The sequence below is a fragment of the Hibiscus syriacus genome, unplaced genomic scaffold (genome assembly GCF_006381635.1).
Source record: "Hibiscus syriacus cultivar Baekdansim isolate YM2019G1 unplaced genomic scaffold, ASM638163v2 tig00111947_pilon, whole genome shotgun sequence".
NCBI classification, from domain to species: domain Eukaryota; kingdom Viridiplantae; phylum Streptophyta; class Magnoliopsida; order Malvales; family Malvaceae; genus Hibiscus; species Hibiscus syriacus.
In genome coordinates, this window is record NW_024063219.1 from 760976 (window position 1) to 833064 (window position 72089).

The window sequence follows — 72089 nt, forward strand, 5'->3', positions numbered from 1 at the left end:
CTAGAAAATGTTTTCTTATGTTTGATAACTATAATTGGTTTTCTTAATGTAATTGATTTTTTTAGTTCATTTGTATTTTATGTAAGATGTTTTACCATCTGATTTTCGGTAAAATATTTTCATACTTCAAAGTAGAAACATTCAAAAAAATATTATTTTATTTTTTTAATATTAATATAATATGAAAATATTAATTATTAAAATATTTAATATATATAATATAATTTTAATAATATTATATTAACATGTACTTAGTTATATTATAATAATATATTATATTATACTTTTAATTTAATAATATATAATAAATTATTAATATAATTAATATTATCTATTATTTTTATAAATATAATATTATGAAATTATTAATAATGAATAATATTAATTTATATATTTAGTATTAATGTAATAATTTAGTATTATGTTAATAAAATACTAATAATTAAAATTAGGGGTGTTCAAACGGTTAATTCGATTACCGATCGAATCGAATTACTATTAACCGAATTAGTTGAACTTTTTTTAGATGTTAACCGAACTATTTTTTTAAAATATAAATTGAACTGAACTTTATTCAATTTATGTAAAGCGTTTTCTATAAAATTAATTATAGTATACCAAACAATTAGTGAAAAATGATTTACATAATATCATATAATATCATCAAAACACCTTAAAATAGTTTTCGAAAAATATTTCCCAGAAAATATAATTCATTTTACGTAAAACAATTTTTATGTAATCCATTTTACGTAAAAGAGTTTTCATGTAACTCATTTTACGTAAAATAATTTTCAGGTAATTCATTTTCCGTAAATTATTTTTTAAAAAATCAATTACAATCAATCAAATAAACCTTAAAATTTAAAATTTTAGAGTTTAGAGGGTAAAACTTTTTTTTTGAATTAATCACTAATATCCGATCTATTGACAAACTAATCCAGATCGGGTACTGCAGAGGCAAGGACGACCCTCTCAACCCAGTTTGCTCCATTAACAAACGTCATGATTCGAACATTTAACCTTGCTTAAAGGACCTAGTGCCTCGTCCCACTTGATCACTTGGTTGTTGGTTAAAACTTTTTATTTATGTTGCATTTCGTTAATGATTTTCCACACATTATTCTTGTGCTTCACATCTGTAGGAGAACGTTAAAGTACCTTTGACCCTACGATATCGATAAATTATTTCATGGAGTCTACTCGTCGTATTATTTATGGCATCAATAAATGACAGTCACAAATTTTAAAATAAATTTTAAATAATTATCTACTTTTTATTTACACGTAAGAAAGAGATGAAGATTCACATTAGAACAAATGATATGGGCAAATGTTATTGGTTGAGACCACAAATAACGTGATGAGTCGAGACTATCTAATAATTTCTCATACAATACCAAAGTTGCTTCAAATATAGAAAATAATCTTTCTGAAAGAAGAATCTCAAATATGTAACGTCTATAAAAAATTCGCAACTAATTGACGTAGCATCTGACATACCTATGTGATGTATCAAAATCAAATCTATAGCCACTGATCATATTTACCTAGTTTGCTAGCCTATGGGTAGTAATCCCTACAGCTGACACACGCATTAGAATTCATTATAAATTCTCTCGATCATGATCTAAAGATTAAATGTGACCTATGTGAAATCATCTCACTCACACTCACTTCTCCATTTTCTATGAAGATCGACAATATTGACATTGACCAACGATCGATTTATCACTAACTACGACTCTCCTTCTAAATTAAAAGGACGTAACTCATTTTCTCGATCAAAAATTTTAAATTTTAAGATTAAATAGATGATATTATATAAAGTTAAAATGTGTATTAAAATATTACCTTTAGAAATAAAGTCTAAATATGAAACAGCTTGTTACTGAATGAGAAACTTTGGAGTCATAAAACTTTTGCGTTTGCGTCAGGGCCAGCACACAACACTTGGACACACTAAAATTCGTACTATGGCCCGGACAGTAAGGATAATTGCCACTGCCCCTTCATTTTATAAACCCCCCCCCCTCCTCAATTTGAAACGATTACATTTTCCTGCATCCTCTCTTTCCGCTGATTTCTTTTCATACATATGAGAGAAGGAACAACGGCAGCAACAGAAAGACCAAGTATTTCATCATCGGATAGGAGGCGATGGAGAATCACGTTGTTTCACCGCCCCAAGTGGATGCATCTCGACCGTCCCTCGGCTTCCCCCTCGGCACAGCTCTCCTCTTAATCGTCATTTTCAGCTTGAGTGGCATCTTCTCCTGCTGTTACCATTGGGACAAGTTCAGATCACTCCGCCGAGCTTTCGCCGACGGAAACCACCCCGACGCCGACATCGAAGCTTCTCCCTCCAAACCCACCCCTGATTTCATGGTAAATTTTCTCTGTTTCACACCCTTTCATAAAAAAAAGAGATTAGAATTGAAGCTTAGCTTAGTTTCTGTCGTTATCGTATTTTTCAGGATTTGAAGAAAAACCAAAGCCAGAGCATGCCTGTATTAATGCCGGGAGACGATATCCCAAAGTTCATAGCATTACCATGTCCATGTCAACCTCCACGGCAAGACAAGGTGGAAGTAAAAGTTGAGAAGCCGCCGCTTTTTCCAGTTCCTTTCGGATTGGCAAATTAACGAGTTATTGTACATACTGCTGGACCATTTAGATTAATTTTCACCAGTAAAAGAAACGGGAAAATGATGGGTGGGGAATTAAATTTACCGTCTTTTGTATTATTCCCCAGGTTTAAAAAACTAGAGGTAAATTTGTGTAGCCTTTTCACTGCTTACCACGGTTTCATGCCATTATTCCTCACAAGGAAGAAGATTCCAATTGTTGTCAATTGGAAAATGAGACGGCACAATGAAGTTCTTATCCATGAAAGCAAAGATCCAAATGTCAATTCCCTGGCTCAGATCTTTCTGCATAATTTCATAGATTTATGTGCTTCGTTCATTTATTTTGCAGACCCTACCTTAATCCCCAATGTAATGTAATCTATTGCTTGTAATTGTTCCAATATATTTTGTGTTCTCTTTACTTAAACTTTGTGTTCCAACATATTTTAGCAGTTCACGAGTTTTACTATTTGGGGGTTAGCCAGGTGAAGGGAAATAGAGGGAGGAACCCTGTTTTATGGGAAAACAAAGGTGAGCCTGGTCAGTGTGTGAAGAGTAAGCGGAGTTCACGTCTCTGTCAAAAATTAGGCAAACCTGTAGGATTTTTTCTATCAAGCTGGGAGAACTTTACTGATGAAAAAGGTGTAGTCATAGATAACTAAGATTTCCTGGTACTGAATTTTTATAGTACGCATGACCACCTAAGCCCTACGGATCAAAAGATATATGTTCTAATAATTTTTTTGAATAGATGTTTTCTAATATTTTAAAGTGATAACATCATATACTAAATTAAAATCCAATAGGTTATAAATATTAAAATCTAAATGTCCTAGCTTTTTTTTTTTTTGAGAAAAAATGTGAAAGAAAAGTAGTATGTATTGATTTTCAAATTTAAGTGCATGTATGCTTTTTTTTAATAGTACACGTAATTATAGGGTAGTATATCTTTAAAATCTTTTTTAATCATTGATAACACATATTCTATCGATATAATTGTTTGAACCCAAAATTTCTAGAAAGAACATCATTTCCTTTAACAACTAAGATCACTTGATGAATTCTTAATTAATCGACAAAATATTCTTTTAAATTTATAAATATTTAATCACTATGAGTAATACTTAATACTAATATTATTGAATCGTCTCAATGATAAATGATAATATTGTTTGTTCTCAAGGACTCGAATTGAAACAACTTTAAAAGAGTGTATATGTTATAAATATACTTAAAAAATCTAATGATTATTGCGTAAAAAAATTAAAAACTTTGCAATGACAATTTTCAATCTTATTTCCCCTTTTTTTTTATCGTCTTCAACTATCTAATTTTTTTATTCAATCTTGATCGTTAAAAAAATTTAAAACTTAATTTATTAGTTTTTTTAGGTGAGGATGTTGTACACATTTAAACCTAATAATAAAAGGGAATAAAATGAAAAGGAGAGATGACATTTGGCAGCCATGAAGCAGCAGCTTGGGCCATCATGTTCCTTAAAGGTTACAAAGAAAAATGGAGTGAAAGTTAAGATTTGTAAAAACGTACGAATAATAAGCAAGGTGAACCCTATGGAATGAGACCCCATTGCCCACCAAACTTATTTTCACATCCTTTCGTCTATAGATAGTCCTTAGTGGAGTTTAAGCGGCCTTATCCATGATGTGACTTTCAATTTCATTTATCATTAGTTGCAATAAAAGAAAATTATTTTTGGTTATTACAATTGTTTTTTTTAAATAATATTTATTACAATTGTCAATTGTGTCTATGGTACATGGATTAAGTGGGTCGATCATTTTTAAAAAGAAATGAAAGAAAAATTAGGAGAAAGTGAAAACATATATTGGAGGAATTTGGATTTGTGAAAGAGCTTTCAAGTGCACTCTTTGATTAAGTACAAAAGGGGAAATCTCAAGTCTTGAACTAATCACTAAACTAAAGAAACTACCTTTCTCCTTAATCTTTTTCTCTTTCTGTATATTTTTCTATATTGCAAGCCATCTCTCCTAACTTTTGTCTATTAATATAATTTCTTGAAGAAAAAAAAAACTCTCTTTTCACACCAAATAAAAAATCCTTATCCCTTAATTTTAAAATTAACCCTTTTTTATTACTAAATATAGATCTATGCACCCATCACTCTGTGATGTTCATGTGAAAACAGTTCATTGAATTTACATAAACAATTTTGAAACTAATAACAAATAGTGTAACCATACCTCACATTAGTTTATCTTTTGCCAAGAAAATCTAAAAAAAAAATCAATGAAATAATTTATGTATGTTGAACTTACTAGAAAGCATACAAGAACATGAGAGATAAAGGGGCAGATTTGTGGGATATACCGTATTCCCTTAAAAGGAGAAGCATGCATAAGTGGCTGATTTTGTTCCTATTGTATTTGTATCGTATGTTCAAATTCAGCTTTCTGCTGTTTGGGTTTGAAGGGATAAAAGTAGAGACAGATGACATCCCAAACGAATCAAATCAACACAATAAAAAAATGGTACTCTTCAACAATTGCAATCGCTAAAAGTAATAGCATCCTTGTATTTGGTAACTGCCATTTCCAAAATCGTGATAAAAGAAATAATTGTAAGAATATGATGTGTTGTGCGTGCTTGATTCGAGTTTTTATTTCGTCGCCTCCTGATATTATGCTTCTGGGGTCTGATCCTCACCCGAGGCACCTTCGGAAGAACCACCAGCAGAACCAGAGCCTGAACCTGAACCCTAACTCATGTGCTCACCTATCATTGAAGCAGCCTGATATTTTGCGTTTTAGACCCATTATGATTTTTATCCTCCATATCATGTTTCAATGGAGAGTCTACAGATTCGGTTGGAGATTCATGGGATGCAACGCAAAGCACTCAAGCATCTCCTATAGAATATGCAATTGAGGGTGAATGGGATCATATTATATATGGTCAATAAGGTATTGATTTTGGTAGCCAAGTTGAGTCAATGACGACAATGATATCATCAGATACCTTAAGTACTCCATCACCGTAATTCGAAGGTGAATCTCAAAGTGGAGTGATGTTCAGTACAGCTCATGTTCAACAAACAAATGAAGACGAAGACGATCAGGGCGGACGACCACGACATGATGGACGAGCCTCGCGTCATTATCATTCGAGCACTCCTCGACATCTTTAAGAATTACGAAAATATAAATAAAATTTTATTATATATTGTCTTAGTTTGTAAGAACTTTTATTATTATTTTGTATGTATTAAACAAACTTTTAAATTATTTTTTTAATTTAAATTTGACAAAACTAATCACGTCGATATGACGAGTTTCAACGATTAAATTTTTTAAAATTCAAAAGTTGTATGTTTCTCAACGGTAAACTTTTTAAATTAAATTTTAGTGTAAATCGTTACCTCGAAATGACGAGTTTCATAGTTTTTAAATTATTTTTAAATTTATTTACTAAATTTAGAAAAAAAATACTACCTACAAGACTCATCATGTGGATTTGACGAATTTCATGAAAAACACTATAAAATTGACTCACGTAGGGCTCATTAACCTAGGACCATTAAAAATATTTTTTGAATAAACTCATCACATCGACGTAATGAATCTATATTTTATTGTAACAATTGTTGTATATTGAAAAAAATAAATTCTTAAATGTGCTAATTAACTTTTCCACCCTGACCTCTGGGGAAAAACCTTCATGTACCCTCAAGGTAGCCAACCCATTTTGTAAGACTGTCCATAATCCATCTTTATGTTCCATTTTCTTTTTCTTTTTTAAATAAATCTCTCATCTTTGATTTTTTTTTAAAAAAAAAAATTAAAAATAGTAGACGTTGTTATAATTTTTATATCACCCTATCATCGTATGTAAAATTACACGTCATCGATATATTAAAACATTAATGAAAGGTGTGGAACCGTTTTATATCTTTTCGTTCTGTTAAGTTTTAGGGTTTTTAGATTATTATAATTTTATAATTAATATTATTAGTATTAGGATGTATTTTTCAAAAGTAAAAAAAATATATTTTATTAAAAAAATATATAATAAAAATTTCCCCTCTCTATCCACAAGATATTTGACTAATAATAGGATTGAGATATGAAAAATTCAAGAGTTTAAGATGAATTTTTACTGTATGTAAATGTTGTGTAAATTCTATTAATTTATCAAGACGAGATGTTGAATCACTTTAATATCTAGAGTTTAAATTATGATATGATAAATGAAATAAATTAAATTAAAAAATTATTCTTATAATAAATTATTACAATAATTAATCCAAATTATTAAAAATTAAATATATTTTAGTATTATATTTTTATATATTACATCAATAATAATCTTAATAAATTAAATTCAATATTGAGAATCTATTAAATTTATCGTTATCTTTAAATCAAGTGGGTAATCTCTTTGACACTACACTTAGTGGTTATCTCACCTTGTTAATTTATAATGAATTATATTAATTTAAATATTTTATCCAAAAAAGAGAAATTATTTTTCTTGTTATGGGGCACTTGTATTTTTCCCTGTTTTAGTCGGGTCCATTTCTCACCTAACTTGAACATATTAGTGTGGATCAATTAAAACAATCAAAATAAAATAGATAAATTTGTCATCATAATAATAGTATAAAAATATGTTTACATTCAACTTCATTCATGGTGTAACACCCCAACCCGTACCCGACCCGGATACGAGTCCGAGATGTCACATTGACTTTTAAAAACAAAATTCTTAACAAAATACAGAACCTTTGGACTTATATTAAGAAAATACAATTAAATCATGTTTCATTATAAAAATTTAAGGCAAAAACGTATTTATGAACAATATTATACGGTATGAACAGTACCGTGAACAGTAATGAACAATACCATAAACAATGCTACAGTGCATCGATGCATTGCTACAGTGCATCAATGCACTAAAATTTTGAAGCAAAATTGTGCATCAATGCACTGCTACAGTGACTTTCGTAAAATGTACATAAAACTCGTAAAAATTTAACCGTTCATTACTATGCATTTATATTTACATAAATACGTTTAAAACATTACAAAACTCGATCAGAACATAAATACTTAATTTACCGACTTTGTTTACATGCCAACCTATTTAACCCATAACAATACATACTATTTAATCTACTTCTGATCTGACCTTCAAGTGGAGTTATGTTGTTTTGCTGAGCTTATTATGGATCTCTCCGCTTTTCGGTACCTACGTGTAAAACATTTACACGCTAAGTCATAGACTTAGTGAGGCATAATAGTAATGACAATAAAATATAATGAAAATGTCATAATTAAATGCAATATCATGAAATCATATAACCACGTATCATACTCATGATCTTATTAAATTATCCATCATGAATTCCTATAATAAGTTCAATAGATTCAATAGGTTCAATAGCCTATGATACAATACTGAGAACCCGAGGTATGTGAGTACTGTGAGGTTGTGCACTATGTTGTCACCACAACTTGTATAAATTTGCACCGAAGTGCCACGTAGAATTTGTCCCGAAGGACTGCGTAGAAATGCACCGAAGTGCTACGTAGAAATGCATCGTAGTGTTATATAAGATTATCCATAAGGACCACATAGAAATTCCTTAAGAATCATATACATATACCAAGGATCAAGTAGGTGTCTCAACAGACCTCATACATGTTCCAAAGAATACATATGTGTCCCCGAAGGACCACGAAGAATTTGTCCCGAAGGACCACGTAGACCCTCTACTCTTAGCATGCAAACTATACCTATAGTTCTCATCTACATAACATGAGCTTTCACAGCTCACATAGTTTATATCGCGTAGACATATTATTTCCATACCTTTATCACATAGACATATCATTTCTATACCTTTATCACATAGCTCATATAACTTTTCCTGCATATTCATGTCACATAATGCATATGGTATGAAATCATATCATGTTTCATAATATGAAATGTAATCATGTATCAAAATATTGAATCTAGACTTATCACAAGTCTAGAACTGATTATAATACTATATTCATGCTATGCATATGCACTCACCTATATCTTTTTGCCTTTACCTCGATCGATCTTACTTGTCACTTGTTCCGGAACTCGTTTAGGCTCAATATCTACATAAATATAATTTTCAAGATGATTATCAGGAGCCTAAACCTTATACTTCAATGCTATTAACTTAAACGAATTTAATAAACTCATATTCCTAATTTCCTTTAGGAGTGTACCGATGCACTATGGGTGCATCGGTACCCAAATTAGGTTCGAAATTCCTATGCATCGATGCACCTTCAAATTTTGTCTTAGTGCGTCGATGCCCATTCATAGTGCGTCGATGCCATTCATAGTGCATCGATGCACATGTAAAAAATAAACTGTTTCACCCGAAAATTCCACAACTTTTCATTAAATTTCCTCATATAAAACTTTTTTCATATCACTAAACTCAACTACAACCATTTTAACTAACTTTTATCATTCCAACATCTTATTATCTCTCATATCTCATTAAAATTCTTAAAACTAAGAATCATACCAAAATTTCCATGTAATCCAAACTTATTTCTAACACTTATAACTTATTATTTACACCCATGACAAGTCAAAATTCAACTTCTAAATCCATTTATACATCCTTATTCAAAATTTCACTAATCCACTTCCTATCTTTAATCCTTCATAACTTACAAATCTTTGAGTTTCTATGCTCTTTTTCATCTCCATCATCTTTCTTAAAACTTCATGAATCAAAACCATACTTTAATTTGAAGGATTAACCAAAAGAAATCAAACTCACCTTGTCTTAGCTTTGGTTTCACGTTGGAGAAGAGAAGAAGATGAAGATGGGAGAAATGTCTGGAAACTTAATTTCCCAACATATGCTCCACATGGGTATTATAATACCCACTATCAAATTTTTAATTATTTTCCTGGTTCAAAGACCCATTTACCCTTTTACTTCTCCTTCATTTGCTAAATCATCCTACACTAACATCTTTCAATTAAATCATTCACTTTTCAATTTATTTAATCTGATCATTGAATTTTAAAATTTCACACTTTGGTCACTAACTCGATATTGAGGATGTTACACATAGCTTTTGCCTGATAAAGAGCGGTTGAGCAAACTATGTTTCAGCCGTTATTGTCATTTACCTAGTTAATTTGTTAGATAGTTATTCCTTTCTCTATATATTGTAATGCTATTTTCATTGCACATTCAAACAATTCTATTTTGCTTGTCATGGTGCACTTGTGATTTGTCATGTTTTAGTAGGGTTCATTTCTCAGCTCATTTGAACTTGTTAATGTGGATTAAAATAACATTAAAAATAAAATAGATAAATTTATCATCATAATAATAGTATGAAAATAATGTTTACATTTAACTCCATTCATGGCTTTTACCTGATAAAGAATGATTGAGCAAGCTAAGTTTCAATCGTTATTATTAGTTACCTAGTAATTAATTTAGCAAATCGTTATTCCTTTCTCTATAGATTATAATGCTTTTTTGATTGCACATGCAAAAAATTATAGAGAATAACAAAAGCACTTCCATAATGTACCAAACTGATGTTATTAAGTCAACAATCAGGAGTTTTAGGAGAGGGAGAGTCCCCTGACCCTAACAGACTCCTTCGAGGCATCATCAGATGACTTGTGTCATGGACAATTATTCTTCTTTAGCCCGTGCGACACTTAAAACTTTTTTTTATTAACTTTGGAGAATGCTTTGCAAGATTTACTTCAATAGATGGATGGATGCCTTTGACAAATGACCAAGGCTTCTTTATATAGCCTTTCACCTCCTCAATGGATGGTGGAGATTAGTTTGATCTTACTATCTATATTTTACATCCAAAACTTTCTATACAAACCTAGTATAATCTAGATCTGGGAGATTCTCCATAAACTTTTAGAATCTTTCACAAGTCTCCCAAGTATCCAAGTATTCTAGAAATTTTTTCATAGTTCTGGAATCGTCTGTGATGTTCTAAAACCTTCTTTGGTGATCTAGAACTTTACACAATGTTCTAAAATATTTTGGGGTGTTCTAGAATATTCTAAAGTATTCTAAGATCTTCTAGAGTATTCTAGAACCTTCCATAAGATTCTAGATATTTTATTGTGTTCAATAACTTTCTGTTATATTTTAGAGCACTCACCAACGTCTCCAAATTTCTAATTATGTATGAAAGTATATGTAGAGAGATTTAGTTTGTGACATTTGATAGTGACCATTTCTGTTGTGCTTATCATCGTGATAATCATCCTTGTAGCTGTGGTTGCTATCCTGCTCATAGGTTAATACACTTGGGGTAAGTTCTTAATAACTCTTTCATTTCTTAATTCCCCAGTAAAGTTCTCATTCTTTTTTTTTTTCAGATGGGAAGTTTTTGATACCTCTTTAGTTTTCTTAATTCCATAGTAAGATTCATTTTGTCTTTTTGTTATTTCAAGATGTGTAAAATTGACAAAATGATTGAGATAATGTAAGTGAGATTTTTTTAATTTCATATATAATCCACCCTGGGGATTATTTCCCCATCTAGAGTGAATTGAATAGTATCAACCTAAAGACGTCAGGTGCTCCACGAGTTTTCAAGCTAAATATGAAGACTCCACGACTGTATGGCGTCTTCAGGCAAATGAAGAAGACTCCACGACTGCATGACGTCTTCTGGCAAATTGAGAAGACCCCAAGATTACACTGCATTTTCAGACCAACAAGAAGCCCTAGTTCATAAAATAATATGGTGGATGCCTTATATGGGAAAATAAATTTTCTCACAACCCTATATGAGTCAGGAAGTAGTGTAAAATTACATTACAAGTTTGTCATCTAAATTTGAATAGCTTATTCGTTCCTAAGATCTACTTGTATCTTATTTTGTATTCTTTATTTATCTGGATTATTAACTTAGTCTATTATTTGTTTGATAAATTTTCTTTATTGATAAAAGAATCACATACCATGCAGAGTTCGTCTTAATACATTTTCTTAGAATTTAGATTTCTTATTTTGGGTTAGATTCGTCACACTTGCCAAGAGCAACACAGGTTTATTTATAGTAAGTGATTGTTCTGATATTCAACCAAATATACTAGCATCCCAAATTCAATTAATGGTGAAGGAAGCTCATGAGAGACTCAAGGTAAGAGTCAATGGTGAGAAAACTTTCTTTTATATATCTTTTTGAATGTTTTTTTGGGAAGAAAGAATGTATTTTGAATGAAATTGTCCTTTTGAAAAAGAATTGGAAAAATGTTTATCTTTTCAGGCTGGAAGCATCGATGTTCAGCATTGCTACTGTGTTAATCTTTTAGTTGTTTTGGCAGTATTTTGTGTGGATTATATGTTCTGTTTAAATCATTAAATACTCAGTTTTAGTTGTTATTCTTATACTTCATTGCACATGAAATATTAGTTAAATGTCATTTACAGAAAAGACTCTTCCTCTACATTGGACTCAATAGTCTAATCATAAGTGATGGCAACACTATGAGTCCAAAGCAATCAACTTTTTTATTGTTCCTGGAATTCACACGCATGTCCTTTATTCTGACTATTACTAGTTTTCTTGGCTTAAATCAAGGATAAGTATTGCGTTTTCTACCGTGTTGATGGTCAAATATTTTATATCATACGACCAATATTATATATGGGCGTGCGTGTATTTGAGCTCGAGAACATGCATGCCAGTATGAACTTTGTATTTTGTTTGTTGCTATATGTATGTCCAACTTCCCCTTTATTTACTTGAGCTATTCCCATCTGCGGCATTTCCATCTTGAATGATGGAAATAAAAGTTGAACATTCATACATCTCTATGCCATAGGGCTCTTGGTATGATCTATCTGAAGGAAAGAGTGATCAAGTAAAATTCTAGGCCGCAGGCTTCCAAAACAATAATGGTCCTTGGGCTATTTTTTCATGGGTTCAGTAATGATACTTGAGTTTGTTTATGTACTATATCGATGATGTGCTTATTTTGCTGTGTCTGCTGACATGAGTTGCGCCCATGGTAACAGACAAGAAGAGACACGAAGCTGAGAGGTTTGTTCAGCTCCATTATTTTAAATCAAATTTTAATACATTGATCACCATCCACCACCAAAACAAACTAAAATTAATTAATATTACTACTTGATTAATCCCATTATTTTATCATAAATCCCATAATCAAACTTTTGTATTATAATCTATTTCCTTAACTTCTCAGGAAATTAATTGAACTCCTCCAGTTTTTCTTTATTCTGAAGTCAAACCTCTATCATTTTCTCTTTCCGTCCTTATTCCATTTGTCTGAGAATAATCACCGGAAACTTAAGCATCTCCAACATGAACTTGTCATTTTGATCCAAACAAGTGTGGAACAATTATTGGCTTAATTCGATGACTTTGATCGTCTTACGAATGGTTGAGTTCTTGGTTTTCACAAGGGTTAGCCGGTCATTTGGTGCAAGTTTGAGAACTTGGTTGGCTTGATATTATGATTTTGATTACTCGACATGGGGCGTCTTCCATTTAAGATGAGATGATGATGGAAGGGTTGATTTACTGGGTTTTAACAAGTTTTATGTGTTTAATCTTTTGTTTCTTCAATATTTTTCAATCAACTAAAGCACAAGGTTAGTATTCGTTTATATATTATTATTGTTCATCGTAGATCGAACGGAAAGTTCATATAAGTTGTGTTTATCTTACAAGAAATAGTCAGCGTTGTTGATTTTGTCTCTGGAATGTCTGTCAGAATTTATGTTGGATAAGTAAATTCAGGTCTTTGTTGATGATTGGTGAATTTCGGTGGATCAGTTAAAAAGTTGGTGTTCTAAACTACAGAAATTTTCATGCAGGGTATTTGAACATAGCGTGTTGCGCTGAATCGAGTTTTACAGATAAAAATCTATCTTGGATACCTGATGATCAATGGTTTACAGACAGAAAAAGTTGCAGGAACTTGCATCAGGGCAACGAAAAAGCTCGGGTTTTCGAGATCGAATCGGGGAAGAGATATTATAGCTTAACGACGGTTAAAGATCAAGACTATTTGGTAAGGTGTTCGTTCCCTGTTGGAGCCGAGTTTAATTCTTCGTTTGCGGTTTCAATCGGTACCACGCCATTAGGCGTTGTGGACTCGTTGTCATCGGAGGCCTCGGTGGTCGAGGAGATTTTCCAAGCACCGAATATCTATACCGATCTCTGCTTACTGCATGGAAAAGGGGATCCCGACATATCTAGTCTTGAACTAAGGCCTTTGAATGATACAAAGTATCTAAAGGATAAATCATCCAATATTCCGAAACTGGTTAATAGAACCGATCTAGGGGGCATTGGAGAGACCGGGTACCGTATATAATCTATGTATCCTAAAAACCATAATTTTCACCTGGCTACATGATGAACAAGTACCAATTATATTTCAAATCGATGCTTATTTGCCAACTTCAGTTACCCAGAAGACAGATATGACAGAATCTGGAAACCAGCATGGGGCCTTTACCTTCAAGCCAACTCAACTGTAACCATTCACAACAACGCGAATATAACGGTGCCACTCGATGTTGCTCGAACCGCTGTCACAGATTCAACAGGATTGGAGTTCCTTCAAAATGGCCTTGATATTGGGAACTATAACTACACTGTGATCCTCTTCTTTCTTGAGCTGAACGACACTGTTGGAATTGGTCAAAGGGTGTTCGATATTTACATCAACGATGAGAAGAAAGAGGAGAATTTTGATATATTGGTGATGGGATCGAAATACAGAGAGCTTGTTTACAATGTGACAGCAAAAGGGTCTCTGAATTTGACCTTGGTTAAGGGATCAAATGAATCTCAACTTGGACCAATTTGCAATGCCTTTGAGATCTTGCAGGTGCTCCCAAGGGATGTAGAGACAGACTACGATGATGGTAAGTTGAGCAAATTGTAAATTTTATCTAATAATTCAAGATCCTGACATTTCTACTCCTGTTGAATGATTGAGATAAAAAAGGTAAAAAAAGATTTGTTAATGCTTAACCAAGGAAATAGCTTACTGGAAACTTGGTCAGGAGATCCATGTCTTCCCGATCCCTGGCAAGGTTTGGCCTGCAACTCCACCAATGGTTCCACAGTCATCACGGATCTGTAAGTTCTTTTCTACATCGCTCCGATTTTTTTTCCCATTCAAGTATTCATGTCCGATACATATTCTCTTTGACTCTTGGTTGCTTTCTTATTATATAATTGCAGTGATCTTTCTTCAAATAAATTTAAAGGGCCAATGCCTCCAAGTATCACAAAGCTAACCTACCTGAAAACATTGTATGATCTCCTTTGAATTCCGATGGCTAAATTTACAAGATTTTTAGTTTTCTGACTAAAACAGAACACTCCAATAGTTTGGTGACTAATGAGTAGTTTACCCCATAATTTTATTGCATATCTGAATTGAACTTTTCAAACTGCAGATTTGGTGTTCTCCATTCCTAGCACAGATGAAGTATTTGTTAGGTCAACATCTATACAGACATATTCCTTACAGTACATTGAGATTGCTACCCAAAACTACAAAACGTTGATCGGAGAAGGCGGCTTCGGATCAGTGTATCGAGGTACTCTACCAGATGGTCAGGAAGTTGCTGTGAAGGTCCGATCAGCCTCCTCAACACAAGAAACTCGAGAATTTGAGAACGAGGTAAACGCTCTATATGCATAAATCATCGCCTTAGAATCTTCCATCTACGCCTTTGATGTACGTTGGAAGTATATCTGAATTGCTAACTGCTTTCGATATATCAATAGCTAAACCTTCTTTCGGCTATTCGGCATGAGAACCTGGTTCCTTTTCTTGGTTATTACTGCGAAAACGATCAACAAATCCTTGTTTATCCTTTCATGTCCAATGGCTCTTTGCAAGATCGACTCTATGGTACTTTTTCACCGCCAATTCCCAGTATTTTTCTCCAATGGCGTTCATAACTTTCTGATCATCGATTGCTTTTAACAGGGGAAGCGGCGAAACGGAAAATTTTGGACCGGCCAGCCAGGCTTTCCGTTGCTCTTGGTGCTGCTCGAGGTAATAAAAGCAATCTATTGATGTTTTAAATGATATTTCTCTACAGCAAAATAAGAACATTGATCCTATTCTAGTGTCGTTTTCGGTAATCAGGTTTGATGTATCTTCATACCTATGGCGGGCGGAGTGTTATACATAGGGATGTGAAATCAAGCAACATACTTTCGGACAATAGCATGTGTGCTAAAGTAGCAGACTTTGGTTTTTCCAAATATGCTCCTCTAGAAGGTGACAGTAATGCTTCCCTTGAAGTGAGAGGCACTGCTGGATACATGGATCCCGAGTAAGAATCATTGTTTTATGGCTAATTTAGGGTTCATATTTCTATATTCATGTCTGACTGCGTCGGAGATGAGTTTTAGACTTGTATACTTGAGAAATATGAAGAGTCGAAGAAATATAGATACAAACTACGGTCAATCTAACTATATGTTGGCTTTGGTGAATCACAATACGTGTTGTCATTCAGGTATTACTCGACCCAGCAACTAATTGCAAAAAGTGATGTATTCAGCTTTGGAGTGGTTCTACTTGAAATTATAAGTGGAAGGGAGCCTCTAAACATACAAAGGCCTCGAAACGAATGGAGTTTGGTCAAATGGGTATAATCTGATCTCATGCTTTCTCATTTCTAGATTGTTTAGTTAACTCCTATTATTAACGAAGTAAAACACATTTCCATGCAGGCAAAACCTTTCATAAGGGAGTCAAAGATCTATGAAATAGTTGACCCTAACATAAAGGGAGAGTACCATGCTGAGGCAATGTGGAGAGTAGTGGAGACAGCGTTGGCATGTATCAGGCCCTTTTCCGCTTATCGACCTTGCATGAACGACATCGTTCGAGAGCTCAAAGATGCTTTGATCATAGAGAACAATGCATCTGAATACATGAAGTTAATCGACAGCATATATAGCTTGGAAGGGTCCAATCGCTTCTCCATAGTTATGGAGAAAAAGATGGTATTACTGCCTCCATCAACTGCGTCGGAACCTTCACCTGTTAATCCACAACCATTGGCTCATCCTGAGCCACGATAGTAGATAGGTGGAAAAGATGTTTTATCGATTTACAACAGGAAAAACTATTCCCAGCTTCTTCAATGAAAGACCAAACACGTTGATTTCTTCCATTTGATTTATAAGTTTGCAGAACTTTAATGTTGTTTTGCGGCCATGTAGTTAGGCCAAATATGCACACACCAGAATTCAACGAGTTTTAGATGATTTCAGCCATACAAGTCTCAGATCTCCATTATATAGATCATAACTGTTGTACAACTGTAACTTAAATGACTGTAAAACTTGCTTTCCATGTCCCTGGTATAACAGCTTATGTTCAGGCTGTGGCTGGTAGTAATCCATTGTGCCTGAGCAATGGCTCGGGTGAAGGTTCACGACCACGAAACTCAACGAAGACCTGGATAATGTAACAAAATCTCATGTAAACAGGAATCAATGGAAGAACTCTAGGGTCTGTTACAAGTTTTTTTTTGGAAAAAGGGCCTGTTACAAGTTAAGCACTTCAAAATAGCAAGTTTTCTCTTATCAGAAAGTTGCTGAGGCATCAAATTAAAAAATTTCGAAATTAGGAATTTTGAAATTCAATTTGTATAAACTAACCTCTAATGGTGCTTTTCCACCTCCAAGAGCAAGAATAGTCTCTCGGAACTTGTGGCCGGCTTCTTTAACAGCCTGTCGTAATACAATCAATGAATCACACCCTTGTTCTAGTGAAAGAAAAATACTAACAATAACAGCATCAAATATCGGAACTGCAGACAAGGATCTTGTCCATAACATGTTAGCTCATTTATACAGGAAAATTATACAAAAGAGAACAAAAGATTGGAAAAAAAAATCCTGAGCAGCCTTTTCAACCACCATACCTTGCTGTCTTCTAATCCAGCATCCTCGAAAGCTGAGAAAGCATCTGCAGACAACACTTCTGCCCACTGCAAAATAGAACTTCGAATTTCAAGTCACATAACAAGGAGAGAAAGAAAGAAAAGGTAAAACAAGGATTGAAATATTCCCACAGTTCATGAAAAGATCACAGGACTTTAGCAGACAAATACTGGATACATTCGAGAATGAAAGAGCAGGCTAAAGATAGAAAAAGAGAAGAGGGAGAAGGGTTTATAAGTTATATATGGTCTTTGCCTGATTGTTGATAATCAGACCGTAGTAGATAGTTCCAACCAAAAACATTCAAAACACATGTTTCTACTGTAGTTTTATAAGAAAGAGACTAAATATGATAAAAGTATACCTTGTAACTGTAGTATCCAGCAGCATATCCACCTGCACAAAAGTCATCAATTCAAAAATCTCCTACATGAAGTCTGGCCGAAATAGTAGTTGTAAAAAGTACAAAGTGGGGGGATACCGGATGGGGCCAGAAGAATAGTGGCAAACCTGCAAATATATGGTTGAAAGCACAAAGAAATCTATCTTCCGGCAATGGGGGGATGACTTGTGTTTTTCTAGAAACTCTCTGATCAACATCATAAACAGATTCTGACCCATCTGATATATATTTTGTATGCAACTCCAAATCCAGGCTAGCAAATTTAATCTGGAAAAAAAAACAGTTAAAAAATGATCTGTCAATTATTATATTAGTAGAGCAAACACTGATCCAATTCACCAAAAATTATAATCTCCTTTGATTAGAACAAGACAACAACATAGAGAGCTATGGAAGGGTAGATAGGTAAGCACCAGAGAAACAAGAGAAAGAGGAAGATAGATAAGGGGAACATGGAGCTAATGAACTCTCACAAGTTACCCTGCATAAATTTAAGGGGCAGGATTTTGTTCCACAATACATCCTCAGGAAACACATTGTTTCTGAATAACATGTACACCAAAAATGACACGAGGGAAGAACATGTTCAACCGACCTGACGAAGACTTAGAGAACCAGCACGGAAAGTCCTTGCAGCAAGGAGCTTCAAATATACCTCTTCAGGGAGACTCTCCCCTGTTTGATAATGTTTTGCAATGCTCATCAATGTATCCCTGAAGCAAACAAAAGAATATTTAAAAAGAAATCTACTAAATGCAAGTCATAATTGATTTAAAAATGAAATTCGCATGATATTAATGGAATTGCACACGTGGATATGGGAGAAGTGTCCAGACAAATAATTAGAGAATGAATAAAATTTAGATTTTAGTCCATGCCCTGGCCAGAACATAATGAGAACAAAAAGATCGAACTTGCTCAAGCTAAACATACTGAGGGTAAAATAGACATCTTTTCCTAACATGTCATCGCATCATAATATTATGATCAAATGCAATAATGATAAACCACATACAGTGTAGTAGAAACAGTGAAGGGTTACATATTTTCCACGTGGAAAATATCCCTTTTTTCCATATTTTCCACGTGCACGTACATCTAATTTGTTTCTTTTACCAACAAAAAGGAAATGAAGTCTGAAGTTTTAAAGCAGTCCCAAGGATATAGATTTTGGTTGTTGGGAATGTTAACCTGTGGTAACACCAATTTTCCATGAACTGGGAGGGCAACTCAACAGCATCCCACTCAATCCCCCGAATGCCAGCTACTAGACCCTCATCTTGCTTAGTCAGCATATGCTGAAGTGCATGGCCAAATTCATGGAAGACAGTTTCTACCTGTGAAAATAAGAAACCCCATCAGCCCACAGGACCTAATTGTAGCAGCCACTTCGAAATCCAAAAGTCATTATTGCTACAATAATCACTTCGATATGTTAAGATGAAAGTATATCCTCAGTCATTCCATAAAATCACACATGTAAACGCTGAAGATAGAATAAAGCCAAAATCTCTGGAAGCAAGATTAGATGTCAACCAAACATACAAATGTTCATCTTATCAGACTATGCCAGTGTCGATTTTAGTTTAAACAATAATATTATTGGAGATTAGGTTTGCTCAGAACCAGATGGTCTAGCACATAAATACATGTGTAAAATGGATATTTATTCAAAATATTACTAGAACCATGCCTTTAATCTAAAAAGTTCTAAAGTAGAAAAGCATGAGCTACGGTCATACTTGATCGAGGATTATCAATTTTTTACTTTTTAACAAACATTTACATGAGACTGCTTTAACTGATATATTGATGATAAAAGCACTGTGCTTAGAGTGCTAAAATCTTGATTTTTAGGATAAGATCAGAAGCACCACTATCAGAGGAAAGGAACCTAGAGAGGCATCCTGCAGATGGGAAAGTTCTAGATTTCTGGACCTGAACCTTAGTTTCCATTTATATCCAGAAATCTGAATACAAGAACTGATTAGCATTAGCATCATACTAAAAGCCAATATCTTCAACTTACTTCACGGAATGTCATGAGGCTTGGCTTGTCCCCAAATGGTGGTGTTTGATTACACACCATGTGGGCAATAGGTAGCCTTGAGGTTGTACCATTACGCGACAGTACTCGACTTCGAGAAACAACCTCATCCATCCATGCACCTCCCCTTTTCTCTGATGGACGGGAGTATGGATCAAAATAAAAGTAGGCAATTGGACTACCTAAAGAGTCTTTGACACAGTAGAACCGCACATCGTTGTTCCAGACCTTTAAAAATAATTATTATTAAAAACAATAAAAGTCAGAAGGATGTAAAGTTAATATTCTGTGTAATAGGCAGTGAAGAAAAGTATAGAGGAACCAAGAAATACTTACAGGAGCCAGACCATCAGCTGGTTCAATATCAATCTCGAAAAGTATCTTAGCAAGGTTGAAAAGGCCACCCATAACCTTTGAAAATGAGAAATATGGTCGGAGTTCTTCCTGTATGATTGTTTTTCACCAGAAAAGACATAAGTTTTATTCACATAACTGAGCTCTTGAAGGTATGGTTTAATTAGCAAATAGAGAAGGTGAGAGAGTCAACCTCATTGATGTTGTATTTTGACTCACGAAGCCTCTCACTCCAGAAGCTCATGTCCCAATGGCTCAAATTATCAGCTTCTGGAGCACCTTGACTTTTGGAATAACTTTTTAAGTCTTCAACATCTGCGTGGACCAGAAAGGGTTATATGCTTTAAATTTTTTTCGATGTATCTTTTGTATAGAAAAGTTTGCGTTAGTAATGAAAATATTATACACGAACTGTTCATGACAAATACGGAAAGCAAGACAATGAAACTTGGACAAAATCAAGTTCTAAAATGGTATCAGAGAAAAAAAGCAGCCTTCCTGAGTACAACATAAACTTGTCTGCGGTATCAAGATGAATTAGTTCGAAGTCAAATCAGAGAACAGTTAATGTAAGTGACTACAAAATCAATTGTTGTAAATGGAGTTTCATTTTAAAAATAAGCTAGCATTTTAATGTATTCCTGATAACAAAAACAACACCTGCAAGTTAAATTTGAACTTTAAAATATGACAAGTAAATAAGAAAAAGGTGTCAGACGAAAATTAGTCTTTTTAATCAAAACAGACTAAAAGAGTTTCACATGATAAATCAAGGATCGAAACATTGGCAATCTTTTCAACCCAAAAGGAAACCATATCTATAGCATAATACCCTGGACAGAAGCATTCCATGAAGCACTCCGAAGCTTTTCTAATAGTTCCTCAGCTTTATCAACAGTTGCCATTTTTGTTGCCATGCTTACCTGATCAAATATGCTTTAGTCAGCCAGTGAAAACGATGCATTCTTAAATATACTCTGGAGTCATACCTCAGCATAATTATTGTAATTGAGAAGCTTAGCCTTCTTCAACCGAAGTTTCAATATCTGATTGATGATTGGTGTATTATCCAAATCACCACTTGATGCCCGTGTTATATAAGCACGGTAAACTTCCTCACGCAAAGCACGGTTACGAGCATGTTGCATAACTGAAATAAAACTTGGAGCATCAAGTGTAATCATCCATGGCCCATTCTCAGCAGTTGCATTTTCATGACCCTAGGTGAGAACCAAGAGATATTATATATTTCATGACATAAAAACAGAAACAGCACAAGACTTGACAATGAAAGACCAGCAAACATACGATAACCTTTGGAAAAGAATACCTTAGACGCTGCTGATTGTGCAGCTAACCCAAGAGCAGTAGCAGGCAAACCATCAATTTCTTTCTTATCAGTTATCAGCTTTTCAAACTTCTTTGTGGCATCCAAAACATTCTCACTAAATTTTTGAGACAACCTCTCCAATTCCTAAAAATCAGCTCATAATAAACAGAAATTAACAGCCAAAAGAATAAACATGACACAATTGAGCATAAAACTTTATAAGGTTAGACGAAGGAATTTTGTAGAAGACAAGGCCAAGAACTTCAAAAAAAAAACTTGTATAATTACTTTCTCTTGGCACACCCATTGAATTCAAAAGATAGCAACGGTCAAGTAGTATGATGCATTTATGTTAAACTTCACAACTCATATTATCGCACCTGTTCAATATTATTGAACTTTTCTCTTTCATCATCTTCAAGTGAAACACCATTAAGAACAGCTTCCTTTATCTGGGCTGAACACATAAAACAAAACAAAAGTGTTATTAGTTCAGACACTCATAGGAACTAAAAGGAATGGAAGAAACACGTAGTAACGGAAACAGTTTTAAATCTGCAGTATCTAGATGCGGCATTACTAAAATTATAAATAAATAAAAAATTCTTTTCTTTCCTTCAGAATGTTCATCTTAAATCTTTTATAGCATGATAACTATTAGACTTTGCAATTAGTATTGGCTGATATTGATTAACCAAATTAAGGTAGTGCTTCTGCATTGAATTAAGGCACCAAAATGAAAGCAGAACAATAACCCCCTATATTAGATATAAAGATGAATAATTACATATACTTACCATCTACAATACGTTTGCGAGCTTCACTCAGTGATTGCCAATCGGGAGATTCTTTAATAGCCTTGAAGGCATTATAGATCGGTTTACTCTGTCCCAATCTTAGCTGAAACTTCACTTTTTCAGGCTGTAAGGAAAAGCTAAACATAGTAAGGATTAGGACCAAGGAGTTAAGCGTAAAGCACCAATACATATTTAATTAAGCTCTACAAAATTCCTTCAAGACCAATAGGAACAACGCCGTTCCCAATTCAACCAATAAAAACAATTAAAAATGAAGAAAACTCCTAGCTTATCATGTTGTATGCCAGTGCTGCTATGATTTATGTCAAACTAATATTAACTAAAATTCATGGTTTAATCTAAAGATAAAAACGAGATAGTTATTAGATGTCTAAAAGACTGAAGCATTGAAGATGGCACTTCAAGCATAAACATTTCATATACATACTGCATTTTACATATTTGATTGTCTGCCAATCAAGAACATAACGAAAAGATAATGGACCTGGACTTCTTCAATGGCAGCACGGAGCTCAGCTGTGTCTTTAACAGCTTTAAGATGGTTAACCATTCCCCACACAACAGCCAACCGATCAACAATCTTTTCCAATGGCTCCACCAGCTTTGGCCATGAAGGTTCCACTGTCTTCTCCAATTCATCCAAATCACTCTCCTACACAGCCAACACAAATATATATCCAAATCAAAATACCAAAATAAAAAAACAGAAGCTCCAGTATCAGAACATCACAAGTTTCAAATTTTAAAGCTCAAATAAATAAATAAAACATTTAACCAAAATTTTGAATTCTCAAACAAGGACTGAAACCAGCGAATGATAAAAAGAAAAACAGAAATGAAAATGGCCCAAAAGATCAAAGCGACATACGAGCTTCTTCAACAAGGCACGAATCCCAGGCCTAACATGTTGGGCTTCAACAACATCAAAAGGTGGAAAGTCGAAATCTTCCAAGAGAGGATTGGACTCGATGTTATCACCAACAGAAGCAGAAGAAGCCATTGGGGGAGGGGAGATAGAAGAGCAAGAAGAAAACGAAGAGGAAGAGGAAAAGAGATAAGGAGAAGTTGAGCGATGAAACGTCTGGATGCAGAAGGAGAAAGAAGAAGACCAGAGAGGACAAGGGTGGGATTTGGGTAAACCCTTGGGGGCAAAACGGGGACAAGAAGGATAAGAGGGAAAATGGGGGCGTTTAAGGATTGGATGAACTGAGCGGGAGAGAGAGAAGCGAGTGGAAGCCATTAGCATATTGACTACAACAAAGATAGTGTTGAACAAGACTCTGTTTGGCAAGCAGCGTATAATTCTCATTTTCTTTAAACTTTCGGTTGGATAAATGGAAATCAAATATCTTTTTCCTTGAAGTATGATATTTTGAGATGGGCATGGGATCCAAAGGTTTTTTGTTTTGTTTGCCGCCTGATTGAACCTAAATCATCGAACGTGATTTAGAAATTTCGTTATTTTCTTTCCAATTCGGGTTTCTTTCATCTTTTGTCTAAATCCACTATTATTTGTCTAAATCCACTATCATTTAGAGTGAGCTCAAGTGGTGCAAAGTTCATACTTTTCTAATGTAACCTCTAAATTTGTACTCTTTTTAGCCGTGTCTTCATTCAATTCTCTAGCAATTCGTTATTCAGATGAAACCCTACTTTGGACCTCAGGTCTAGTGAAAGACCCAATTCAACGTTCATCTAAGTTATACCCATAAAAGCTGCTAATTTACATTCGACACGATTGATCTGCAAATAAACTTGTATACCAAGCTCGTCTCCACCATCAGAAAATCATGCAGATGCAGGCAAATATCTCCCCTTTTCCAAATATAAGAATGATCAACAAAAAATAATGACAGCAAGAACCCAAAGAGCTTAGCATATATCTGCAAATACTTCAGACATGTACGCTGAAATACGATCCCAGAGTTTACGAAAAACATGTTAGTAAAATGAGCAAAGCGGTTCCGAATACATCCTTGTATACACTTACACAGTCCCGCTAAGAGTTCATATCCATTCCAACTCATAAAAAAAAGCATACAAACTTCATTCCCAATTTGTAATAAAAAAGAATTTATGTTGGCTGAGGAATACAAAGAGAAAATAACCTCAGTGACCAAAAATGTCTTATAATATACGATTTTAACCAACTTTTTTTGGATTTGCCAAAATGACCAACTAAATCGCAATGCGATCGATAATTCGCAACGCGATCTCCGGTATCGCAAATCAGTTTCCAGATTCGTAACGCGATTCTGACTATCGCATTGCAATTTTCCAAATTCGCGTTGCGATTTTCAGACTATCGCAATGCGAATATGTAAATCGCAATGCGATTCTGACTATCGCAACGCGATTCTGACTATCGCAACGCGATTCTGACTGTCGCAACACTGAAATTCAAATTTGCAACAGGTTTTAGTTTCGCAACACAAATGTTTTGGGTATATAACTACGCAGCATAAGCAACTCATAACCTAAATCCCTAAATCGCAACTCATTCCATCTCCATCTATCACTCTCTCCGGCGACATCCGTTCCTATATCCAATGACATCCTTCCCCATCCGGCAACAGATTTTAGTTTCGCAGCTCGTTTGTTTAGTAAATTAATTTACAATAATGAAATCATCTAATGTTGATCATGTTTGGATATATTTGTGTTTTGGAGGGTCATGGGAGAATGTTCATGGTGTTTTACAATATATGCCTTTACCCATGAATCTTCAACTAAAACTGTCATTAAAAAAGTTAACTTATGAAACTCTAATGTTACGTGTTGCAAAAAAATTGAATTTAGAGTCCCTAAGTGGATTTAGGCTATCTTATCAGAGAAAAGGTAAAGTTTATTTGTTAACCGACAATGAAGATGTTGAATGATTCATTGCTTACATTAGTGTTTCGCAAGATGATGTTACATTATATGTTGTTGAACCTAGAAGTAGTGAAGTTGGGTCAGTAGCGGGTAGTAATCAACTAAGTTTTTCAACCCCAGTTTATGGTGCTCAAAATTTAATGGTTCCACCACAATTTCATCACCAAGCAAATTTTGTTTCACCACATTTCCAATACCAAACACAATCTCAAAACCCACAACCTTTCCCTAAACCAAATCCCAATCAACTTTCAGCACCAAATTCCGGTTTTCGCATTAACCAGTTAGACGATGATGAGCCAACAGAAAAAATTGTGAGTACTAGTCGGTATTCGAAATTTGATCTTGGTCAATACCCGGACTTTGATCTTGGTCAATACTCAGATTTTGATGATGTTTCAGAAGAAGAAACAGACTCTGCGTGTAATGATTTTGATATTGGTCAATACCCAAATTTTGATGATGAAACAGCCGCTGCCGAGGAAGATGTTGTTGATGATAATGAGGAGGAAGTTACGACTGTGAATGAACATGTTGAACATTCATTCTGTAATTCATATAACCCTGAAGAAGAAAAAGAAGAAGAAGAAATCCCCGAAGAAAAGTCCCCGAAGAAAATGCCATGGGAGTATAACTGGAATATGCCAGAATTACTTCAGATACCGGAAGAAGAGTTGGTAAAAATAGCAGTTGATTGTTACACAAAAATTATTCGTATCAAGAAAGATGATTGTTTTGATACAAAGGAAGACTTGAAGATAGTTTTGTATACGAAATGTGTGGAAGATGGTTATCAACTAAAAGTTAACAAATCAAGCAAAGATCATTTCAAAACAAGGTGTATGACTGACAAAAACTGTACGTGGCGTATGATTGCAAAGAGGATAAAAGATTGCGAAATGTTTCAAGTTAGGACTTTTATTGATAAACATACATGCTCAATAACCCAAGTTTTTCCTCACCATAGACAGGCAAACAAAAAGGTGTTGGGTGGTTTTCTGATTGAGTTAATGTTTTTGAATGGCAGAGTATATCGGGGACATGAAATTATGACTGACATGAATGCTCGGTTCAAGATTAGTATCTCATATTCTCAAGCTTGGAGAGCCAAATGTTATGCCTTGGATTGTTGAGGGGATCGCCAGAAGCATCGTTTGCCCAACTGCCGGCTTATTGTCACAATTTAAAGCTGAAAAATCCTGGGTCGGTAACTCATATCAAAACAGATAGAGATTGACGCTTTGAGTTGCTGTTTATCGCCATTGGTGCTGCGGTTAGTAAATCAATATAATTTTGTTGACTCATTTTTGTTATTTACATGCATTTCACATTTAAATGATTATATTTCTTGTGTATATGATTTTGTAGATTCGTTCGTTTATTAATTGCATGCGCCCAGTTATTATAGTTGACGGAGCACATTTAAAAGGTCGATACATTTGAGTAAACTTATTAGCAGTAGCCATGGATGCTAATAATAGGATACTGTCAATAGCTTACGGGGTTGGCAAATCTGAAACCTCTGATTTATGGACATGGTTTATGGGGCATCTTAGGGATTGCATAGGTCCTATTAACAATCTGACAATCATATCCGATAGGGCAAACTCAATTGACAACGTTGTTAGAAGGTATTTCCCAGATGCTTTTCATGGACTTTGTGGTGTTAATTTATATAGAAATCTAAAATCAAGGTCTGCTGGTATAAAAAATCACAAATGAACATACTGGAAGGCTGTAAAAGCTTATCGGGAAGTGGATTTTAATAAGCATATAAATTGTTTAAGATGTGTTTTGCCTCAGTGTACTCAAACACTAGAAGATGTCGGGTTTGAAAGATGGTCAAGAGTACATCAACTTGGAGCAAGATATGGTTTCATGACGTCTAATAGTGCAGAATCAATCAACGCTCTAAGTCGTTATTCCCGGAAATTACCCATTACTATGTTGATGGAGTTTTTTCGAGCCTCTATTCAACAGTGGTACTACAAGAAAAGAAACCATGCAGGTATTATTTCTTTAAATTCGTAACTTCATCATATTTTTTACTAAGTATTATTTATTTAAATTTACAGGAACATTGGAACATCGTGTTACACCATGGACTGAAAAAAAGATAACGAAACGTGTTGTGAAGTCAACATCATGGAGAGTTGAACCATGTTCAAACACTTTGTTTGAAGTACTGGATGATAACTTAAATGAGCTTGTCGATCTAAATGCAAAGACGTGTAGTTGTATGAAATGGAAAACAACTACTATCCGTGTAGGCATGTTATAAAAGTTGCTCTTCATCTAAACCAAGATGATTCAAGCGCATACGCTATGGATTGCTACACTACAGAAGTATATCGACAGACTTATGTCGAGATTATCTACCCTATTCCACATCCTTCTGAGTGGGACATACCAGATGACTTACAAATAGTTTTGCCACCAGCCATGGATAGAAGGCTACCTGGCCGACCAAAAAGTCACGATCGTATACCGTCTAAGGGTGAAGAGAAGAAGAGACCGACATGTAGTCGGTGCAAGGAAAGTGGTCATTCAAGGTTGACATGTGGATCACCAGTGCCATCATAATCATCTTTTCCTCTACCAAAATATGGATCCTCATCAAAATTCAAAGCTCATATGGTGTCAAGAAAAAGGCAATCAAAATCGCAATCAAAATCAAAATCCCAATCACAACCGGCTTCACCTTTTGGGACTATTAACTTAGGTGATTTTTAAATGCAAACGTTGTATTATGTGTAAACTTTTAACATTTTCAGTTAGGCATGTATTAGTAACTTGAGCTTGAACATTGCTATGATATGTTCAGTTGTTATCACTTATTACACATTCATTTGAATATCGCAACGCGAATTTGACTATTATGTGTATTTTATGTGTAAACTTTTAACATTTTCAGTTAGGCATGTATTAGTAACTTGAGTTTGAACATTGCTATGATATGTTCAGTTGTTATCACTTATTACACATTCATTTGAATATCGCAACGCGAATTTGACTATTATGTGTATTTTATGTGTAAACTTTTAACATTTTCAATTAGGCATGTATTAGTAACTTGAGTTTGAATATTGCTATGATATGTTCAGTTGTTATCACTTATTACACATTCATTTGAATATCGCAACACGAATTTGACTATCGCAATGCGAATTTGATTATCGCAACTCAAAAATCGCAACGCGAATTTGACTATCACAACACGAATATGACTATCGCAACGCAAAAATCGCAACGCGAATTTGACTATCGCAACGCGAATTTGATTATCGCAACAGGTATTTGACTATCGCAACAAGAAAATCGCAACACGAATTTGACTATCGCAACGTGAATTTGACTATCGCAACGCGAATTTGATTATTGCAACTGGTATTTGACTTTTGCAACGAGAAAATCGCAAAGCATATTAGACTATCGCAATGCGAATTGACTTTCGCGTTGCGATTTTGGCTTTCGCATTGCGATTTTGAGTTTAGCGTTGCGAAAGTGTATCTCCAACAGGTCTTTTGCCTTCAATATGATGCAGATTGAAATCAACAAATCAACTTTTACATTTCAATCAATTAAACAAGTACAAATAATAATTATTTACACATCAATGTTAAACAAATCAACTTTTACAAATCAATTTTTATAAATCAATTAAACAATCAAAAAAATTGTACCCCAGACAGTTGTTTATGCACTCATACATCAATTTCACGCAGCTCACTTCAGGATTAACCTGTAGAAACCAAACATTTGCTCAAATAACACTTTCTATACATCTAAAACCAACAAACATCAAATTATTATTGAATTCTAGGTACTTAACAACACTTGCATTTGACTTACAAATTGTTTATGGACACTTTCATAACGCGGATGCAGGTAGGCAGCGTCTCGCATATATCGCTATAGCCATAAAATATCGAAACCACAAGCCTACTGCACCTCTATCTCTATCGGTGAGAGGTAGAAAATGTGTACTTCCTGTCGTCAAACGCTCCAAGCAAATGCATACGAGAGGACCACAATCCCCTCTGGCTTCCGGCGTTTGTTGTGGCGCAGTCTCGTCTCTTATAACTGTAACATTGAACTTCTTTGGCTTCTTGTTTCTAGAATAAGTCCAATAATTAATCGCATCCAAGAATTTAGCCAAATGAGAGCTTCATCCCTTAATAATATCTCTCAAATCAGACAATGATATGTAATTTATCATGCTGTCGTATACTATTGTCTTTAGGGATGTGAGATGAAGCTCGACGAGAAGCCAATAAGTACGTTCCAAAACAGGGATAAACACCTACATCGAAATATAATGATTCAAATTGCACACTTATTTATGAACACCTTTAAAATATTTAAACAAATAAATAATAACCTTATCGACCTCCCACCATGCAGGATAAAGTTTAGCTTGTCCATTAGCCAACACATATGATTCCTGTCGTTGATTCTTCAAGTGAACTACGTGAAAAGACGTCCGCATAATTGTATATCGCGTATTTTTTTATTTTTCTTCAATTTCCTTACTATTAGAAAACGTGACACCCATGCATCAATATGTTGTTTTACAAAAAAAGACATATATTAGTGAATTACATAAATTTAAAAAATAATTAATCAAAATTAAATATAAGAAGAACTATAAGACTTACCCCCCATCAAAATAGCCATTATCTTCAACCCCTAATAACACACCCCACCAAGACAGTTCAATCAACAAATGCATATTATCGTTGAGTTTGTATATGTCAGCGTAAAACCCTTGGCTCCGCTCATGTAGATAAAAATCAACTGCGGTCTTAGCCCAAAGGGTATTATCCAGAATTGTTTCCGGTAGTTGTTTCCTCTCCACTTCATCTGCCGGAATGGTACTGGCCGGTAACATATACGAAAGCCAACAGTCATCCATCATGTCTGGCACGTAAGGGGGTTTCTCAATAATTCGATATATTACGCCGTGTGAATCGGGCTCTAGAATGTTGGGAGGGACCTCTTCAACGATGACAGTGGCCTCTTGAACGGTGGGAGGGGACTCTTGAGGGATGATAGGGGCCTCTTGAACGATAAGGGAGGCCTCTTGAACGATGACAGGTGAGTCGGGCTTTTTCTTACGGATTCTTCGCACTATTGGGGTGAACGGAGACGTAATGGCATGTGCACGCCGTCTGATGCTTGAACTCCGTCTTGCAAGAAAAACCCGACGTAGAGCATCCACCTTAGCGGGCCGCTAAAAATAAATTAATACATAAATCAGTAAATAAATAGACATGATATTAAACAGTGAAAACAAAGACAAATATATTTCAAACTTGCACGGTATTCACCCAAGTCATTATTCTATCATTGTTCAGAAAATGCATCAGATAACATTCCAGAAGTAATCACTTATATAAACATTTAAAAGGACAACATATAGGTTTAGTGCAGGTTCAATGACAACATAAAGAGTAGTAGTTTATTCTTGAAACTTAAATTTTTAACACTGTGAAGTTAGTATTTGTCTTTGTCTTTTGGTTGAAGTAATGCAATTCATTCAAGTTTCAATTTGTAGAAGAAGAATAGAATCTGAAACTTAAAATCGCAACACGAATGACTATCGCAACGCGAAAATGACTATTGCAACGAGAGAATCGCAATGCGATTTTCATTTCGCATTGCGATTCTTTCGTTGCAATAGTCAAATTCGCGTTGCGATAGTCATTTTCGCGTTGCGATAGTCATTTTCGCATTGCAAAAGTAAACTATTCTTCTTCTGCAAATTGAAACTTAAATGAATTGCATTACTTCAACCAAAAGACAACCAAAAACAAATACTAACTTCACATGGTTAAAGAATAAACAGTTTAGCAGTATTGGCAGCAACCGAATGAATTTACTAAGCAATCTAAGTGAAATGGTTAATCTAAGTGAAATTACGAGTAAATTTATCATCAAGTTAAATACGAAAAATATTAAACTTATCTCGTTGCGTAGAGTATGAACCTCATTCTACAACGATGCTACCATCTCACGTAGAGCGGCTACCTCACCACGTAAAGTAGACACCTCAACACGCCATGCACCATTGTATCGCGTAAAGTACCGACCTCCTCACGCAAGGCATTGACCTCATCACGTAACTCCCCTAACTCATCCCGTGGAGGTGGAGAACATGGAGATAAACGTCGTGACATCTTTGCCGGTCGCCTATCATGAGGTGATGGTGGAGAAGAGACTCGATGATGTGACAAAATAGGTGATGGATCTCGTTGTAGAGGTGTATAGTCGGGTCGATCAGGTGATGGCTCTGGGTGAGGTGATGGCTCTTGAAGTGGAGGCTGCTCATCATCCGTGCCATCAAAAAAACGCTTACTAGCTTGCCACCAATCAGTGGCAAGCTCAGCTTCCGTGGGTGTCAGCCTCTGTAATGGAGTGTTGACCTTCTAACAATATAAAAGCTCAAACAAAGTTAAACATGTACTAGTAATAACTTGTTTATAAACATATGGTAGTATTTGTGTTAACTTACATTAGTTATTGTCGTATACGGTAGTAAATCTTCCCATTGCTGCAAGGTTCGTTTCCTCTTCCAGGAAATAGCCCTAGGAATATCATTAGAAGTTTTTAATGCATATGTCCGCATGGCGGGAAAGGCCTCAAATATCCAAATCTATAAACAATATAATAACAAACATTAGTAATTGTTAAATAATTAATTATAATTTTGGAAACATTATATAAAAATTCTTACCTTAAAGGCCCAAATAAAGCCTGACAAAGTGTATTTGGAACCATCACCACGCAAACTTTTTCGATCATCAAAGGCAGACGACAACTTATTTCATGTAGCTTTCCATAGATACGAACCCCACGGAAACAGGTTCCATGCATTTAGGTTCTCTACCAATTTAATTAGATCATTAGGAATAGGTTGTCTGGCCTCTCTGCCTAAAAAACTGGCATGCAAAAGTATTAGAAGGCATACTCGGACAACATCGACGTCATCCATCCGAGTAAAACCATCTTTCTTATTCAATAATCTCGTCAAGTCTTCCACGTGTAAATTCGGCTTCTCCATTGACAGCTCAAGAAAAACCCGGGATAACCATGATAGGCGGGTAATATGTCTAGTGTACCGACCTACATCATCGTGTCCGAAGCGTAGACCGGTGATAAGCAAAACTCCTCCCGCCCAAAACACGTATACGCCGGTGGAAAATCAAACCATATCTCTTCATCACGACGTTGTATAGTCTCTGGTAGATTGCTAGTCATGGTTTGAAGAAACAGATGGGTCAACATAGCATCTCCACCCGGATGTTGTACTTTCAGCCATGGCCCGAAGCAAGTATCCTCAAATATTTTTCTTTGTGCAGGTGAAAGCTTCGACGCAATTGTTTTGGCCATGCTTACTTTATTTCTTAAGGTCAATTGAGCCGAATAAAAGTTCTACAAAAACAAAAAACATACCAAATTAGATATACCAAAAACTACACTGTGAAGATATACCAAGAACAATAAACATAAAGAGTAGTAGTTTATTCTTCAAACTTAAATTTGCAACACTGTGAATTTAGTATTTGTCTTTGTTTTTTTGTTGAAGTAATGCAATTCATTCAAGTTTCAATTTGCAGAAGAAAAATAGTTTCTGAAACTTAAAATCGCAACACGAAAATGAAAATCGCAACACGAAAATGACTATCGCAACGCGAAATGAAAATCGCAACGCAAAACTAAAATCGCATTGCGATTCTGTCGTTGCGATTTTCATTTCGCGTTGTGATTCTCGGTTTCAAATACTAAAATTAAAATTTGAATGGATTGCATTACTTCAACCAAAAGACAAAACAAAGACAAATACTAAATTCACAGGGTTTAAAGACTAAACAGTTTAGCAGTATTGACAGCAATCGAATGAATTTAATAAGCAATCTAAATGAAATGGTTAATCTATTATTGAAATTACCAGTAAACTTATCATCAATTTCAATATGAAAAACCTAATAATAATGCAAAAATTTCAAAATAAAAATAATTAAAAAAACTAACCCTCGGTGGTTAATTTGGTTGATTTTCCATTTCTGACCGTGAATGATTGTGAGGGTGGCTCTGAGAGATGGAGATAGACGGATTTCGCCGGAGATGGGGACTGATTTCGTCGGAGATAGGGACGGATGTCGCCTTAGAGAGTGAGAGATAGAGATGAGACTGAGTTGTGATTTAGGGTTTTAAGTTATGAGTTGTGATTACGGGATATACTGTGGACGGTTCAGTGTTCCGATATATTAATATTCGTGTTTGGAATTTGAAAAAAAAATATGCGTTGCGATAATAATGGTGCTTTGAAAATCGCATTGCGTTAGTCAGCATCGCGTTGCGATAGTCAGAATCGCGTTGCGATAGTCATAATCGCATTGCGATTTACATATTCGCATTGCGATAGTCGGAAAATCACAACGCGAATTTGGAAAATCGCAATGCGATAGTCAGAATCACAAACTGATTTGCGATACCGGAGATCGCGTTGCGAATTATCGATCGCATTGCGATTTAGTTGGTCATTTTGGCAAATCCAAAAAAAGTTGATTAAAATCGTATATTATAAGATATTTTTTGTCGCTGAGATTATTTTCTCAACAAAACATTATTAGAGTTCATGTTAGATAAAATTAAAAAAAAAAACTATTTAGTTGGCAAGTGTTTGATTATACACACTCTCATGAGTCTCAGACAACATATACGGATTATAAACAGTTTCAAGCCCACGCCATTGCCAGGAATTTTGCAGGGCTCTACCCCACCATTTTCGCCTCTCACTTCATTTTCTTGACAAGCGAAGCAGCATCCGTGAAGTATACAAATTTAGCACGCATTGTAACTATCAATGCCAAGATATATGATCATGAATCATGTCTGACCATCCATTTCAACAGATTCAGTTTCACATAAGATCAGTCATTATCAACAAAAGAGAAAAAAGAACAAACTTCTTGGCAACTTCAATTCTTAGTATCTCATGACGTTTGAAATTAGTTGATGAAACAAATGAGTCACATCGTCCGTTGACGATCCATTTCTTCTGGTTTAATAGAGAATCACAACAGGTAGTTTATAGTAGAGTTATATGTGGTTAATTAAGGAAGCTTGGTTTATGAAGTTTAGAAGGAATATAACTGATGAAGAAGAAGATGAAGAAGAGAAAAGTTCCCTTTCTATCTATCATAGGTGTCTATATACTAACTTTGATGTCAGACCTAAGGTCATTATAACTACCCGTTAGTTGACAAGCTAAATAGATCTATTTGTCTGCAAGTAGATCGCTTATCACGTAAGTCAGTCATAGATCATATCATGAGATAATAACTGACCAGAGGGTATGAAACTCCAAAAAAAAAAATATAATCTAGCAAGACCTGGAAGGAAGTAAAACAAAACTACACAAAATTTTTGCAGTGTAAATAGTGTTCACCGATCCAACTAATTAGTCTTGTCATGGAGCTGAATGGCTATATATTTTCCCGGTTGAAAATTCAATTACTTTAGATTTTAAATAATTTATAAAAGATGAATAACAACAGTGTTGGAACCCTTGGAAATGTGGTTAACAGATCTTAATTTATATATAGCTTAGCTAAAACAAAAATGATGGCAACTTGCAGGAAAAAGATGAAACACATAACTAAGTAAACACAACATTTCTCATGTTGATGTATTCCCATCTAACAACCCGAAAACGCATGCTGGTAATGTCCGGATTCTTCACGATGAGAACCCTCATCGAAATTCTGGAAATAGCTAACGGCGTCATAGTGAAAAGACAATGGCTTCGACCCATACACACTGTTCTTCCCATCTCTTACCAATCTCCTCAGCAGGTTTCTCAACCTCCTGCTGCTGCTGCAACGATGGATCCTTGAGTACTCCATTTCTTCCTGCACGGTGAAGCACGATGGGGACATCATATAGCAACCGGAGAAACAAGAGAATGTCCGGCAACGGAAGCTGATCAGATCTCTTTCCATTTCAGACATATTGATGTCTTCTTTACCTTTTACTTGCTGCTCGCTGGACTTTATTTTATTTTTGAAGTTGATGATAATGTGCTTCGTGGTCGACAATTATATGGGGTGAGATGAGAGGATGTTGTGTCTTTTTATAAGGTGTCAAGAATGCAGGATTTTCTTTCATTCCTCCCCCCCCCCCCACTTTTTTTTTTTTTTTTTTGCAGTAATTCAGTGGGACATTCGTGTTTACCGAATGGCTATTTTTTTAATCCGGCAGTATGGATTGTTGTCTGCTGTGCCTAGTTCGTTTGGATTAGAAAAAACGAGGAATAATCATGTGATTCCTCACAAACAAATTTCTTATTATTATAAGAAATTGGTTTAATAATCCGTTAATCTGAATAAACTATTGTAAAAGTTTATGATCTGAATAAAAATATTTATTTTAATTATAATATTAAGGTTTGAACTCTAAATATTAAATAATTTATTATGATAGATCAACTCAAAATTAATACTAATAAATATTTTGTTTTTTCTTATATTTTCTAAAAATACTTAATTAATTATAATTTCTCGTTTAAAAATACAAACACATCACACATCTAAATTTATTTGAATTTATAATTTTTAAAAATGTATAATGATTATTGACAATTAAATTCATAATCAGTTCAAAAAAATATTATATTCATTAAATTTTCAATTAAATCAAATTGCCAATGAACTTTATCACTTAATTAATAACGGTGTGATTTGGTGGATAACTCATAAAATCGCCAAGCTAATTAGGCAACGACGTGTGTAGAAATTTAACAGCGAAATTACTGTTCATAAAAGCTTTCTTTGAATTTTGGGTGAGAGGCGTAGAAGAATTCAACTACAAATTGGTACGAATAACTCCATAGAAAATGAAGAGCATTGGTCAAGAAATCAAGATTTTAATTTATATATTTCGTTTTCATGCGATAGAAGACGACAAGAACCTGGACCAAACGAATTTAATTGATTGGAAGAGTTGGTTTGTAATTTGTTAAGGTGAGACTAATAGGTGGCGGTTGCATGCACAAATAAACAAAGCTTAGCTTAGAACCGTTTTCAATTTGGACAAGGAACAGGCAACTGTCCACCACTTTTTCAGCAGTACACCAACCACCATCTTCTGCCCTCGGTTAATTCCATTTTTTCCCATTGTCTTAGCTAATTTAGAAGTGCGGTTGATGATCCAACAGATAATACCTCTTCACCTTATTTTAATGTTATATGATACAAACATAATAATAGATTATTATTTGATATATTAGTAAGGAAATATTCTCCAACTAATATGTGATTTCAATGATAAAAAGAAATATTATTTTTTAAAGGTTTTGGGTTCGAGTAAATGTTTCGGTAATATGTGTTATCAGTTGGTTAAGAAAATTATGAACATATATTACCTTGTAATCACCCTAGACTATTAAAAAAATAAGTAATCAAATTTTCTCATTTTATAAGTTAAATTAAAAAAATATTAATATGTTTTTAATTGATATATGTTTTTACATATAAAGATTTACTTCTCACATATCTCTTTCTATATTTACTTTCAATCCTTAACCCTTTAACTTCAAAACTTATGTTACCCTTTAACTTGTGGTTTGTGCTCATTTTGGTTGTTATTTATGGAGTGGTAGGAACGTTGGAAGCATTAATGTGCTTCGTGTCTTTCATAGTTGTATATGCAACACCTCATCAAGCTGTTGGATATTTTTAGTCTTCTTTCTTTGATTGTCAATATTTATAAACATAATAAGTTTGAGGTTAAAGGAGGATTTTAGGGTATTAATCTTAAAGGATAATTTATTACCGTGATTATTATTTTTAAGGTAACTGACTTCTTCGATTTTTATGTGATATATCAATTTCTCTAAAGATATATATTATCTTTTATGTCTTAAAAGATGTTGATAGTAAATAAGAAGTATGATAGCTTTTATATATATAATTACAACTCGAAGTTAATTCGAGTCGAATAAAAAAATCAAATTTTTTTAGTCAAATCGAGTTTTGTTCACCTCACGTACTTCTCTTAATGTTGAAAGTCAAAGTCCCTTGTTCGTTGAAAACGAGTAACGAATACAAAGTCATAATAATTTACTTAACAACATAATTATGTGTTTTTCATTTTGGAAATTCTAATAAAGTATATTTGCTTAACTGAATCCAAATAAAAATTAATTAATCACACAATTAAATAATCACGTGACAGGTTGGGACATGAATATATATATATATATACTTTAGAACTTCACACCTTCAATTAGATATTGAAGATTAACTTTTTGTAGACAGTAGTGAATCTAAAAATATTTTTTAAGGTGAACACATATGTATTAATAAAAAAAATTCATACGAGGTGAGCACAAATAAAATTTCAGGATAAGTACATTCTATAAAAAATCATGAGTTCTACATACATCAGTACTTATAGATATACAGTTGATATTTATGATTGACTTATCATCAGATATCTAGAACTTCAATCATCTTTTTTATAAATTCACACTCCAAAACTTCTAATATATTTTTTTAGAATTCACACTTTTCAATATAAAAATATGCCTATGTTCTTTAATTTTCAATCTATCTTGTATTAGCGTCACTCCATCCATGGGTGGAACGCTTAGATTGATCGTTTAGACTTTTAGACCAACATGTATATCCCCCGCCAAGCAATAGGTTTCAACTTTTCTTTTATTCAACTTAGAGACTTTATCAAAGACTATGTAAATAGTAATAAAGCTGGAATAGCTCAGTTGGTTAGAGCGTGTGGCTGTTAACCACAAGGTCGGAGGTTCGAACCCTCCTTCTAGCGTAATTGTTTTTTACTTTCTTTTGGTTACGTGCACCTAATAGAAGTCTATTTAACCCAAAATCCAATATATGGGTTAGCCCAACAGTGAGATAGATTTCTAAACTGTAACCCAATGGTCATCCCAAATATAGAGAGGGGAAAATATTGTATTATTAATTATAAATTTTACTTATAAATTTCATTTTTACTTTTATTTATTTTTTATAAAATAAAAATATTTAAGAGGAAATTATTATATATATAAAATATTAATAGATAAGAGTATTTTGTAACCAATTAAAAATATAAGGTCTGTTAAAAAATATAAGGTAAATATAATGATAAATAACTTAAATATATGAGTATACAATTTATAGGTAAAATAATATAAAATGATATGTAACGTAAAATAAATAAAAAATGATATATAACATAAAATAAATATTTATTTCTGATATTCAGTTCCTTTATATTAGAAATAAAAAATAAAATAAATTTGATAATGAAATATAGTAGTAAAATTTATAATAAAACATTTTCCCCTTTATTTTTAGAATAACCTCTGGGCTACTGGTTAGAAATGTAATGTAGTATATACCGTTGGGCTTAACCCAACATTGAATATTCGGTCGGGCTGTGGAGGGGAAATTTTGGGTTTTTTGGCCTAATAGGGCAGCCCAGAAAAAATTTGCAAAATAGGCCACATACACTTCTATTTTAGGATTACAAAATTTTCTACAGTGCATAGAACTTGTCATCTTAATGTAATGAGTTTAAATAAAAATATTTTTATTCAATTTTTTAAGTTCGATGTGATAAATTTTAATAAAAAATTATATTTTATTGAAACTCGTCACCTTGAGGTATTCTCCAAAATAAAAATTATATTTTATTAAAACCAGTCACCTTAAGCATTCAATTTTGGGATCATTGTAACATTTTTCGTATTCTCCTAAATAAAAATCCAAACACCTTAATGGGCTAAATAAAAAACTCAGAATCCATAATGGGCCAAAAAAACAAAAAATTTTGTTAACGCTAAAATGATTCTTATCAACATATTCTTTAATATGATGTCTCTTTTCAAGCAATAACTACTTTTAAAAAAAAAATACTATTTATTTCAAAATTAAATATTTTTAATAAATTTGAATAATCAAAATATGATAAATGTGTTATTCGATTTTAATATAAAATTTAAATTTTTTATATGTTATTAAAATAAAAGGTTTAATTTTACATTAAAAGAAGGACAAGAGGTATCGTCTCTTGGATTATCATCCGCGCTTCTAAAGTAGTTAAGACAATAAAGCAATTAAAGTTAATTTAGGGGAAAAAGATAGCGATAGGTGTGCTGTAAAGGTTGCAGGAATTACAAACCAAGCTCTTCCAATCAATTAAATTGGTTTGGTCGAGACTCTTCATGAAAGCCAACATTCACAACCATTTCTTCACAAATTACTATGTTTACCCATCATCATTTATTAAAACAGTGAAGCATAAAAAAGTAATATTGAAAGAAAACCAGTCCTATCAAGAATTTAAATATATAGATCAAAAGCACAAGAACTATTAGCACGTGAATTCAAAGCAAAGCAAAACGATCAGAATATGTCAGTCACATAAGCAAACTTTTTATTCTCTTTAAAAACATATCTCAACTAAATGCAAAACCAACACAAACTTGCATTACAGTCAGCAGATAAAAAGGAGACTTTTACCATTTGTTTTTAGTTTCCGCATTAACCGAGTGAAGCCTCACTTTGGGTCAGTGAAGAAGCTGTTGATACTGGGCATGATTTCAGGCGCCTTGTTGCGGACATATTTCCTCAAGAAATGTTCCGCATATTTTTCTCACTCGCCAAGGTTATCCAAAACCCCAGCAGCCCTGTTCTCCTTGGTTACCCTGAAAACAAATATATTTTCAACACTTCAATTTCTTCGATAAATACCAAATCAAAAATCAAACCGGTATATATCATCTAATCCAATATCTTTTAAACCGACTGGGAATATCTACTATATTCCTGTTAGATATTGGCTAAAACTCTAACTAAAATTATTTGAGTCAAGTCGATCAGATGAAACTCTTAACGGTTTTTATATTTAATACTTAAATATTTAACTTCTTTTATAATCCAGTTTTCTTTAAACATTGGGCCTATAATTTCCCCGGGGTTGTCGTGGAAGGTTAGGTCCAAGGGTGGAAGCAGCCTTTTACAAGATTCACATTCTGGTGAACACTATATATATTTCGAGTTCTCCAAAATTTTAATTAATATATTTTGGAGCATGAATTTGAATATTTGGATTTTCTGTTATATAAAGTACAAGAATAAAATGCATATATTATGCATAAATTAATTAATTGAGATTCAGTGAAATAATATATTTCAAAGGTATAAAAACATTAATCTCCTATTCGTTCCTATATAAACATCTAATAAATATCCAAAAATTAAAAATAATTACAAATTTAAATCAAACATAAAATTTAAAACACAACGAATATTTTTGAAAAAAAGAAAAGAAAATTACCGTAAAAAGAGAGACACCTGACTTCAGGATTAATGCAGATATTACGCACCAACTGAAAACCACAGATCCCTACAGCAACACCAACTGCCGCGAACAGCGGATACACCTGCAAAGCACCCCCTCCCAAACCTCCGTTTATTTAGTATTTTTCTTCTTGTTATTTAATTAGATCTAAATATTTACTACAATCTAGAAAAAGAAAGAGCAAAAAAGAAGTTACTGATATCTACGCTATGGATCTGAGCTTACCTCAGGCCTCAACCATCAGTTTGCCATTGAGCGCACAGCAGGTAGCGAAATCTAAGCGATGTATAAGCCAAAGAGAGGACTGAGAGAGAGAGAGAGAGAGAGAGACAGAGAGAGAGAGAGCGTTTTGTCTTTTGAAATGAAAGGAAAATGAGAATACTTAACTTCTTTTGGAAAAATTCCCACGAACGGCTCCCATGGCATCCAAAGAATCCTGATCCATTGGATAAGGCCCATGAAACCTAAGCCGTTGATAAAGTGTAAGCTTTAAAATTTTAATCTGAACTGAAAAAGAAATGTAGCCCCATGAAATTGTGTAACCGGTTTGACAATGTAATCACGAAAAAGGATTTTTTTTATTTATTAAATAGAGATATAAATTTTAATCTCTGATCAATTAATGGATAAAATATGTATTTCAAAAAAGACGTAGTGATAAAAGTAACCTCAATATTTATATATATGATTATTTTATCCCATAATTTTTAGTATTTTAACTTCAACGTCTTATTTTTAATTAAAATAATTTTTATTAGATAAAAATCGTTAATTGACTAAAAATTATTAATGTTATATTTTTATACATATTTAATTGTTGATGTGGAATATGCATTGATGTGCATCACCAATTTGGTGACATAACACATTATATGTTATCATTTTAAATAACGTGATACACATTATTTTATATGACATAATAAATGACACGGATGACATGATATAGACATATTTCACGTTAAAATTTTAAGTGATGTGATAGATATTGTATTATTTTTTCGAATGATGTAATATATGTCACATTATTATTTTGAATGAAATATTATATGTCATATCATCACCTTATGTGACATGCAATATCTGCCTTCATTTTAATGAGGCGCAGGACTACTAAGACACCCGGCTTTGAAAGCGCAGTAAGATGTGAATCAGCTAATGATGTTGCACATAAACTGTCCAATTGGGCGCTAAAAGTGTAATGTTCCGATTTGGTTTAATTACGAGCATTCGAAATGTATTTCTTTACATATTATTCGCAGTTAAATTAATATACTTTCCGTCTTTCAAAAATAATAGTAATTTGCTGCATTTAAAGTTGGCCTGCATTTCATAAAATGTTTAGTAATATGAAGTTGGCCTGCATTTTATAAAATGTTCAACGACCAGCACTTGAACAAGACGACAGTATCAACTTTATTTAATTCTGAAGTTGGGTATTAACATCAAAAACTTTTATATTGTCTGCCAATGTCATTGTATTCTTTAATGCATCCTTTTTAGTGTACACTTGGGCGCATCCCCTTTCGCTTGGAAATAAACGTCCAAACATAACAAACCAAACCATAAGGCTGAAGAAATCGTCAGTCATCACCAGGTTTAAGGACCATTCTGAAGTAATAAAATATTTAGGCCTCGAAAAACCATTGTCGCCTTCATTCATCTCTTCTGTGCCTGTCTACAGACTCCATTGGCTATCTCCATCTCAGTTTCATCCAGTCCTCTTTCTGCAATACAAAATCAGTCTCCTGTTATGAAAATCTTCCTTTTCTCTCTTCTGTTAATCTCTTATGCCGAGTCACTTCCCTTAAACTTCACCGGTTTCAGTCCGAACATGGGAACCATTCACTTCGAAGGCGACGCTTTCTCGTCGCAAAATGTTCTACAACTCACCAAGAACGATGCTATTGGCAGCCTCACCGGCAGCGTTGGACGCGCCTCGTATAATCAACCGGTTCGCCTTTGGGATGCTAGTAATGGGAAGCTGACAGATTTCATCACCCATTTCTCCTTCGTATTACGAGCGATCAATCTTAGTTTCTATGGTGATGGAATATCCTTCTTTATAGCACCTTTTGACTCCAAGATCCCGCCCGACTCCAGTGATGGGTACCTTGCTTTGTTCGATGGTAACCAAAACTCTAACTCCTCCAGCAATAATATCGTTGCAGTTGAGTTTGATAGTTACAAAAACGATTGGGATCCGGATGATAATCATGTTGGCATCAACATCAACTCCATCGTCTCGGTGAAAAACGCGACATGGAACAGTAGCATCAGGGATGGAAGAGTAGCAAATGCATGGGTGAGTTACAACTCCACCTCAAAAAATCTCAGTGTTTTTCTAACCTATTCTAATAATCCGGCCTACAGTGGGAATTCAAGCCTTTCATATATTGTTGATTTGAGGGATGTTTTGCCAGAATGGGTTAGAATAGGTTTCTCGGCATCTACTGGGCGTGAAGTTGAGATTCATAAGATTCTTTCTTGGAGTTTTGAGTCAAGCTTGGGCACCAGTGGGAAGAGGAAGAACTTGGGACTGATTGTTGGATCGTGTGTAGGTTTTGGTCTAGTGGTTTGTGGGTTAGGTTTGTTTATCTGCATCATGTGGAGAGTGAGGGCACGGTTGAAGGACAGTGAGGCCATCGATATCACCATCGACGACGAGTTTGAGAAAGGGACGGGGCCAAAGAGGTTCACGTATAACGAACTGTGTCGCGCGACGAATAGTTTTTCCGAGGAAGGGAAGCTAGGAGAAGGAGGATTTGGAGGAGTCTACAAAGGGTTATTAATCAATTTGAACACCGAAGTGGCGGTAAAGAGGGTTTCAAGAGGATCAAAGCAGGGGAAAAAGGAGTATATATCGGAGGTGAAGATCATTAGCCGTTTGAGACATAGGAATTTGGTTCAACTTCTTGGCTGGTGCCATGAGAAAGGTGAACTCCTACTTGCCTATGAATTCCTTCCCAATGGAAGCCTTGATTCTCATCTATTTGGTGATAAAATCATGTTAACTTGGATCGTAAGATACAAAATCGCACTTGGTTTGGCCTCAGCCCTGTTGTATCTTCATGAAGAGTGGGAACAATGTGTAGTTCATAGAGACATAAAGTCCAGCAATGTAATGTTGGATTCCAACTTCAACGCAAAGCTCGGAGATTTTGGTCTTGCAAGACTTGTGGACCATGACATGGGTTCACAAACAACTGTCTTGGCCGGCACCATGGGCTACCTAGCCCCAGAATGTGTCACTACCGGCAAGGCTAGCAAGGAATCCGATGTCTATAGTTTCGGGGTCGTGGCCCTCGAAATTGCATGTGGAAGAAAGCCGGTTGAACCAAGGGCAGAACCAAGCAAGGTAAGGCTGCTAGAATGGGTCTGGGACCTCTATGGAAAAGGCCAACTACTTGAAGCTGTCGACAAGAGATTAGGCAAAGTCTTCGATGAGAGGCAAATCGAATGTTTGATGGTAACCGGGTTATGGTGCTGCCATCCGGATTACACTCATCGCCCTTCTATAAGGCAAGTGATAAGTGTCCTAAACTTTGAAGCTCCATTGCCTAGTTTGCCATCAAAGTTACCAGTACCGATGTATTACGCTCCTCCGATGAGTCTCTGCAAGTTTACATACACATCATCATTCACAGGTGTCACAGATTCTGAGAAATATCAGACTCAATTTTCGTGCAGTAGCTGCTCTACTCATACAAATTCGTCATCAGCTGCAGGTTCTGGAAAAGCTCTTTTAAGTTCTCATAAGCCCTCAAGTAATATATCCCCTGAAACTCTCCATTAAATTCAAATATAAGTATGTATGAACATAACTTGAACATGTAATGTAACTTTGCGTCTTGGTTTCGTAATGCTTGAAAATGAAATAGTTCAGAGTGTATTTTTATTTATAAGCTTGTTGAAATCAAATTTCTGGAAACTTGTTCATGAATTCCCTTTCGAAACTTTGATTTCAGAATTTTAATTTAGATTTTATTGATGACATAAATTAAGTAAAAATATTTTAAAATATAACATTAAAGTTTTTTATTCCAATCGCGATAGTGTCCAATCGGCGTTCAAAGCCATTATTGGCATCATCGAGCACATAGCAATAGAATGGTTGGGTTGGTAAAAACTAAGCTTGCAGAAAGGGGCAATTTAGGGTTCCTGCTAAAATTGTCGGTTAACTGTTTCCGTTCAGACAAAGCTAAGTTCAGACAACTTCCAGATGTTTCTTCAAACTTCAATCTGGGGGTTTCCTCTGTTTTTCCTTCAACTACCAAACACTTTGGTTTCATTGAAGCTTATATGGATGCCAGTATTTTTGCGGCAAAATCGCTCTGGTAGTGCAGTGAAAAAAGAAATTTTCAAATGTGTTACCATAATTTTCTTTTTTCAATTATGGAGAAAATTAAAGATTCATCGAAAGACGGTTGGACGATATGACGTTTTCACAAGATGACCAGACAATACAGCATCTTCTATGTAGAAGTACAGAAAGACACTGTAATTTCGACATCTTCATCGAATACACACTTTAGGATATTATTTTGATAAGTGGTGTTATGTTTATAGAACGTAGTTGGAATTGTAGTGCATCTTCGGTAAAAATGCCTATTTTAATAGAGTATAGTGTCTTAATTTCATAAAAATAAAGTAAATAAATAGGTGTTTATTATTTTTAATATTATATTTTTAGGTATATGAACTGTAACGGTTGTTAAATTCGTCCATTAACTGACACGTATCATGCATATAAATTTTATTTTAAAAAATACTTAAAATTATTATTTAAAAAACCCAAACTTCTTTGGAAATTATTAAAAATTTAAAATTTAGAAAAAACCCTAATTTCAATACTCTTACCACTGTCGACTCCGCCAACCAGTCCAAATTCAAACGGCACGTGAATGCTCGAACAACCAACATTCAAACCCTCACGCTTTAAGTGACGATTACAACGAAAAATAGGCAATTAAAGTAACTAACTGGTTATGGTTGAGAACGACTATTTCAACGATTCAAGCCCATAATACTTTGAAATCAAGTTAGATGAAGTAGCTGACAACAAAAAAATGACGACCAAGGCAAAATTGTCAGCGGACAACGTGAGAAAAAGGGTTTGAAATTATGATTTTAAAAGTTTTGAATCTTTTCTTTAAGATTTAGGGGGGAGAAATTAGGTTTTATGAAAAAAATCATATTTTTTATTTTGAAATAATTTTTTTTATAAATCTAACGTGTATAAGCTAATAACCGAATTTAATGATCGTTACAATTTATGCACTTAAAAATGTAACGTCGAAAACATTAAGTATCTTTTAATGAAAAATCTTTAAGAACCTAAAATTAACTTAGGGTATACTTTGAACAATTGTTTTTGCATTCAACCTTTAATTTAATCCTACAAACATAAATTCGTAAACATTTGAATTCATTTTTTTATTTATAAGTTATTGTTATACTATTTCAATTTAAATTAAATATTATCTTTAATCGAAAATCCGTATTAAAAAATTTTAAGTCTAAAATTTTAAATAACTTACTGAATATGTGAAACCATGAAAACATGAAATTATTAACCAAAATCAGGTACACGATAGAGGTCGGTCCAGATTAATCAAGACGAAACATTGAAACTGGAGAGCAACAAAAAAAAAATAAAATTCATTCAAACTTGTTCTTCGCTTTTATATATTTGGATCATGAATATATAAGTGTATCTATTTGTACCACGGATTAAATTATCTTAATAATTAAAATGATGATTGTTATTCTTAGAAATTTTAAGCATAATAACTATAGTAGAGATGATTAAATGCTTATTATCAAATGACTGAAAATATTTTAAAAAAATATTACTTTGTAAGTACTTATCTTAATTAAAAAAGTGTATCTATTTATGCATATACATGTAGATTTGAATAGATGTCCAACAGATATTTACAAGATAATAAAGATATCAACTTTCGATTATTTTTTTAGGTTTTGAATATCCAAGAGCCTGTCGTGTGGGATGGGCTGAAAAGTTTTAAACGAGCGTAGGCATATTTATTAATATATTATTTAAATAATTAAAAATATGGAATGGCTTCCTCCTCCACCTGGATGCATTAAATTAAACATTGATGGGGTTCATAAAATGGACTCAGGATTGACCTTATGTGGGGGCCTCCTCCGTGACCATTTAGGAAGATGGGTTTCGGGTTTCGCGAAATTTATTGGATGCTGTTCAGTCATTGAATCGGGAGTTTACGAGGGTTTGTGCATGACTTGGAGGTTGGGTTTGAAGGAGCTCATAGTGGAAGTCGATAGCAAGGAGGTGTTCGCGATCATTGACAGGGATCCGAAGCTTGTTGGAGCTTCGTCTTTAACGCCACATATCCATGAGCTGCTGAGTAGAAGCTGGAGCTTGGCGTTTTGGTATGTGCCACGCGAAGGAAACAAAGCAGCCAACAGCATGGCCAAATTGGCTTGGACTTCACCTACTGGCCTGCAGACGTATGCGAGTTCACCCTTGGATTCTGCTGGTTCATTGTGTATGGAACTAAACTAGTGCATTAGCGCCCCTGATGCTTTTCCTCTCTATTATTAAAAAAGTTAAAAAATATTTTACCTTTAAGAGTATTGTACTAAACAGCATAAAATGCATAAAAAATAAAAGTTTGATTCATTTATTGTGATTTTAATGTACGGCGTGGGATTGGTGTTAATTACATATATGGTTCGAAAAAGTTTCTTTATTAACCTCATTTTTTCCTAATAAAAGTTATTTACAACTTAAACGATTACTTTTTCCTTTTTAAAATCTTTATTTTATTTTTTACTTATTATGTAAGATTCATTAATAAACTTGGATACTCAAAAGAAACTAATATAATTGATTCAGAATTTAAATTCAAAAGAATTAAAAGATATCTTAATTACATATAACCTGCATAAGCTGATGGTCGTTAAGAAGGAAAACAAAAACCCTAAGCCTAGCCAGGAGATTGATTGACTTCTTCTCTCTTTTTCCACTTCTGTTCTGAAACATTATTATGTTGGGGTTCTTACCATTTATGGTGATCCTAAAAACCACTCCTTAATTGATTTCCTTACCTTAATCTTTGGGATTCTCCCATTTAATGTTGTGAGGGAAAAAAGGAAAACACCATGAGTATCTAACTCTCAGAACGTTTGATGATTTACTGCATCAGTCCGCTGAGAAAGAATGGAGAAGGTGGTAAACAGTACTGCTCACCCCACTCACCTTTTCTTATGGCTAGTAATCATCATCGAGTTCTCATTGCTCTTTTCCTGGTCTTTTTCTGCTGAAATCTCGGCCAGGTTCTTTCTTCTTCTTCTTCTATGTATATGTTTTGCATTGCAGTTGCAGAGAAAGCATGGATGGAAATAGGAAGGGTCTTGAAGTCCTATTGCATAGAAAAAAGGGCAGAGTAAGAATACATTCCCTTTGCTTACAGCGTTCCAAGTTTAGTATGTAATCATTATGGGAAAAAAATTGAGTATCATAGTATTACTTACTAAATGGAACTTGCACAGGTTTATACTTTATATGTTGAAGTCACCATCGAGGATCCTTCTGGTCATTTGTCAGAAATAAAATATAAGACAATGCCCAATTGTTGGAAATAAAACACTCACACAAACAACTTTTATTTAAACTCAAACAAATATTACAAGAGCACTCTCACTCAAAAACAAGAACTACAACTCACTCTTATAAGACTTTGCTTTTTCACTCGCTTAGAAGCTCTTAATTTTTCTTGATGCTTAAAACTAAAATAGGAAGGGGTATTTATACTACTCAAGAACAATCCTACACCACATAAATAAACTAATTTAAACCATTACAAATTCAACAAATATCTAACTCTCACCTAACTAAATTGATGTAAGCAATGACATCATTACTTAAATGATGTAAGCAATGACATCTTTAATTAAATGATGTAAGTAATGACATCAATTTAGTTTGGGTTTGGGTTTAGGATCCCATAATGGATCAAGTTTATGATCCAACACCCCCCTTAAACTTGATCTCGTGACCCCTAGTAGGTTCCTTAATCTTAAGAAGTCTTCGCTGGTCAGTGGCTTGGTAAAAATATCAGCAACTTGATCTTTTGACTTCACGTATTCAACTTCCACATCTTTTCTTGCAACACACTCTCTTATATAGTGGTAGCGAATATCAATGTGCTTGCTTCGATCATGGAATACTGGATTCTTCGCTAAGGCAATGGCTGACTTGTTGTCGACACAAACCTTGGTAGGCTCTTCTTGTATCAAACCAATCTCCTTCAATAGATTTCTAAGCCAAATTGCATGACAAACACATGAGGTAGCAGCAACATATTCCGCTTCACAAGTAGACAATGTGACAATCGGTTGTTTCTTTGACATCCATGTGAACGCAATATCTCCCATGAAAAATACGAATCCAGTAGTGCTCCTTCGATTATCTATGTCTCCACCCCAATCATTGTCGCTATATCCAACAAGCTTGTAATCATTAGAAACTGAATAGAACAAGCCAAAGTCAATTGTACCTTTCAGATAGCGAAGAATTCTCTTTGCGGCTTTAAAATGGGTGGTTGTTGGAGATTCCATGTAGCGACTAACCAATCCAACTGCGTGAAGAATATCAGGTCTCGTGCAAGTTAGATAGCATAGACTTCCTACCAAACTTTTGAAGAATGTTGGATCTACACTTTCGCCTTCTTCATGTTTGGTCATCTTGATCCCGTATTCTGCCGATGTGCTTATTGGCTTACAGGTCTCCATCTTGAACTTCTTCAGTATCTCCTTTGCATAGCTTTCCTATGAAATGAAAATTCCATCATTTTGTTGCTTAACTTCAATGCCAAGGTAGTACGCCATGAACCCCATGTCTGTCATCTCGAATTCTTTCATCATCACATCCTTGAATTCATTAAACATGCTTGGGTTACTTCTAGTGAAGATCAAATCATCCACGTAGAGGCACACGATCAAAATATCTCCATCTTTGATCTTGATATATAGAGCATGCTCGTAGGGACATTTGTTGAAGCCATTCTCTTGGAAGTACTTGTCGATTCGGCTATTCCATGCCTTTGGTGCTTGTTTTAGCCCGTAAAGAGCCTTCTTCAACACCAACACCTTGTCTTCGTGCCCTTTGACTTCATAGCCTGATGGTTGCTGAATGTAAACTTCCTCTTCAAGAACTCCATTTAGGAAGGCAGACTTTACATCCATCTGTTGTATCTTCCACTTGTTTTGAGCTGCCAAAGAAATGATTAGTCTGATAGTCTCCAATCGAGCAACAGGAGCAAATACCTCATCATAGTCAATTACAGCCTTTTGAATATAGCCTTTAGCAACTAGCCTCGCCTTGTGCCTTTCAATCTCTCCTTTGGCATTTTGCTTTGTTTTGTACACCCATTTGACACCTATCGCCTTATGTCCCTTGGGAAGTGAGGTAAGTTCCCATGTGTCATTCTTCTCGATGGCCTTGATTTCTTCGTCCATCGCATCTCTCCATTTCTTTTCTTGTACCGCTTCTTGAAAGCTCACTGGTTCACAATCGGCAAACAGACAAAATAATGTAAGATTATCTTGTCGTTCAGTTACCTCATAGAGATCTCTAAGGCTTCTTGTGCGTTGCATAACTCTTTCACTTTGACTCCCACTTGACGATGATGAAGGTGATGAGTCTCCTTGAGTTGTTGATGTTGGTGAAGTGGGTGGAGTTGCAAGCTCTTGTTGAGATTCATCTAGTTGCTCCCTCATTGTCTGCTCATCTTCTTCAAACTGAGGAAAGAAATTGAAGTCATCTGTATGAGAGTTAAAATCCCATTCTCCTTCTTCGTTGAAGACCACATCTCGACTAATCACAAACTTCTTATTGTCTGGATTGTACAACTTGTAGCCCTTCGAATTAGCATCATAGCCGATGAAGATAAAACTCTCGCTTTTATCATCAAGCTTTGTTCTTCTCTCGTCTGGTACGTGAACATGGGCTATACTTCCAAAGGTTCTCAAGTGGGAAATGCCAGGCTTTCTTCCACTCCATGCCTCTTGCGGTGTCTTTCCCCATACACTTCTTGTTGGAGATCGATTTGACAAGTAGACTGCACACGATACTGCTTCCGCCCAAAATTCTTTGGGTAGTTTCTTGCTTTTGAGCATGCTTCGTGCCATGTCGAGGATTGTTCTATTCTTTCTTTCTGCCACACCATTTTGTTGGGGGGATCTAGGAACTGTCATTGGTCGACGAGTTCCATTTGCTTCACAAAACTCTTGAAACTCATTGGAAGTAAATTCTCCACCTCGGTCGGATCTCATGGCTTTGATCTTTCTACCGCTTTCTCTTTCCACTACTGCTTTGAACTTCTTGAAGACTTCAAAAACTTCTGACTTCTGTTTCAAGAAATATACCCAGGTTTTTCTTGAAAAATCATCAATGAAGAGAAGAAAATAGTTACTGTTACCGAGAGAGCTCGGCTTGATCGGTCCACACACATCGGTATGGATGAGCTCAAGTGGCTTCTTGGCTCTTGTCTCTGACTCCTTTGGAAAGCTTTTCCTGAATTGTTTCCCAGCTAGACATCCTTCACAAAGCTGATCAGGATGGTTGATGCGAGGTAGTCCCTTCACCATCTCCTTCTTAGATAGCAGCTCTAGACCTCCAAAATTGAGATGCCCAAATCGAAGATGCCAAAGCCATGATGCATCTTTATAGCAAGCTTTCAGGCACTTTGCAACATCATTTTGTATGTTGATCAAGAACATTCTATTCTTTGACATCGGCACTTTAGCAATAAAGTTATTCTTATCATCTTTTATAGAAAGATTATAATTATTCATATGAATATCATAACCTTTCTCTACCAGTTGCCCTAAACTTAAGATGTTACTTTTCATATTGGGCACATAGTAGACATTTGAAATAAATTGATGTCTCCCATCTTTCAAACGGATAAGAATGTTACCTCTCTCTTTCACTGCTATTGTGGAATCATCTCCAAACGAAACATTTCCGCTTACTGACTCGTCTAGCTCCACGAACATGTCTTTCCTTCCACACATGTGATTACTTGCACCACTGTCAAGATACCAGGAATTTGCTTGGCCACCATTAGTTTTCTTTCATGCTAGAAGAAGAGTTTCTTTGCCATCTGTCTTTTCCTCCACGTAGTTAGCCTTCTCCTCAATTTTGTTGTTGGGAGCTCTACATTCTGAAGCATAATGCCCAAACTTTTGACAATTATAACATCGAACTTGAGATTTGTCACGCCTTGAGTTCGGATTGATTCTTCCACGGCCTCGTGTTGAGCTTTCTCCTTTCTCATAGTTGTTGTTGGAATTATTGTTGTTGTAATTCCAGCCTCATCCACGACCTCGACTTCCACCTCGTCCATGGCCTCTACCTCTGCCTTGGCCACGTTGGTTTCTATCATTGCGTTGGCTTTCATGCATATCTTTGAGTTGCAGCTTGAGGAGTTGCTCAGTAAACTCATGCTTCTTCTTATGCTTCTCTTCGTATGCTTGCAATGATCCTTGGAGTTGCTCGATCGTCATTTCTTCCAAGTCTTTAGTTTCTTCAATCGTCACGACGATGTGCTCAAATTTGGGATCCAACGAACGGAGTATCTTCTCTATTATCCTCACATCGTCTAACTTTTCACCATTTCTTTTTAATTGATTAGAAACAGCTACTACTCTTGAGAAATAATCTGAAATAGACTCAGATGCTTTCATGTTTAAGGATTCGAATTCACCTCTTAATGTTTGGAGACGAACCTTCTTCACTTGCTCGGTTCCTTTGTAAGAGGTTTGCAGCTTCTCCCACGCTTCCTTGCTAGAGCTTGCACTTGAAATCTTTTCAAAACCATCATCATCTAATGCTTGATAGATGAGGTAGAGAGCCTTCTTGTCTCTCTTTCTTGAATCCTTCAAAGTTGTCTTTTGATCTGGTGTAAGAGTAGCAAAAGCATCATCATTCGCAGGCTCGTTATAACCTTTCTCTATGATATCCCACACATCTTGTGATCCAAGAAGTGCCTTCATTTTGATACTCCAATTGTCGTAGTTGTTGTTGTTGAGTGTCGGAACTTGGAATTGTGCCATACCATTTGCCATATCTCTCAATATAATGAGATTTTGTAAAATCCGATTGCACGGATGAATCCGGAACGATGAAAAAAAAACTTTGGAGGGACTTGGACAACTCGGTCAAGGGCTCCAACTCGGCTGACTCGGCTCAACTCGGTGAGTCAACTCGATTTTCTGGCAGCAGTCTTCCGGCGGTGCGTGGCGGTGCGTCAGAACTCAGATTGAGAAAATTCTGGCGGCGTCGGATTCTTCTCGTCGAGACCTTCGATCTTTCCAACTCGCTCTGATGCCACTTTGTTGGAAATAAAACACTCACACAAACAACTTTTATTTAAACTCAAACAAATATTACAAGAGCACTCTCACTCAAAAACAAGAACTACAACTCACTCTTATAAGACTTTGCTTTTTCACTCACTTAGAAGCTCTTAATTTTTCTTGATGCTTAAAACGGGAAGGGGTATTTATACTACTCAAGAACAATCCTACACCACATAAATAAACTAATTTAAACCATTACAAATTCAACAAATATCTAACTCTCACCTAACTAAATTGATGTAAGCAATGACATCATTACTTAAATGATGTAAGCAATGACATCTTTAATTAAATGATGTAAGTAATGACATCAATTTAGTTTGGGTTTGGGTTTAGGCTCCCATAATAGATCAAGTTTATGATCCAACACCAATGTGCTTGAAACCAGAAACAACAACGATAACAAAGGGTATATGCACTTATATATATACTCCATATAGTTTCTCATATTGATTAGGTTTTATTTTGAAAAATAACTGAATTTATTTGAATCAAATTTCATTGATTCCTTAGATACTGGGACCTTGTCTGGAATGATAAATCCTATGACAAGTAAGTTCTTTGCCATTTTTACATTAATTGTAATCTTTTGGCATTTCTTTAATTTAACACGTTTTTTTCTTTTTACATGCTACTGTAGATTGGCTGCAGAACATATGGAAATCATTACACAAACTGATGAGTTAGTTGAGGTTTCCTTTACCAAAACATGGAAACTTTCAGAGGATTATCGCGGCACAGTACCTTTAAAAATAGACAAAAGTTTTGCAAACATTCTCCGATGTTGAAAGAAGCGAATATTTTTCCCATAGTACGAAGAGGCGTTCCAGGGGTTTATATGTATGATATTTTTGAGCGAGAAGCAGATTTTCCTGATGCTGATATGAATCAACTAAGGATTGCTTTTAAGCTCAAGAAGGACAAGTAAAACAAATGAACCATGGAAGATTCGTTTTTTAATGGCTAAACCATCGAGGAAAGTGTTAAATGTTTGATTCCATGTGACATTTTGATTCAGGTTTCATTTCATGTCAATATCAGACTCGAGACAAGGGGTAATGCCTACTGCAGAAGATCGAGAAGCTGGTCGCAGTCATGTTCTTGCTTATAAAGAAGCTGTTCTCTTGACCAATCCCACCGATCCACGATTTAGAGGACAGTTATTTTCCTTTCCTTTCTTTTTTCTAAGTTGTTTACTAATTCATCCACTATTTGAAGTTTTTTTCTGATAATTATGCGGTGCAGGTTGACGACAAGTACCAATATTCGGAAGAGAGCAAAGATAACAAGCTTCATGGGTGGATATTGGATGACGACACCGTGGGTTTCTGGGTTATCACCCCAAGCAACGAGTTCCGAACGGGTGCTCCGCACAAGCAAGAGCTTACTTCTCATGTCGGCCCAACTGCTCTCTCCGTAAGTAAACCCATCACGGTCGCATATACAGCTTCCCTGTCACACCTTCAACCAATGAAATATTTGGTTGTTTTCATGCCGTTAGATGTTTGTGAGCGGTCATTATGCCGGCAACGACATGGATACATTTTATCAGAAAGGAAACCCTTGGAAAAAGGAGTTCGGCCCCGTTTTCATCTATCTAAACTCCGCTTCCCCCGATCAAAATCATGGTTACCGTGACACACTCTGGAATGATGCTAAAAGACAACTGAGTGAAGAAATCGGAAGCTAGCCTTACAATTTCGTTGCTTCCGAAGATTTTCCCCACGCTGAACAACGAGGAGAAGTTAATGGTCAATTACTAGTGCGAGACCAGTATGTTCATATCATCTTCATCCAATTACTTCTCTTCTTCAGGGTTGTATAAGCTTATCTTATTGCTTTGTTTTCTGGGTTCAGATACATTGATAAGAAATTATTGCGGGTGAAATATGCGTTTGTGGGGTTGGCAGCGCCTGGATCTGCAGGATCGTGGCTGTTGGAAGCGTAGATGGGCACTCGGTAATTTATAACTCGCACTTTTTATTGATACAAAACAAAAAATATGTTACAACGACACTCAATATTACAATATTGCAATACTAGCTTCGGCTAGTTTACAAACACAACCTCACTATTTTAAACTTTGCTAAGCTCTCTCAATTCTCTCTATTTTTTCTCTCGTATATTTTTCTTTTGCTCACTACTCACACATAACTTGGACCTAAAACACACATATTTATAGGAGACTTAAACCGACGTAAATTGCTTCTAAAATCTTCTAGCCGCGTCATTTGCTCGTTGTACTTTGATTAGCTTCCAATTTCCAATTGTTTTGTTGTTCACAAAAGTTCCACGTTTCAAATAATTCCAAGCCGACATATTTCAGCTCTAGTTGCTTCTCACGTTGAAATGCTTCATTAGCATGCTGCCACCTAACTTTCAATTATTTCCAAAATATCTTTGCCACATATGATTGATTCTACACTCTTCTTTAACATGTTGAGTTTGACTTCCAACACTCCCCCTCAAACTCGACTTTCCATTCCAAGCTTTTCTTTGAGTCGGTTGAATATATCTGCTCTCAATGGTTTTGTGAAAATATCTGCTAGTTGATCTTCAGTTCTATAGTAAATTAGCTCCACATTTTTGTTCTTCACCTGCTCTCGTATAAAGTGATACTTTGTATCAATATGCTTGCTTCGGCTATGGGAGACTGGATTCTTTGCAAGGGAAATTGTAGACTTGTTGTCGACATAGATTGTAATTGGTTCTTCTTGTGAGAAATTTAGCTCGTTCAAAATATTTTTTAACCACATTGCTTGGCAAGTGCACGCTGCTGCGGCTATGTATTCTGCTTCACATGTTGAAAGAGCTATCGTTTGTTGCTTCTTTGATGACCATGAAAATGTTGCAGAGCCGATATGAAATAGATATCCAGTTGTGCTTTTCCGATCGTCTAAGTCTCCCCCATAATCATAATCAGAATAACCAACCAGTTTCAAATTTTCTGAATGCTTGTAGAATAAGCCATGACCTGTTGTACCTTTGAGATATCTGAGGATTCTTTTTGCTACAATCCAATTATCTTGTTTCAGATTCTCCATGAATCTTCTTACCAATCCCACAGCGTATGTTATGTTTGGTCGTGTGATAGTCAGATACCTTAGACTTCTAACGATGCTTTTAAATAACGTCGGATTCACTTGCTCTCTTGTTGAATTCACACTTAATTTGACTCCTGGTTCTGCTAGAGTGGCTACCGGCTTGCAATCTTTCATTCTGAATTTTCTTAAAATTTCTTCTACATACTTCTTTTGTGATATAAATATTCCTTCTTGCATTTGCTTCACTTCAACTCCAAGGAAGTATGACATTTCTCCAATATATGTCATTTCAAATTCTTTAGTCATAGCTTTCTTAAAATCATTGAACATACCTGGATTATTTCCTGTAAAAATCATGTCGTCCACATATAAGCACACTATCATGATATCACCGTCTTCATTTTTCTTTGTGTATAAAGCATGCTCGTATGGACTCTTCATGAACCCATTTCTCTGGAAATATTCATCAATCCTCGAGTTCCATGCTCTCGGGGCTTGATTCAGACCATATAGTGCTTTCTTCAATAAGTAAACTTTGTCTCCATGTCCCTTTTTAATGTATCCAGGTGGTTGCTCAATATAAACTTCTTATACTAGGTAGCCATTTAGAAATGTCGACTTCACATCCATTTGATAAAATTTCCATCCTTTTTGTGTTGCGACTGCTGTGAGAAGTCTGATGGTCTCGATCCTTGCTACTGGAGCAAATAATTCATCATAATATATTCCTTGTCTTTGCTTATAGCCTTTGACAACTAGCCTCGCTTTGTGCTTCTCGACCTTTCCTTCTTTATTGGTCTTTGTCTTATAAACCCATTTTACTCCAATTGGGTTATGGCCTTCTGGTTGTCTTGTTAGCTCCCATGTATCATTTCTTTCTATTGATGCAATTTCTTCATCCATTGCATTCATCCGTTTGTCATCTTCAACCACTTCTTCGTACGTTATTGGATCACTGTTCATAAGTAAGTAGAAAAGTGAAACATTATTTAGCTCATAATCGTTGTACCTTTCTGCCATTCTTCTCTCTCTTGTTGATCTTCGAACTTCTGTGGGAGGTGTTTCAGAATCTTCTATTATATTGATGGTATCGCTTCTACTCCTTGACGATGATGGTACATTTTGTTGAGGACCTTGATCATCAACTTGTTCATCATCTTTATCTTCATTAAAAATAGTCCTTCAACTTTATTTTTCTCTTTGCTCCACCTCCAATAGTCTGCTTCATCAAACTCGACATCTCTTGAAATTATTATCTTCTTGGTAAGAGGATTATATAATCTGTAAGCTTTGCTTCTTTCATTATAGTCAATGAAAATACATTTTTCTCCTCTGTCATCAAGCTTCTTTCTGGTCTGTTCAGGAACGTGTGCATATGTGATGCATCCAAAAATCTTGAGGTGTCCAACTCCTAGTTTCTATCCACTCCATGCTTCATTTGGCGTCATATACTTCACACTTTTTGTTGGACATCTCTTCAATAGGTAACAGAAATTTCTCGGTAGTTGCTTGCCTTTTATCATGCTTCTTGCCATGTCCAGGATTGTGCAGTTCTTTCTTTCTGCAACTCCATTTTGTTGTGGTGTGTATCTGGCTGTCAGCTGATGGATGATGTCATGCTCTTTGCAGAATTCTTCAAATAACTTTGATGTATATTCGCCTCCTCTATCTGATCTGAGTGTCTTCAAATATTGACTGCTTTGTTTTTCCGCCATTGCTTTAAATTCTTTCAAATTTTCCAGCGCTTCTGACTTTTCTTTCAAGATATAAATCCAACATTTTCTACTAAAATCATCAATAAAAGTTAGGTAGTACCGGTTACCGCCAAGTGATGGTATGTCAAAAGGACCGGCTATATCTGTATGTACTATCTCCAGCGGTCTCCGGGCACGTCAGGATTTATCAACTTCAAAGCTTTGTCTATGTTGCTTTCCTTTGATGCAAGCCTCACATATTTGATTTGGAAGGTTAATCTATGGTAGTCCTTTCACCATGTTTGTTTTTTATAACAACTTCAAACCAGAAAATCCAAGATGTCCATATCTTAGATGCCATAGACATGAATTATCTTTGATCGCGGTCTTCATGCACTTGACTTCTCCCTACTCGATATCAATTGCAAAGAGACGATTTCGAGTCATAGCAGCTTGGGCTATCAATTCTCCTTCTTTATTTTTGATGGCAAGCGACCAATTCTTCATCTGACTTCATATCATTTTTCCAGGAGTTGACCAAGACTGATGATATTGCTTTTCAAAGCATGTACATAATAAACATCTGAAATATATTTATTTTCTCCATTTCTCTGAGTAATCATGACTTCGCCTTTTCCTTTTAGTTCTGCGTGCGAGTCATCTCTGAAAGTTACTCGTCCATGGGCTGTTTCATCTAATTTCACAAATAATTCCCTTTGACCACACATATGGTTACTGGCACAATTATCAAGATACCAAATATTTTCCTTGAATTCTTCGTTTCCTTTATAAGTGAGGAATACATGAGATTTTTCAATTTTTTCTTCTTGAGATGCTGCTACGTTATTTCTTTCTTCTTGTTTAAGAGCAGATCTACAGTCATAAGTATAATGACCATACTTATTATAATTATAACATTGTACATGAAATTTATTTCCTTGTTGATATCTGCCTCTACCTTGGCCTCTGAATCCTTGTCAACGACCTGAGGTTGGATTGTTTTCACTCATTTGATCGGTGTTATATGATCGACCACCACGTCCACGAGTTCCTCATCCTCCTCTGTATCTTCCACGATAACCACCACGATTTCCTCATCGTGTGTAGTTACTGCTAGCTTCTCATTCGTTGACATTCATCTTGCTTTGTAGAGCTTGCTCCAAATTTTCTGAATCTTCATTTTGTTTTATTTTCTGCTCATGGGCTTGAAGTGAACCCACAAGCTAATCAATTGAAATTTGGGATAAATCTTTTGATTCTTCGATTGCCATAACCACGTAATCAAATTTTCTTGTTAATGACCACAAAAATTTTTTCCATCACTCTAACCACGTCGAGTGATTCGCCATTTCTTTTTATTTCATTTACGACCGCTTTCACACGGCTAATATAATCATCAATGGTTTCTGTATTTTTCATTTTAACATCTCAAACTCAGCTCTGAAAGTTTGTAAGCGTACCTTTTTTGCTTTTTGGACACCTTGTAGAGATTTTTGCAAAATCTCCCACGCCTGTTATGCGGTCTTTGCATCAAAAAATTTTTCAAAGGTAGATTCATCTACTCCTTGAAAAATAAAGAACAACACTCTTTTATCTTTTTTTCGGGATTCCTTCAATACCTTCTTTTCTTCATTGGCCAGGGTTGCTTCTGCTGTTGCATTTTCAGGCTCGGTGTAACCATCCTCGATGATATCCCAGCAATCTTGGGAGCCTAGTAACACCTTTATTTGAATGCTCCAATTTCCGTAATTCGTCTTTTTCAATCTCGGGATCTGTGGTTGAATCATGTTGGCCATCTTCTCCACCACGTTGAACTCGAACCAAGCTCTGAGGCCACTTGTTGAAAGCTTAGATGGGCTCGCGATAATTTATAACTCAAACCTTTTATTGATACAAAACAAAAAATATGTTACAACGACACTCTCCATATTACAATACTGCAATACTAGCTGCGGCTAGTTTACAAACACAACCTCACTATTTTAAGCTTTGCTAAGCTCTCTTAATTCTCTCTATTTTTTCTCTTGTATATTTTTCTTTTGCTCACTACTCATACATAACTTGGACCTAAAACACACATATTTATAGGAGACATAAACCGACTTAAATTGATTCTAAAATCTTCTAGCCACGTCATTTGCTTGTTGTACTTTTATTAGCTTACAATTTCCAATTGTTTTGTTGCTCACAAAAGTTCCACGTTTCAAATAATTCCAAGCCACATATTTCAGCTCTAGTTGCTTCTCACGTTGAAGTACTTCATTAGCATGCTACCAAAAACTAATAAAAGTTATTGCCACCTAACTTTCAATTATTTCCAAAATATCTTTGCCACATGTGATTGATTCTACACTCTTCTTTAACATGTTGAGTTTGACTTCCAACAGTGGCAAACCCAAGCGAAGGTTAGTATCGAGTTGGTTGCTATTGTATTGTACCAATTAATGGTTACTTACCATTTTGTTATCTTTTTTTTTATTTGTAGGGCTATCAGTTCTGGACTCAAACAACCTAAACTTGCCGATTCAGTATAAAAAATGTCCAACCGGGGTTGTATCAATTGTATGCATGGGTCTATGGTTTCATTGGATACTATAAATTAGATCACACCATCATTATCCAACCAGGTTGAATCAATCTCCTAATTAATTCAATTATTGGGACGTTTAAACTATCTTCGTTTTGAGAGATTTATAAGCATTTTTTCCCCAATGCAGGGAACAAGATCCAGTTGAGTTCTCTTATATTTGATCCTCCAAGACATGGCCCTACATTATGGGAAATCGATATTCCCGATAGAACAGATGCTGAGTTCTTCAAGCCCGAACCTAATCCCTCATTTCATAACTCAATCCTCAAAGATAACGCCGACAGGTTAGCTCTTTGCTCACACACACACTTACTTGCCGCATAACATGTAACACCCCCAACCCGTATCCGACCCGGATCCGAGTCTGAGGTGTCACATTGACTTTTTAAAACATTTACTTGTATAAAATAGTGAGTAATTTAAAATTTTTTTATAACATATAACTTATTCAAAACATTTACAGAACTATTCAGAGCTTATCAATATATTATTTTGAATACATGCCAACTAGAACTTTATACATATTATTCACCTTTCTTTTGATCTGACCTTTGGTAAGGAGAACTGACCTGTCTTGCTCCACATTGCTCTTTACTCTTCTCACTTCTGTAACCTACGTGTGAAACAATCAAACGCTAAGTCTATGACTTAGTGAGGCATTAAATTTATAAAAGAACTCTAACTATTTAAACATGTATAAGCACATCATCTCATGACATCACACCCAAAACAATATAACAGTGCATACAATGTAATATACATATATACATATCTCACACATGCATATCATTATCTTCTTTCCTATCATTATCATATTATTATCATTCATATTTCTATTCTCTTGTTTATATGATCCATTATGTTCATATCATATATCTTATATCATATACAATAATCACTAACACACATATATCATATCATATACATTGTGTTCAATGTTATCTCTTATTAGCCCATGTACACATGTCACTAATTCTTTTTATCGTATAAACATATACTAAACATTTCTATACACATCATGGTACACATATATCAGTTCACAATCGAACACATATCGTATCATATCAATTGATTTATTTACTCTCTTTAAAGTCTATGTATTAGCCCATGTATACTTTTGAGAATTTAAGGTATGTGAGTACATTGAGGTTGTGCACCACTATGCTGTCACCACAGCTCGTATAAATGTCCCGAAGGACTATCCAGAGGTTATAAAGAATCTCGACAACTGTCCATAGGTCCCGAAGAACCTAGGTAAATTGTCCATATGTTCCTTAGAACATAGGTATACTGTCCATATGTCTCGAAAGACATAGGTAATTATGTCCATATATTCCGTAGAACATAGGTAAACCCTCGACTCTTGGCATGTCAACTATACCCCTAGCTCTCATATCACATAACATGGGCATTAACATTTATACATTTCATATGATCACATATTTCTTTCTCTTCTGTCACATACCATATGTATGTGTAAACATATATCATATATGCATATAACTCATAACTCTTTTATTTTATATCATGTAATATCCTTACAGAGTATCATATCTTCTTATCATGTATTTCATGTCACATGTTCTTGCTTTCATATAGTCACATAGCTCCTGTCAATTAGTCACTTATGTTCACATATCACATTCATATCACATAGTCCCGTTTCATATAACACTTATATTACATATTCCTATAATTACTTATATTAATATTACATAACTCATATCATTTCTCACTTAGTCACATGGATCATTTCTCATAGCATATAAAATAATATATAAACTTATACATGTATTCATGTGTATACTTTCATCTAGCCTATACATCAATGTCATATAACTTATCTCATAACTTATTTGATATTCTTATATATTCTTATCTTATAACTTATATTACCTATGCATATAACCTTATGACTTATTATCAAGTAACTCAATTAATGTTCCTATATGGTTCCATCTTTATCATATAACTTATGAGTTATTATTATATTATCCTAGATCAACCATACTTTGTTTATCTCACTTTTTATATCATTTATTTATCTTAAAGTTATGTATCATATTACATAATTTAACTTATATCATATTATCATGTGTACATATACCATGGACATTGAACATGTATTCACACATATTATTAACACATGCAACAATTAATAACACACATGTAACAATCAATAACACACATGTAACATATCAAACAAATGCTCGTATTAATGAATTCATGTATTTTACTATAGGAAATAGACTTTTCACAAGTCTTATTTCCATTAAATATAATACACTATCTAATATGCACTCACCTTGGCCTCACTAAGTTCCAATCCACTTTTATGATTTCCTCTCTTTCGATCGAATCTTAACTTGATAATTGTTCCGGAACTTGTTCATGTTCGATATCTACATAATCATACATTGATATATATTAGTATCCAATTGATATACACTAATCTATCATTTCTTAGACCAAAAGAAAGGTTTATTTCTATTTCCCCTTAAAGTGCATCGATGCATTCTACAGTGTATCGATGCATCCCTTAACATGTGCATCGATGCACTCCTTATGCATCGATGCACTAATTGCATTCGATGTTTCCATTTTTAAGGGGTGCATCGATGCACTTCCTGTGCATCGATACACACTAAACAATTTCTGGAAATTTACCCTTGATGCGTCGGTACACATTGAATGTACATCGATGCACATAGCCCAGAATTCATTTTTAAGCTCGAAAATCACCAACTTTTCACTCAATTCTTCTATTTTAAGCTCCTATCATGTCATTCAACTCAATTACCATTACTTAAACAAACTTATATCCATATAAACCATCTTTATCTTCCATATCTCATCATGATTCTTATAATTTAAGAATCTTACTAAACTTTCAACTTTGTTATTAATCTTTTCTAACTTCATAAATCTCTTATTCTTATTGATGGCAAGTCAAATTCAACTTTCAATTCTTATTATAAACTCTATTTCAATATTTCACTCAAGAACTTCAAATCTTTAATCTTTCCTAACTCCTTTATCTTTTGATTTTAAGATAACTTAAGCTTTCCTTAAGCTTAGTTATCATCTAATGATCATAACCCAACCTTAAATTTAACCAGAAATTATCTAAATAGAAGACTCACCTTTGGTTCAAGCCTTCACGTATGAAGAAGGAAGAAGAGAAGAGAACTCTGGAACCTTTTTATTTTTTTCCCCTCCACCCACGTGTATATATAACCATATTTAATTATTTTCCTTGTAAATAACCCTTTTTCCCTTCAATTCATCTAATAATTACTAACAACTTTCATGATTTATTTCCAAATAAATCATTGAACTAATCCATTGTTTTACTCTAGTCACCAAATTCTGAAACTTTACAATTTGATCACTAACCCGGTATTGAGGATGTTACAAATCTCCCCTCCTTTAAAGAAAATTCGCCCTCGAATTTTCACTGAACATATCAATAAGAACATATCTTCTAATGTTCTCATTCTACCTCCTTTACTCAATCTTTCTTTCCTTTATTTCTTCAACTATCTTTTTCCTTTCTACTTGTATTTGCCTTCCTTAAGGTTCCATGCAAATACTTATCTCTTTTTTTTACATCCTAGCTATCTGATCAGAATGCACATATATATTCAGATTCACATCATAATTAATTAATTCAACTTTATCCTTTCTTCCAATCTTATAACTCTATCACCTTTACTCTGACAGCTAGTCAATAACATATGTCCAATCTAGGGCACAAGCCCTAGTCAACCAATCACATACATCCTGTAGTTTTCATTGTTCAAACTCAACATTCTAACTTCTTTTGTCTTATAAACTGATCATCGATATACCCATTTTTAAACCCTTCTTATAAATCCTCAGCTTTTCTCAAATATACAAATCCTTGTTTCCTTTACTATACCACATTACTATGATCCAAATATACAACTGTATCCAGATCCATTTCATATTTGGTTATCATATCCTGACAATATCTTAAAATCTTATACCTCTAGTACATTCCCATCACATATTCTTGTTAGCCAACACTAACTTTTTCCTTCTAAAATACAAGCTCTTATCATATCCATACTTTTGCTTATGTACAACACTATTCTTTGGTTCAACTCATAAACTCTGGTTTTCTATATCTTATACGCTTGTCGTTGATGCACTTATTCTTGAACTCTTCTACAAATTCTAACCACATCTTTAGATCTTTTAACTTTCTTATGGTGACACTTGTTCACCATATTCTATCTTATCCACTAAATAACAAAACGAATCCATATCACCTTTCCGATTCAAAATAGTAAAAACTTTATATCATTATTCAGATATGATTTCAACTTTCTGAAATCAACCTTTAATCTTATAAGACACTTTCTGAGGTTTCCGCTCTTCATCCTCCGTGGCCAGGGCAGGTGAATTGCTATCACCATCAGATTTGTCAACTATCGATTCACTTCGACAATTTCTATAATCAATTCCTACTATATCATACAAATCTTTTTCTATTAGCAAGACAACATACTCCTTACACTATCATATCAGAAAATTTTACTTTTAGTTGGCATGTACACATTTTTAAACCTCATTTGACTTCGGTTTAAGCCTAGAATCGGCTAAACCTTAGCTCTGATACCATTAAATGTAACACCCCCAACCCGTATCCGACCCGGATCCGAGTCCGAGGTGTCACATTGACTTTTCAAAACATTTATTTGTATAAAATAGTGAGTAATTTAAATTTTTTATAATATATAACTTATTCAAAACATTTACAGAACTATTCAGAGCTTATACTATATATTATTTTGAATACATGCTAACTAGAACTTTATATATTAAAATACATATTATTCACATTTCTTCTAATCTGACCTTTGGTAAGGAGAACTGACCTGTCTTGCTCCACATTGCTCTTTACTCTTCTCACTTCTGTAACCTACGTGTGAAACAATCACACGCTAAGTCTATGACTTAGTGAGACATTAAATTTATAAAAGAACTCTAACTTTTTAAACATGCATAAGCACATCATCTCATGAAGTCACACCCAAAACAATATAACATTACATACAATGTAATATACATATATACATATCTCACACATGCATATCATTATCTTCTTTCCTATCATTATCATAATATTATCATTCATATTTCTATTCTCTTGTTTATATGATCCATTATGTTCATATCATATATCTTATAACATATACAATAATCACTAACACACATATATCATATCATATACATTGTATTCAATGTTATCTCTTATTAGCCCATGTACTCATGTCACTAATTCTTTTTATTGTATAAACATATACTAAACATTTTTATACACATCATGGTACGCATATATCAGTTCAACATAGTATCATATCAATTGATTTATTTACTCTCTTTAAAGTCTATGTATTAGCCCATGTATATTTTTGAGAACTTAAGGTATGTGAGTACATTGAGGTTGTGCACCACTATGCTGTCACCACAGCTCGTATAAATGTCCCGAAAGACCTATCCAGAGATCATAAAGAACCTCAGCAACTGTCCATAGGTCCCGAAGAACCTAGGTAAATTGTCCATATGTTCCTTAGAACATAGGTATACTGTCCATATGTCTCGAAAGACATAGGTAATTATGTCCATATATTCCGTAGAACATAGGTAAACCCTCGACTCTTGGCATGTCAACTATACCCCTAGCTCTCATATCACATAACATGGGCATTAACATTTATACATTTCATATGATCACATATTTCTTTCTCTTCTGTCACATACCATATGTATGTGTAAACATATATCATATATTCATATAACTCATAACTCTTTTATTTTATATCATGTAATATCCTTACAGAGTATCATATCTTCTTATCATGTATTTCATGTCACATGTTCTTGCTTTCATATAGTCACATAGCTCCTGTCAATTAGTCACTTATGTTCACATATCACATTCGAATCACATAGTCCCGTTTCATATAACACTTATATTACATATTCCTATAATTACTTATATTAATATCACATAACTCATATCATTTCTCACTTAGTCACATGGATCATTTCTCATAGCATATAAAATAACATATAAACTTATACATGTATTCATGTGTATACTTTCATCTAGCCTATATATCAATGTCATAAAAATTATCTCATAACTTATTTGATATTCTTATATATTCTCATCTTATAACTTATATTACCTATGCATATAACCTTATGACTTATTATCAAGTAACTCAATTAATGTTCCTATATGGTTCCATCTTTATCATATAACTTATGAGTTATTCTTATATTATCCTAGATCAACCATACTTTGTTTATCTTACTTTTCATATCATTTATTTATCTTATAGTTATGTATCATATTACATAATTTAACTTATATCATATTATCATGTGTACATATACCATGGACACTGAACATGTATCATATAAACATGTATTCAAACATATTATTAACATATGCAACAATCAATAACACACATGTAACAATCAATAACACACATATAACATATCAAACAGATGCTCGTATTAATGAATTCATGTATTTTACTATAGGAAATAGACTTGTCACAAGCCTTATTTCCATTAAATATAATACACTATCTAATATGCACTCACCTTGGCATCACTAAGTTCCAATCCTCTTTTATGATTTCCTCTCTTTCGATCGAATCTTAACTTGATAATCGTTCCGGAACTTGTTCATGTTCGATATCTACATAATCATACATTGATACATATTAGTATCCAATTGATATACACTAATCTATCATTTCTTAGACCAAAAGAAAGGTTTATTTCTATTTCCCCTTGAAGTGCATCGATGCATTCTACAGTGTATCGATGCATCCCTTAACATGTGCATCGATGCACTCCTTATGCATCGATGCATTAATTGCATTCGATGTTTCCATTTTTAAGGGGTGCATCGATGCACTTCCTGTGCATCGATACACACTAAATAATTTCTGGAAATTTACCCTTGATGCGTCGGTACACATTGAATCTGCATCGATGCACATAGCCCAGAATTCATTTTTAAGCTCGAAAATCACCAACTTTTCACTCAATTCTTCTATTTTAAGCTCCTATCATGTCATTCAACTCAATTACCATTACTTAAACCAACTTATATCCATATAAACCATCTTTATCTTCCATATCTCATCATGATTCTTATAATTTAAGAATCTTACTAAACTTTCAACTTTGTTATTAATCTTTTCTAACTTCATAAATCTCTTATTCTTATTGATGGCAAGTCAAATTCAACTTTCAATTCTTATTATAAACTCTATTTCAATATTTCACTCAAGAACTTCAAATCTTTAATCTTTCCTAACTCCTTTATCTTTTGATTTTAAGATAACTTAAGCTTTCCTTAAGCTTAGTTATCATCTAATGATCATAACCCAACCTTATATTTAACCAGAAATTATCTAAATAGAAGACTCACCTTTGGTTCAAGCCTTCACGTATGAAGAAGGAAGAAGAGAAGAGAACTCTGGAACCTTTTTATTTTTTTTCTCTTCCACCCACGTGTAAATATAACCATATTTAATTATTTTCCTTGTAAATAACCCTTTTGCCCTTCAATTCATCTAATAATTACTAACAACTTTCATGATTTATTTCCAAATAAATCATTGAACTAATCTATTGTTCTACTCTAGTCACCAAATTCTGAAACTTTACAATTTGACCACTAACCTGTATTGAGGATGTTACATAACATTTTCATTAACTTTAAAACCATGATTTTGTGATGAAAACAGATTTAGACAGTACGGATTGTGGGATCGTCACTCGGATATATATCGTCACGCCGATATCGTCTACGATGTGGGCGTTAGCAATTATTCAAAGGATTGGTTCTATGCTCACGTTCCCAGGTGCCGTTTTCAACTCTTGAATTCAAATCGACTTGATTTGTAACCACTCCAATTCAAAGGTCTTTTCTGTTGGTGCTAATATTTTCAATCGCAGGAACGTGGGAAACAATGCGCACCGGGCAACCACATGGCAGATCCGACACAATCTCTAGGAAGTAAACGAGGGCGGACATTACACTCTCCAATTGGCATTGGCAGCAGCTTCATATGGTGAAGTTCAGGTATAATTATAAATCTCACCCATCATTGTCATTTTACCTATCCTGCTTCCACACTAATGAATCTTTCATAGGTTTGATTCATCGATCCGACTTCGATTCGACCTCATTTTACGACGTGGAGAATCGGGTTCGACAATGCCGTAGCTAGACACGAAATTCACGGATTGTACAGGCTTTACGGTATAAACGTTCCAGGAAAAAGATTTCGGAGTGGGGAAAACACCATCTTTCTTACACAGAAAAGGTGCCAAGGTTCATTCGAAGCTGTTAAGTATGATTATATTCGATTAGAAGGACCAGCAGTTTGATGATATATGTAATAGGAAGTTTGTTCATATTCTTATTGTTTATAATTCGTGATACTAAGTGTTGGCAAAAACGATTAGTTTAGTTTATCTATAAAATGAGAGAATGAAATATTTATTAATTTTGCTCATCGGCTTGCCTTTACTTCTTTGATTTTGGCAACCTTTCAATTTTCATATTTTCCCCATTATTATAGTTCCTATAAAAAATATGAAAAGTATATAAATATATTTTTATTGAGGAATAGCAATGGAAAACCTAATGAAACTTCATCTTTTTCTATTGGTTTGGAGCCGCCAGGCAACCATGGGGGCAGGCCGCCGGAGAATGTGAGTTACGTGCACTTACGGTGGCTAGCGAGAGGTCGGGTTCTCCCATTGTAGATGACGAGGAACGTACGGCTAAGAAATCAAGAAGTGTTGAGGAGCCAGTGGGTACGTGTGATGTGGAGCGTGTAGTAGACATAGCGGATAAGGACACGTCTATGGGTGATTGTTCTCAAGAGGGGCCTGTTGCTTTGCAGCAAGCGATTCACGGATTCTCGGCTATGTCGGCGGATCCGGCTTCTGGTGGTAAGCTTTCTTTCAGTGATATGGTCAGGAATGGCAGTGATCCCATGGACTCAAATAACCTGATCAATGACTTATATGTGAATGTTACAAGGATGATGTTACCCTGAAATCCGATGGCCCAATTCCGGAGATTAGCTTCTCGGAACGTGTTCATGAAGCAATAGTTAATAAGTTGGCAAATTATGTGATTTTCCGTTTACTGGGTAAATCGATCGGGTATAAGGCGCTCATGAATCGTGTAAAAGCTCTGTGGAAGCCGATTAGTGAGATTAACCTGATCCACTTAGACGATGAGTACTATCTGGTTCAGTTTGTGCATGTCAATGATTTCAATCATATTTTAAGGGAATGACCGTGGGTGATCTATGGCTGCTACCTTACAGTGATCTTTTTCAACAGCGGAGGACCATCCTATGGAGATTATGGCATGGATAAGGCTGTCTGGTCTGCCATATAGATACTATACCAAGAGCCTTTTTCGGTTCATTGCTGGGGCGATTGGAAGAGTGGTCCGGATTAATTACAATACTGCAGATGGAAAGCGAGGTAAGTTTGCTCGAATGGCCATTATTGTGGACTTGACTAAGCCCTTAGTTTCCGGAATTATAATTGATGGACAGCACCAAGCGGTGGAGTATGAGGGGTTACCGACGATATACTATGCCCGTGGTAAGTGTGGGCACTCGTTAGACAAATGTGAGACCTTAGGTAAGGAAGATGATGGAGAGAAAAGGAATGAACACACTGCTGCATCTATGAACGAGCTTTATGGCCTTTGGATGCAGGTGAAGAATCGGAAAAAAAAAACTATTGATAGTAAGGTGTCTATAAATGATGATGCATCGATGGAGCGAGGAACGAACAAGTCTGGGTCAAGATTCGTGGCTCTCGCGGAGCACCAGGAGGTAACAGCTGCTCAGGGAATTATTGGTGGTGAGGAGAGAGTGGTAAGAAATAGGAATCTTGGGAAGACAATTGTCTCGGAGGTGGAGAAGGTAGTTGATGCACCCCGACAAGTTTTGAACAAACAAACAGTGGATAAAGGGAGTAACCGGTATATAGTCGGTGAATCAAACAGAGCCCCGTTGGCCCCGACATCAACAGTGGACAGTGGTATTGTCGCATCTATTGGGAAAGTCACTCCTGCTCCTACTATGTTAGACTCTGGAAGGCATGTTGCTGTGCATGTCGTTGAGAATGTCTCCCCAGTAGACCGGAATATTAGAACTCTCCACAGAACAACTACGGATTATGCTTTGAAAGTTGTTAATAAGGGGTTAGCTACCGTGAAGGAGTTAACTCGGATAGGAGTTAAAGCACGAAGGAATGAGGATAAGGTTCCGAGTAAGCCAGTTCTAGCTAAATGGATGTCCGCCATGACCGCTGAACTAGAGAGAGCTGAAAACGCACCTGATCGAGGAAATAATAAACAGGAGCGAGTGACAGAGCAGACTGAAGGGGGAGTGTAATGGCAAGCAAATTCTGTGTTTGATCAGCAGGAGGTGTCGGATATGCAGGACTGATTTGTTCGCTTTTTGCGTATTCTCTATGGTTAAATTCTTTTTTGGAATGTACAAGGTGCTAAAGACCCTGATTTTGTTCGGTATTTTAAGACGCTAGTTTCCAAGCATCGTCCTAGCTTCATTGCGCTGATTGAGCCTCGAATCAGTGGGAGAGCAGCTGATGATTTTATTAGAAATTCGGGGTTTGACTGTTCTTATAGAGTTGAGGCCACGGGTTTTTCTAGTGGTATTTGGGTACTATGGAGGTCTAAAGTAAATTTTTATATCCTTGCTGTATCAACGCAGTTCATCCATGCTATGTTTATTCCTCCAGTCATCGATGCGTCGTGTTTCATAACTTTTGTGTATGCCAGCCCGGTTCGAAGTACTAGAAGGAGGCTTTGGGACCAATTGCGTGTTGCGGAAGACGGCTATCGCATAGAGCAAAATCGCAACTGTTAATTTGATAAAATAAAGATAAAGATAAAGAATACACAAATTTTACGTGGAAAACCCCTAAATAATATAAGGTAAAAACCACAGACAAAGGTAGAAGAATTTCACTATGAAAAAATAGGAATTACAACTTCTCTCGATCTACCAAGGAGAAAACAATGATAATTATCTCTTGATAAAATGGAGGAAACAACTCTCAAGAAACTATCTAAATTCTCTAGTATTGGGAGAAAGCTATAATGATTTGGGATGGTTTTGAAGCTAAATGGGTTAGGGTATTTATAGTTGAAGCTTAAAGACTAATTTTATAAATACCCTAAAGTACAATGACTAAATTGAGTAATTTACCCTTGCACATTTTCAACAATTACAACCCCTTTTTGACTTATTATTTTCGGTGGATTTAATTCCACCTTTCGGTGGATTTAATTCCACCTTTCGGTGGATTTTAATTTTCAACAATCACCCACTTGAAGATTTGATTGGAATAATCATATCTTCACAACATTCTTTCTACATTGTACCTTTATGTTGC

General features: G+C 34.8%; 3 protein-coding genes, 1 non-coding gene and 2 pseudogenes across 4 annotated transcripts; 4 read left to right on the top strand and 2 right to left on the bottom strand.

Annotated features, from left to right (window-relative positions):
* The first annotated feature begins 2045 nt into the window (after positions 1–2045).
* On the top strand, positions 2046–2891 carry LOC120173388 (uncharacterized protein At5g65660-like). Its single transcript, XM_039180578.1, has 2 exons — positions 2046–2388; positions 2478–2891. The coding sequence occupies exons 1-2, from the start codon at positions 2161–2163 to the stop codon at positions 2643–2645; spliced, it is 396 nt and encodes a 131-aa protein (XP_039036509.1). The 5' UTR covers positions 2046–2160; the 3' UTR covers positions 2646–2891.
* Positions 2892–12952: 10061 nt separating this feature from the next.
* On the top strand, positions 12953–16850 carry LOC120173326 (annotated as a pseudogene).
* A 158-nt stretch (positions 16851–17008) lies between these two features.
* On the bottom strand, positions 17009–23874 carry LOC120173396 (probable cytosolic oligopeptidase A). Its single transcript, XM_039180582.1, has 17 exons — positions 23447–23874; positions 23063–23230; positions 22558–22681; positions 22141–22217; positions 21761–21904; positions 21420–21650; positions 21263–21353; positions 20624–20745; positions 20413–20520; positions 20059–20304; positions 19221–19366; positions 18625–18742; positions 18137–18296; positions 17991–18022; positions 17608–17673; positions 17342–17413; positions 17009–17138 (listed from the first exon to the last, which is right to left on the bottom strand). The coding sequence occupies exons 1-17, from the start codon at positions 23822–23824 to the stop codon at positions 17058–17060; spliced, it is 2364 nt and encodes a 787-aa protein (XP_039036513.1). The 5' UTR covers positions 23825–23874; the 3' UTR covers positions 17009–17057.
* Positions 23875–38224: 14350 nt separating this feature from the next.
* On the top strand, positions 38225–38298 carry TRNAN-GUU. The gene has a single exon. It is a non-coding gene; the product is annotated as a tRNA-Asn (tRNA).
* A 1694-nt stretch (positions 38299–39992) lies between these two features.
* LOC120173360 lies at positions 39993–41091 on the bottom strand (annotated as a pseudogene).
* Positions 41092–42571: 1480 nt separating this feature from the next.
* LOC120173327 (L-type lectin-domain containing receptor kinase IX.1-like) lies at positions 42572–44632 on the top strand. Its single transcript, XM_039180525.1, has one exon. The coding sequence runs from the start codon at positions 42590–42592 to the stop codon at positions 44630–44632; it is 2043 nt and encodes a 680-aa protein (XP_039036456.1). The 5' UTR covers positions 42572–42589.
* Positions 44633–72089: the final 27457 nt, after the last annotated feature.

Coding starts and splice junctions, on each gene's coding strand:
- LOC120173396 (XM_039180582.1), bottom strand. CDS start 23,824: ATGCTAATGGCTTCCACTCGCTTCTCTCTCTCCCGCTCAGTTCATCCA. Junction 20,521..20,623: donor CAAAATACAACATCAATGAG/GTTGACTCTCTC, acceptor ACAATCATACAG/GAAGAACTCCGACCATATTT. Junction 18,743..19,220: donor GAAAATTGGTGTTACCACAG/GTTAACATTCCC, acceptor TGTTTGCTTCAG/GGATACATTGATGAGCATTG.
- LOC120173327 (XM_039180525.1), top strand. CDS start 42,590: ATGAAAATCTTCCTTTTCTCTCTTCTGTTAATCTCTTATGCCGAGTCA.
- LOC120173388 (XM_039180578.1), top strand. CDS start 2,161: ATGGAGAATCACGTTGTTTCACCGCCCCAAGTGGATGCATCTCGACCG. Junction 2,389..2,477: donor AACCCACCCCTGATTTCATG/GTAAATTTTCTC, acceptor CGTATTTTTCAG/GATTTGAAGAAAAACCAAAG.